This window comes from Nipponia nippon, unplaced genomic scaffold, assembly GCF_047370975.1.
Source record: "Nipponia nippon isolate SJK-2023a ecotype South Korea unplaced genomic scaffold, ASM4737097v1 scaffold_7, whole genome shotgun sequence".
NCBI classification, from domain to species: Eukaryota; Metazoa; Chordata; class Aves; order Pelecaniformes; family Threskiornithidae; genus Nipponia; species Nipponia nippon.
The window spans coordinates 29,238,873-29,294,717 of NW_028262391.1; the positions used below are offsets into that span (position 1 = coordinate 29,238,873).

The following is a 55,845-nucleotide window of genomic DNA, read 5'->3' on the forward strand; positions in this document are numbered from 1 at the left end:
CTGCAGAAGACCAAGTGACGCATCTTCTCTTACTTCATAAATGAGTATTGCAACCTGTGGGCACTAATTACTCCAGAAACCTCAGGTTTCTCCTGCCGCTTCCCAGTGGCGATGACCTCACGTGATGAAACGGCAGCTCCCTGCCTCATTACTGTTGATAGCTCACCACTGAGGATGAATTAATGACCTGAATGAGGGTAAGCGATTTTTTAAAAGGACATTATCAACATGTTTCAGCCTAAAAGCACCCCAAAAAGGTGCTGGGGATAGAAGAGCCCCCAGCCCCGCTGCTAAACAGCAGCCCAGCAGGAGCTGCACTGAAAGCAAAGACGAAGAAATTGGAGGAGAAAGGATTCTTCTCACTTTGCATCATCGCAGTCCAACCACATCTATTTTTGCTACACGCGTGGCATCAAGCACCCGTCACTGCTATTCCTACTCCATCCAGCACCTCCACATGACAGGGGAAGAGTGGCAGCAGGATGGAGTGCAGCAGAAGGGAGCGTCATTTTCAATTGTCCCGCCACGCAGCTTAAAATCTAGAGAATTCGATTACCACCCTTCATCCCCCCCCAGTATAGGACGGCTGGCCCTAGGGCACACCGCTCCGCTCCAAGGACACTTGTCCCCTCCTGTCATCCAGTATTACTTCTGCACCTTATTTTAGTCTCCGGTCATGGCCCAGATGCACTGTCATAAAGATTTGGCTTTGTATGCTCAAGAAGAGAGAGCAAAAGTCATATAACCTGCAGCATCCAGCCCTCACCAGCAAAAGCAGGTCGTGACACTAACTCTTGGTCACTCATGGACATCCTTCAGCAGAGCACCCGAGAGCCACATGCCCCAAAAGCTACAGCAGCCCTCTACCACTGGGCTGAGAACATACAAAACTCAGTGCCGGGATGTCAGAGCACTGGCTTGCCATTTATTGAAGACTTTTGGATGATGGGCTTGCACGTAGCAATGGCTGGCCGGACCTCGGATGGGGTGGGTTTGTGCACTCGCGCTTTCCAAAAAAAGCGCATTTAATACGGGCTTTTATTTATTTACTGATTTTTTTTTTAAATTTACTGATTTTGGTTCCCGAGTAAGACAGTTTCCCTCTACCTGAAGGAACTACTCAAGTGGTTTTGAGCAAGGACAGCGCAGGATCTGCCAGCGGGACACCGGAGCTGGGCAAACTGGGGGAGCTGGGGTGTGCTGGGTTTCAGGGCAGCGGTGTTGGGGTGTGCAGGCAGAGCGGCCGCGGGCAGGGCCGCTCCTCCTGAAAAGGAAAAATCACCTGAAATGGCCGGGACTCCGCTGGAAGCCCGGGCTAGGCAACCCCCCCCCGGGGAGGGGAGCTGGCTCCGGCCGCCGGTTCCCCCTGCCCCGAGGCGGGGGCGTCCCGGCCCCACGGCGGGGGTCTTGCGTTTCCACCTGCTCCCGAGCCCCGCCACCCGACGGGGCGGCCCCGGGCCCGGCCGCCCCGTCCCGGCGGGCGGGGGCGGCGGCGGGCTGGGCTCGGCTCGGCTCGGCTCCGCCCGCTGCCCGCCGCTCTTGCAGGCTCCTGCGGGGCTGGGGCAGGCGGGTGGCGCAGAGCCGTACCCTCCCGTCCCCTTGTCTCTACCGACCGCCGAGGGCGGGGAGGAGCTGGGGGGGGGGGTGCTCCCCATGAAGCGACGGAGGATGAACAAGCTGTACATCGGCAACCTCAGCCCCGCCGCCACCGCCGACGACCTCAAACAGCTTTTCGGGGAGAGGAAGCTGCCCCTGGCCGGCCAGGTCCTGCTCAAGTCGGGTTACGCCTTCGTGGATTACCCGGACCAAAACTGGGCCATCCGGGCTATCGAGACCCTCTCGGGTAAGCCCAGCGCCGCAGCACCCCCCCCGGCATCCCCCCGGCTCCCCGCCCGCCGACCCCCCCCGGGGCTCCCCCATCCCCTGACCCCCCTCCCCGGCCATCCCCGCCGGTCCCCTGTGTGTCCCCCCCCCTCCCCAGCTCCTTCCCGCGGCTCTTTCCAACCTCGGGTATTTTTCGCTGATTTTTTTCTTCGATTTTATTAAGAGGCGACCGGGCACGGAACCCCCCGACCCGTCCCCCCCCCGGCACCCGCTCCCCCTCGGGAACCATTTTACGAGGTGCCCTGCTCCAACTCACCGGGGGCGCGGAGCAAAGGGCGGCCGAAGGGGCGGCTGGGGGCCGGCGGCCGCGGCGGCGGCGGGGAGGCGCAGGCAGAGCACCGGCAGGGCGGGTACGGGCAGGCCGGGGCGGCGGCGGGGGCAGGCGGGCCGGGGGGGACCGGGGGGGACGGGGGGAGGGGGGACAGGGGGGTGTACGGGGGGTGGGCTGCCCCGGGGTGATGGTGAACACCCCGCTGTCTCCGCAGGGAAAGTGGAGCTGCACGGCAAAGTGATGGAAGTGGATTATTCCGTGCCCAAAAAGCTGAGGTAACCCCTCGCCATCACCCCCCCAACCCCTCATCCCACCGGGGGGAGCTCCGGGAGCGGGGGCGGGGGGGGGGGGGGGAGAGGCGGGAGCCCCGCCGGGTTTTACTTTCGCTCCGGAAAGCGGAGGGCGGGGGAAGGGAGCTCCCGGCCCACGGCGGGGCTCCCACGGGCCAGCATCGGCTTCCACGGGGGTCCCGGCCCCGCGGCCCGGGGCGGCAGCGGGTCCCCGTCCCGGTGCGGGGCAGCGGGGGGCCGCGGGCGGTGCTGGGCGGGCGGGCGCTCCCCGCCGGCGCGAGTGGAAAACAGCTGCTTTTCTGAGGGGAAAAAAGAAAGAAAAAGCCCTTTTTTCCCCCCACTTTCTCCTTGGGGTGGGCTGGGATTTACAGCGAGGGAGGTCGTGCACAGCAGCGGGGCAGCCTGCGCTGTCAGAAGATGTTGTTTTTTAATAAGTAATTCAGCAATTTGCTCTTTCCAAACGCCTCTTTCCGCCTTTATCCTTCCAGAGGATCACAAAACTCAATGCATTTATATATTGCGTCGGAGCGCGCCCTCTTATTTTAATCAGGTGTAGGGGAGCGCCGAGGCCAGCCGGATAGGGACACGCTCGTTTAATAGAGAAAATAAAACCTGAGACAGCGTTGCGTAGCTGCCTCATTGCAAGATTTTTTTGCCCCCCCAACACGTGTCGGGATAAAAGGTCCGTGCGCTGGAAAAAAACCCATCGGATGGTCCTGTCGGATAATTTGCTGCTCCTTGGTGTGGAGGTTTGGCCCGTGATTGACGCTTGAGTATTAATTTTGAAATTACGGTGGGGGGGAATGGTGTTGTGTAATTGAGGCTCGGTGGGGGAATGGCTCATGCCCAGCATCACGTGTGCTGGAGCGGGATTTCTTCTTCGGCAGGGATCACACGCTCTCTTACCTTAAAAAAATCTTCAAAAATAAGCAAAAAAAAAATCCCAGCTCTAATATTTCTAAGCTAAATCTCTGTAGCAGCCTTAGGCTGGTCCACTGATGACTTTTTAAGCGTGATGGAGCCAGAAATTGGGAGTTTGGGAAGATAGTATGGGCCCGGGACTCGACCTTTATCATGTACAAAGGGGATGTAAACAAGGAATTCATCTTTACCTAAATTCTCCATTGCACTGTGGTGTTGCTACTTTTCCTTCCAAGTTTTAAAAGAAAAAAGACATTTAAACAGCCCAGAAATAAATGCTGATTTATTTTGCATTAGTCTTTTTTCAGCTGGCTCCAAGTTTTCTATTCCAGCTTGGCTCCCCAGCTTCCTCAGGTTATTGAGATCTAATTTAAGCCGATATATTTTTTTCATGGCTAAAAAAATTTATATTGCTTTATATTAACATATCCAGTTAGGGGGGCTGTGCCTTTCCCTCAGTAGATTATAGATTTTATTTTTATAACATGATTTTTGGCAGGGAACAGAGCCTCACGTGGTCATGTTTTAGTTCCCCCCCCCTTTAAATTTGTAGAAAATCCAATTTTTGTAGTTGTAGTTGAGTCCCAGAGAGGCGCTGGGATTTCAGGGGGCTCGGTCGGGTAAAACCCCCCGGTTATTTAAATGAGTTTGTGCTTTAATTGGGTTTGGGGAACCCAAGCCCCTCTTGGCTCTCAGCCCCCAGCATTTCTGCGTCACAGGGATGGGAACCAGGAGGTGCCGATGCCCGGCGCTTCCCCTCCACGCCTGCGTTCACCTGGAGTGCTCTATTTTTATAACCCAATCTAATATAGTTCTACTTTACCAATGTATTTATACGCATATAAATATGGTTTGATAAGAAACGGGCTGGAAAACACCTCCGATATCTGTACATAGGGAAGGGATTTCCTCGAGGTGCCGCCGGGAGTTGCTGGCAGGGGGTTGTTTCTGTTTCTCCGAAGGCACGAATTAAACGTGACGACGGTGGGAAGGAGCGTGACTCCTGCCCGCTCTGCTGATCTGCCTCTCACGAGTTAAAAATCAGCCGTTCTGCTGTCATGCAAATGGTTTGGGCTCCTATAGGAAGGATCCAACAGTGTCTCGATTGTTTTTTTTCCCTTGTATATGCTGTATTGTGCCTTGGAAAATTAAAGAAAAAAACACCCTATTTTTTTAATCAACATTTAAAAATTTAAATTTATTTTTAAATTGATTTTTAAATTCAGTAAGAACAGAGAACGCTTTTGTTTGCTTAAACCAAGGTGATGCAATCCCGCTTCAAGAGTATTCTGTATCCAGAATGTGGCAGCGAGGGAAGCATCAGCATCTTGCCCCTTAAAGATAGGTTGTACATCTCTCAAATCTTTGAAAATCCTGTTAATGGGAAAGAAAGACATGAAAAAAAATTAGAATTCGTTGTGAAATATGGGAAGTAAAACCCAACCACCCCAATGCTGACTTTTATACAAGGATTGGATAAAAATGATGAGTTTAATAAGTAGCGGGAACGTAGCAAAGCCCCGTTTAATGTCTCCAAACCAGTGAAACTTTCGGGCTCCCAATTGCGAAGGTGCCTTTTAATTTCTGCTTTTGCCTTAACTTTCACTATGAGAAATAAAAGCACGAGGGACATCTGAACAGCACGGAGGGGAAGGCTTTCGGAGAGAGCTTGGGCTGGAAATCTCTTTAATATTAACAACAATAATTTTTGCTATTTTAGTAGATGGCAAAACTTGGGTGGTTTTGCCCCAGACAGCGGTCGCTGGAGGGGTAGTGATGAAAATGCCTGCCCAAGCAGCTTTGCTGGGGTGGTTTTATGGGATCTGCCAGATTTCCTCCTATTTCAAAAGGAATTATCCTTAAATACGTTTCCTCTCTTGAGCATCAATTCAATTCTCGTTTCCGCGTATTTTGGCTTTATTTATTTATTTGCTTATTTTTCCCCACCCCCTTGTTTTTAAACCTGAAATGCTGGTGACGTTAATGCTCGGAATAAATGTACAAGCCCTTTTGTCTCTCCATGGGCAGCCCATCTTTTCTTTCCTTACTATTGCTTGTTGTCGATGAGATGCTTAATTAGGGGAGAGGAAATCCTCGTGCAAACCAGTTGCTTTGCCAGGAAAAGCCACCAGCACCGATTCACGCGCACGTCTATAAATACACACGAGGAGCAGAAAAAATGCTCCCATGGATCTCCAGTCCTAATATCTAATTAAAAAAAAAAATAGAGAAACCTAAAGAGCACGAAGAAATTTTTTGCAGCCGCAGCGTGGGGAGGGTTTGTTTCGCTTCGCCAAGAGAATTAAACTTGCTGGAGACTTTCTTGTATATGGTATGTTGGGTTACACTGGATTTAAAATGGAACTTGGAGTGCTAGAAGTGGGGCTGCTCTCAGTCCTGGTCCAGGTTTTAAATATATATATTTAATATCTTTTAGTATCTTTTATATTTATACAAATTAGCAATGTATCTTTTTGTATTTTAAGTATTTAATGTCTTTTTTTATATATACAAATAAAAGATACTATATATATATAAAGATACTTTATATATATATTTACTATATATATAATAGATACTTATAAATATATATATTAAATAAATATATATTTTTTAAAAGATAATTTTTAATATTATACTATCTTTATATATATGTATACACACATATATATGACATTGCCAGGGCGATGCTGGTAGCATCAGGCATGGGAAACCCTCTCCTGCTGCCCGCTGGGTGCGTGGCAGGTTTCCCAAAGGTTTCAGATGCTCTTCCCTATGGACCTGGCCAGGAGAAACCCCATCGAGCTGCTCCTTTCCTAGACGGACTCCGGCACTTGTTATAGCTAGGTGTGATGCCATCGCTCACTTTATTCTGTCTGTTTTCAGGCGTGGGTAAACTGGGAGCTGGTGGCATTTGAGTTGTTTTATTTTTCTTTAGCCGCCTTTTTGCTTGGCTCTTTGCTGCCTGCCGGGATGCAGGGATGGGAGCGGGGTGGCAGCAGGGATGTGGGACAGGGCACGGGCATGGAGGATGCAAGGGGGTGACTGAGGCCCCACCACCCATGCCGTAGCACACCAGGATGCTTTTTGGTACTGCTGTGAAGCCTACCTGGGATTGAAGGTGTTGTGGAGAGACCAAAGCCAAAAGCAAAATAATACATGAATATTTATCATTAATTACCTATTATTTTTGTTAGTTTATGGTTCCTCCAGTGGTTTGAACTTGCCCTTCTGCCTCGTTGGGCATCGCATTGATGCCCTGCCTACCCTTGCTCACCAGCTCTCAGCTCTCCCTGGGAAGAGGCAGGTGCCAGGGCTGGGGGGGGACGCTTGGGTGGCTTTGGGTGGCAGAGGATGGGAACGTGCCATGGCCAACCACCCCTCGCAGCAGCTCTGCACATCCCCCTGCCCACCCAGCACACCCGGGCTCGCAGCCTGCCGGGCTGGCAGCCCTGCTCTTGCACCGGGCTTGGTTTTCCTCTTCATCCCGATGCTGAATGGGGATGCAGGGGGTGCCTTTTTCTCTCCCTGCCTTTTTCTCCCCCCCCCTTTTTCTCCCCCCCCCCCCCCCCCCCCGTTAATCTTGAAAAGCCGTGACAGATGGGACATTATTTCCCATTCATCCCTATTGTTAATGCACCCCCAGCTCTCGGGGAGGTATCAATCACGTGCTGTCCTCGCTGTCCCCCCCAGCTCGTCCCTCGGCAGGTTGTTCGGCCTGCGGAAGAGGACAGGGCTTTCACATGAATGGATTTTAATTCCTTAAGAGTGTCAAGGCAAAGCCCCTGGGCTGGGAGGGGAACTGGAGCAGATGCATCTGCAACGCTCTTGGCAACTGGTTGAAACTGGGGCAGCTCTTTAATGCTTATCCAGCCCGGCACTGACGGAGCCGTTGCTCATTAAGAGCCGCTGCTGGATTGGGTTGGGCAAGAGCAAAACCTGTTGAGGATGACCCCGATAGACCGAAACAGTATACATAGTAATCAAGAGAGGCAAAACGAACAGATGCTTTCTTTCCTGCCTGGTTAGGGGAGCGTGCCCCTCTCAGGCTCCTAAGTCGCTGGGTCTGAAAAATTCAGGTGGGACTGAGTTTGGATCTCACCTGATGATGAGCATCATTTTTGTAGATATTTTCTCGCCTGGGACAAATATTTCATAAAACAAGCAGGGCTGTCAGGGAGGTGTTTGGTTTCCAGCATGTTTCCCCTCTGTTTTTTTTCCCCAGTTCTCTTGAAAATTGATTTTTATTGAAAGCAGGAGCTACCAGACAGTTTTTTCTCTGCCCTCAGTACTGATCTGAGGTGGAAGGTGATAAAATCCCTTTATGGCTTCATTACAGTAAGATAATACAAAGCTTGCATAGAAAATAATCTTCATTTTTTAGGGCAAAGAGCAGTGAAGCCATCCCTGACATACTGTTGCAAGGCTTATATTTAAGCCAGCTGAGTGAAATGGAGTTTCTGGTTTCCAAATGCTTGTAGGAGGGGAGGTGGAGGTGAAGCCCCTCTGGAGCAGGAGACCAGGGGATGGTGGGTGGTCCACGGCGCTGGAGCCTGATGGGCAGGGGAAGGATGGGCAGATGCAGAGAGGGCTCATGGAGGTTGGGCAGGGAGCCTGGTGGCTTTTTCTCATTTCACAGCTTCGTCTCATCTTTATTCTTCTTCCTCTGTGTCCCTGGATTTTGGGGGTGGCTGTTAATCTGTTATTTCCCTGGCAGCTCTGGGAGGGGTAGCCGCGAAGCCGTGTGAATGCTGCTCCTTACCTGGGCTGCTGGAAAGGGGAGAGATGTGCCAAAAAAACCCCAGATCCACCTGATTCTGGGGAATAAACCACAAATTTTAAGGCAACTTCTGTTTTATTGCTTGATTTCAGCAAGTACAGATATAGCACATGGCACATGAAGCTTTTGTTCGTGGACATCAACTGGTGATGCTGGCGGGGTGCAGGTGGCCATGGGTTTTCTGTCCCCTTTCCCTGCACAGTTGTGACGTCGACCTCACAATTTCAGTCTGACTGATGCATGAAATATAGCACAGCTCCATCGTGGATTATTTAATGAACCCAGCTTACAGCCTCGCTTGATTAGTGAGCCAACTCCTTCGTCCTGTGTGTGATGCCGGCTGGCACGTGATACCTGAAACCCAGCTCTGGGCTGGAGGAGATATTTCCTCCTCGAAATGGAATAGCTGCTAGTGAGCAGGACCATTTTTGGTTGAATTTAGAAGGGCAAAAAAGGAGCTGAACCTATATAAATCTGGTTTCTTTAGCACTTAAAGCTGATGTTTGGTTGCCACTGGGCATTTTGTCCTGGGCTGCTCACCAAGGTGGCTGGTGGGAGCATGCAGGTAGGAAGGAGCAGGCGGGTGATGCAGAAAGATACAGCTCTCGTGGTTATCTGAGGGCTGCTTGCTATGGCAGGGCTAGTGGCACCACATTATTAAGTATTTTTCCACAAACTCCGTGCCTGTAGTTACTGGTTATTATGATTTTTTTTTTTTTTTAATTCCTACCAGCCTGCTGCAGAACAGGTTGGGTGAAACGCGGCCACTGCCTTCATCACTAGGTCCTGCGCTGGGGGTTGTGTGCATGTGCTGAAATCAATCCCCTGTCTCCCAGGTTTTGGAAGGAGCAAGGAAAATGAAAATAAAGGGGTTTTCTGTCCCAGAGTCCTCCCAGGAGTGGTGTTGGAGGAGGTCAGCCTTGAGTTCTGCTGCCCTGTCCTGTGTGGACTGTGTGTAGTCCACGCACCAGCCCTGGGAATAACACATCCATCCATCATGGCCCTGGATATACATCCCTCACTCCGTCAGTGATGACCGTGCATGGTCCAGCATCACTTCAACCAGGTGGGGAATCACAAGAGCTATAAAAAATACACCCAGTAGGAATAATAACCTTATTTTAAATGCTGAGTGGTGATAATGAGCTGCTGGGAGACCTCCCAGGTGGTGGGGGTGAAGCCTTGAGCACCATCTGCGTATCTTCAGATGCTCTGCATCGGCTCAGATGGACGTTGAAAGTGGGAATATGCTGTAGTGTCCCATTGAGAAGTGGGATTACATGGCACCTTGCTGTGGTCCTTCTCTTTGGGTGTTTCAGGAGTCAGGCAAGCAGCCTGGAGGGGTGGGCAGCACCTTGGGGGACCAGGGCTGCCCTGGCGCCTCTCTTAGCAGATGTGTAGGGAGATGGTGGCCCTGGTGCAATTCAGTTCAAGGCAGAGACTTCTAGAGTCACTGCTGATACTGTGGTGAGGGGACCACGTCCAGCTGGTGTGTTGGTTTCGCGTGGATGAGCTGCTTCAAACTGCCCCATGTCCACTGGGCTGCTGGGCTTCAGTGACAGGGCAAGCCGAGCCAAATGAACCCCAAAAGGAGAGTGGCTTCTCTGTGGTCCAGCCTGTGGCATCCCATGGGCACAGATGATTCCCAGGCTGGGGGAGGAGGATAGTTGTAGCAATGCTTTGGCTTGCAGCTGGGCTGTGGCATCTTGGGATAAGGCAGGTGAAGGTGGCATCCATTCTGTGTTGGGGCTGGAAGTTGGTAGAAGTAACTGGACTGCATGTCCAGCTCTTACTGCCAGCGGGGAGAGGCCAGTCCTGGGCTTCACCTGGGCTTTTGGAGCTGAAAAGGGATTTTACCTGGAAAGTTTTCAGGTGCTGATGGTTTGAGACTTGCTGGCACTTGGGCTGGGGCTTGCTTGGGCAAACTGGCCTCACTGTGTGCCGCCACTCGGCTCGGGAGCAGGATGCATTGCTTGGAGCAGGCAGGACTGGTCCCCTTGGGAGCCGAGCATGCAGCACCTCCTGGGACTGGACCTGGATTCCTTAAAATAGCCCCTCTGGGAGATGTTTATGGGTTTTTAAAAATGAAACATGTCCTGTTTTCTGGAGTGGGCCCTGCAGAGTGTTTGTATCAGGAGTGGAGGTGTGGGGTCAGCCATGGGCAGGTGACAAGGACAGGCAGGAGAAGGGTTTAGGCTGTTGGTGAGTAGTGCAGGATTGTCATTGCTCTGGTTCCCCTTGGGTCAGGTCCTCCTCACTGCCTCCCTGGTGTGGGGTGGGGTGGGAACGGCCCAAGGATGGGATGGGGTTGGCTGGGATGGAGTGGAGTGGAGTGGGGTGGGGTAGGATAGGATAGGATAGGATAGGATAGGATAGGATAGGATAGGATAGGATAGGATAGGATAGGATAGGATAGGATGGAGTGAGATGGGATAGGACAGCATGGGGTTGGATGAGATGGGATAGGATATGATGGGATGAATCTTGCTCCTTGCCTCACAAGGATCTTACAGCTGCATGCCCAATCCTGAAATCCCTGGTGGCAGCTGGGGACAGAAAGAGTCCATGGCTGCTGGAGGAGAGGGGTTTGGTAAGGCTGCAGGAGAGCACCATTTTCTCTAGCTCTGACTTCCCCACTTTTTCGCAGTAACGGATTTCTTTCGATGGGCAGAGCCATCCCTGCAGAGAGACATGCGGCACGGGGGGCAGGTCACAAACTGGGCAGGGTTCTTGGCCATGGTGCGGAGGTGACCGTTCAGCGAGGACGGCCGTACGCAGGATCCCCGGAGGAGGATCTGGCAGGGGCTGGCCTGGGGAAGCTGGCTGTCAAACCCACACAGGGTTTTATTTGAGCACACCTCCTTGGTTGGAGGTGAGCGTAGGGTTTGTTGTCCATTGCTGATCGCACCACTGACCAGGCCTGTTTGAGCAGCACCATGAGATGTGAGGCTCCTTGGTTACTTCAGCTGCTTTGCTTGACTGTGGCCTTTCTTGTGGGACGAGCTGTGGATTTTGTCTTGCACTCGCAGCCCACATCTGAAGAAACACCCTTTTCCTGCTGTCCCTTTCTCGCTTGGAGCCTGTGTTTTATCTGCCGTGAATATGGGGTGAATGCCCCATATTGCTGCATGTATTCTCCAGCATCCTTACAGTTGTGTTGCTCATGCTGCGCCCTGAATTCGTGTTTCACAAAGCAGATGGCTGTCCATCACAAGGTTCTGGTTGTCCTGTGTTATTAAATCAAGAGGAAGCAGAGTGTGCCACTGCTGTAGAGGCAGAAGGACCGTGTCTGGAGCATGCTAACCTTCAGCGCTGCGGTGCATGGCTCTCCCCAGCCCTGGCTGCTTTGGGTCTGCGTGGGACAGCCTTTCCTCCGGTTCTCGCTGTGCCCCGCGTTTCCTCCCTGTCCCTGGTGTCTGGCTCCAAGCTACCTTAGAAACTCTTTATCTGCCAAAATTGTTTGTGGGGTACAGAGGTTCAGGGTGTGCATGTGCAGCAGTGAGTGCGGGGACCAGCCTCACCACTTGGGCCAAAGTTTGAAGGTCTTGTTTTCCAGCTGTTGAAGACCGCTGGTGGAATCAGGGTGTTGGGTGTTGATGGTTTGCAGGCGAGCAGAGCTCCTCCCGCCACCTCCTGCAGGGCTCATCCTGCAGGATTTGGCCCAAAGCCTCTGAGTGTTGCTGGCTGGCTGCTGGTGGCTTGCTTGCGTGTCCCCAGGTAGCGTTCAGGCTGGTGGTACCAGTCCTTCCAAGTGTCCTCCTTGAGCTCATCCCAAGGAAGGGCAAAGCTTCACAAAACCAGCTTCCAGCTGCCGATTGGCTTCTGAAAGTCGGCTGTGTCTGTGTGCATGGGGTGGCTTGGTTGAAAAACTCGTCCCTGATGTTGGGAGAGGCGGTCCTGCTCTGCTCTGGTCAGAGCATTAGAGCTGGACCGGGTGAGAACACAGGACACTGCTTTGGTCAGAGGTGATTGACTACAAGCAGGATTATGAATGCTGGTCTGGGTGAACAGCAGATGAGTTCATGGCTTGTCTGGATCCTCCATGGACTCGGGAGTCTCAGAACTCCCCGTTACTCAAGCACTTCTTGTTGCAGCCAGGCTGGGTAGGTGTTTGGTAGTCCTCACCCTTGGGAAGCCTTTGCAATGCTTCATCTGCATCCATGCCCCAAGGCTGCGCTGCAGCAAGGCTGGAAGTGCAACCACGGTGAGGCTGGGTGTGTTGGCCATCTCCAAGGGCAGGCCTCTGAGGGTATGTATTTAGGTTTCCCACAGAAAGCAGCCCCACAGTGCTGGGAAGTAGTGGACATCAGTAGGACTCACCTTCAGAGAGCTCCCTCAAAGGATAGCAGGGCTGGCTATGGTGAGTCTCAGGGTCCTGTCCCCCTGTCCTCCCGCAGCTGGCCAGCCCAGGGCAGTGCGGTCAGGGGTGCGCGTGTGTGCATCCTGGCCATGCCTGTGCGGCTGTGACTCTGCAGAGGCTCATTTCAGGAGGTTTCCTTGGAAACCCGGCAGCCAGCACGAGGAGGGAGTGTTCCCAAGACAGCTTTGGCCCCAGCTTCATTCCCAGCCAAAGATGACCGGGACAGGGGTGGGAGGAATAGCTTTCCCCAGGGCTGAGCCGCTGCAGCTTGGCGCGGGGAAGCAGGATGCTTCGGCAAGCTCTCACCAGCTGCTGTCTGCTTCCCAGAAAGCCTTTGCCCCCCACTGTGGCATGCCTGCAGACCCTAACCTGGGGCTTTGTCTTTGCAGGAGCAGGAAGATCCAGATCCGAAACATCCCCCCCCACCTGCAGTGGGAGGTAAGAAGTGGACGATCCTAAAAACATCCTGTTCATCTCCTCCTCCATCAGTTGCGCTGAGCAGTACAAGCTGTGCTGCCAGAGCTTGTGGTCTGTACGTGGGCCACCCCTTACCTTCCCAGTAACCAGAACGGAGGTGGAGCATGAACTGGGCTCCATCTCCTGCCTGCTTGTGGGTCCTGGAGCTGTGGGGCAGCTTTGAGCAGTAGGGCATCGTTGGGATAATGGCATGCAGGAGGGTGAAGGCATTTCAGCACTTGGGTGGCTCTGGCTCTTTGGAAGGGTGTCTGTGGGTGAAGCAGGCGCTCCCCCTGCCTATTCCCTGCCTGTGCACCAGCCTCTCCTGCCTGCCTCACCTGCCCTGTTTGCTGCTCTCTCCCCCAGGTGCTGGACGGCCTGTTAGCTCAGTATGGGACGGTGGAGAACGTAGAGCAAGGTACGGTGGTCCAGCATGGTCCTCATCTGTGTAAAAGTCCCAGCGCTGCTCCCTGGCTCTGCCCACACCGGAGAAAACCCAGTGGGGTGAAACCTAGTTTTCCCAGTCATTGGTACTGAGCTAAAATGGTTTTCCCTACAGGCACAAGCCCTCCTGGCAGAGGTGGGGCCACTCATCCAGTGGTGGGATGGTGGTGGCCATCAGTCCTCCATCCCTAGGGCTTCTCCTGGTTGCTGGCAAATGAAAACCCAATTGTCCCTGCAAGTAAAAACGAGCCGAGTGTTGTTTGGGGTCCACTGGTGGATCGGTGATGTCTGGCCATGCATCCTCCTTGGTGAGGGGGGCAGGATCCGGCCTTGGCACCTTTTTGTCCTTTGCCAGCCCAGCCCCGTCCTTGTGCTGGGGGAAAATACAGCGGTGCAGAAGCACACACCCTGTGCAGTGGCCAGGGCCACCCCCCACGGGACAGGCATTACCCTCCCACAGTCCCCACCTGCATCCCCAATTTGGGGCATATCGGAGGGCCGGGAGCAGTGGCAATGTCTCTCTCCTCCCCTGCTCTAATGCTTCTTCTCTCACTTTTGCTCCCAGTCAACACAGACATAGAAACAGCCGTTGTCAACGTAACGTATGCAACTAAAGAAGAAGCAAAAGTGTAAGTGGGTTTTATTTTGTTTTGTCCATATTTTCACACCACCCAAACTTTTCCCAGGGAATCCCAGGTATTTTCTCCTGGCTGTTTTTCCAGGCTGCTTCTTGTCTTCTTCCTAAGCCTCTTTGGGTTGTTTCTAAGCTCTTATAGTGTAAGCTTCAAGTGCCTTAAGGGCTGTCTGTGTATCTTCTTGAGATACAGCAGGCAGATGTTGGTTTTATCTTGAGCCGTGTCACCTCCCATGTCTTCTCCCAGCAGTCAGCTCTACCTTCTCCTCTTTGCCCCACTGCTGGGTGGTCTCTTGCCTTCTCCCCTCGTGTGGGAGATGGGGTTTCTCATGGTGCCCCATCATATGTGCACAGGCACCACTGGACCAGCTTGGGGCCATCACCCATGTGGTTGTCCCCTCTTCCGTGCCTTCTCCTCTTGCCTCCATGGGGCTCCCAGATGTGCCATCTTGCAATTCCCTTTGGACACTGTCCTTCCTACAAGGTCCTCTGCAGGGTTGCAGTGGCCTTGTCTTCAGGGAGCAAAGCATCCTGGAAAGCTGAGGGTCAGGTCAGATAAGCAGTTCGTCAAGGAGTCATCTTCCCAGTATGGAAGTCCAGACCTAAACTGGGAATGCACCAGATTAATCATCAATCTGACCATTCAGCCCGAGCTGCTGAAGAGGTGGAATATGGTGAAGGAGGCGGGAGAGATGGTGAAGAAATGCTGTGATGATGGGAGATGTAAGTACCTCCTGCCATTTGGCAAATATTCAAGTCGGAGACCAGAATATTCAGGACTGTCACCTCCTGCTTCCTGGAGCCCAGAGAAGCCGGCTGATAGACTTCTAAAAGGCTTTTGGAAAGTTCTTCTGCCGAGGACAAGAGAGAGGGCCTTTGGGTGGATGAATAACTGATTAGAGGAGGTGAGAGGGAGCCAAGGGGTCCATGGCCAGTTTCTGCAGGGGAGGGAGAGCAGCAGAGGGTAAATCGCCTGCATGTTGTGCAGAGGAGTTGTAAAGAAATGCTACCCACCAAGAAAAACTGTAAAAGGACAGAAGAACCTTTTGAGGCTGTGCATCAGTGCAGTAGGGCTGTGTGAAGACATGCTTAAAGATTTATCATAGCCAGCAGAGGAGAAAAATACAAATTAGGGGTTATTTCAGAAATGCAAGGACTATTTCAAGCAAAACGCTTTGTTGCAGGCTTTTAGAGACTTCAGCCCTGTGCTAGAGACCGGCACTGTTAGCTAGGAGTAAGCAGTGCTCATACTTAGCAGCCAGGATAGCTTTGATATGACCGAAGCCACGTCCAGACAGACCCCATGCAGGAAAGAGCCATGGATAGTCAGGCTGGTTCCCAAGTGCAAATGTTACCAAGTCGGGAGCAGCTCTGTGTCCTGTTGCTTAACATCCAACCACAGGGTGCTGCAGTGCAGGAATGTGATTGTGATGGAGAAACTCTTCTAGTGGAGGTTTTTGTTCATGCTGAGTTCATGCGCATCGAAAGCAGGATTTTCCTGCTTTCCAGTGAAATATGAGCCTTGTTCTGTTTTTGGGAAGATGCTGCATGGTGGGAACAGCATGGGACAGAAAGCTATGGCTGTACAGGATGGTGGCAGAGATAGATAGATGTCCCAAGGCCATGAGACATGGGCCATGTCCTACTTTGAGTCCCTTTGCTGATAGACGTTCCAGCAACTTCCCGTCTGTGTTGACCCATTTGTGAGGACAGAGATGGGGAGAATGATATGCTGGTCCAGGAGGCCAGAGGAGAGTCCTTGTGCCTGTTGGGATGGCTATGCTGGGTACGCTCCAGCCTCGGCTGGCTGGAGGAAGGTGCCGTGGACCACAGAGAAAATGCAGCATGAGCTGTTGTGTCTTGGGATGTGTGGCAAGAAAGGAAGATGAAGAGTCTCACCAGCACAGCAGTGCTTGATTCTTTGGGGTAAGAGGCTTCAGGGTTAGAGAAGACGCTGTGGTCAGTCGCATCCAGCTGGACTGATGCCTGTCTTGAGTGGTGCTCCGCAGCTTGGCACAGAAGCAAGTGATGGGAGGAACGGCCAGGGAGGTTCGTGGGTATGTGTGTTTGGTTTAGAGCACCAGGAACAGGTGAAAGGAAGACCTTGGGAGAGAAATCAGACTGTGGGGAACTACACTGATTTTGGAAAGGGACAGTGAAGCTGCTGAAGTCCTCATTGGATGTGAAGTTCAGGCCTGGCAAGGAGCTGCTTGCAGTGGTGCATTCATATACCGCCTATAAATAGCCAAAGCAAGATGCGGCAGGAAGAGGGAAGAAGTACGGCTGAAGCGATCACTGCTTGCAGAAGTCACCACAGACTCCAGCACGGCTGAGCATTGCACCACCAAGGAGGGGCTTGGGGGGATGAACAGCCCAGGTGCTGCACCTCCAGCCTCACCAGAGCTGGAGAGGGAGTTGGGGTTCCCGATAGAGGGGGACCACATGCCACATCCTTCTCTTTAGAGTGGTGGCTCTTGCTCAGAGCCCCTGTCACCTTTTCCGTGTCCAAAAAGCCCGCCAGAGCATTTCCACACTGTGTGATAGCTTCTGGCCAGCACTTTCCGTGGGTGAAGTGGCAGATCCCCAGGCTGGCATCCCACCTCTGCTGGAGGGGCAAGTCGTGTGCCAGCCCTGGCATCACCCACATGGGAGGGGACATCATCCCACCATGCTATGGGGCTTGCTCCGCACAGGGAAAGTGCGGGACTCTGACTTCCCGTGACCGCCTTCTCCAGACTTGGGAAGGAGGAAGATGCAGGGCTGGGGAGGGACCACAGTCTACAAGGGGAAGTGTTGGGGGTGCTCTCCCCGGAGAGCCCCTCACCGCCCCCCACCTTTCCCTTCCTTGCAGAGCAATTGAGAAGCTGAGCGGCCACCAATTTGAGAACTATTCCTTCAAGATTTCCTACATCCCGGATGAAGAGGTGAGCTCCCCTCCACCCCCCCAGCGATCCCGCCGCGGGGGCCACTCTTCCAGGGAGCGGGGCTCCTCCCCGGGGGGCTCCTCGCAGCCCAAACAGCTCGATTTCCCACTGCGGATGCTGGTGCCCACGCAGTTTGTTGGTGCGATCATAGGAAAGGAGGGCTTGACCATAAAGAACCTTACTAAGCAAACCCAGTCCAAGTAAGTACCTTGAACGGTTTTGTTTCCTTCTGTAGGGCGCTGTAGGTCCCTGGCATGGGTCCTCCATGCACTCGGGGCTTTTGAGTGCCGGCCAGCACTGTTTTCTCGGGGTGCATCCGTCAGGGGATGATGGCAGAGCCTATGTCCTAAATGGTTCCTGCTGGCCAGGGTGGTCTGGGTGCAGCAAGAGGGGGGTGCACACCGAAAATGGCCAGGAATGGATTTCTAAAGCCTAATCACGAGAACAGCTGGGGATGAGGCTTTAGGGAGAAATGGCAAGTTTGGGGATAAAATGCTGAAGGGGGATCCTAGGTACAGCGGCTGGTGCCCGCGTGGTCTTTGCCCTCGGGATTTGCTCATCTCGCAGTGCCCTGTATATGGGCTAGAGCTGTTGTAAGGGGAAAGGGGGCACCGCGGGAGCGCTGCCTTGAGAAGGATGTGCTTTTCGTAACTGTCTTTTTTTGCAATCTAACATTTTTATTTTTGAAGGAAAAAAAGAAGGGAGGGGACTGTCTTGCCAAAGTTTTCCATTTTTCTCTTGTTGATATTCACGTTGATTTCACCTCTGATTTTCTGCATGGTTTTCCTGCATGGTTTTTTCCTGCCCAGATTTGTTTGTGTTTAACCCAAAGCTGTCTTCTCCCATGCTCATCATCCTGAACCCGGTGGTCCCACAGGACATAGGACTCCTGTACCAGAACATCCTCCAGGGTGTCCTAGTTCTCAGGGAAGCTTTTAGACGCAAATTATTTGGTAGTAGTGCATCCGCTTGAGCAGGAGGTAGGAAGATGCGCTGCTCTGCAGCCGAGTGAGCCAAACCCCAGCGTTGGGTTTGCAGGAAGAGGCTTGTATGGAAAGGGGGCAGACAAGTAGGGAGAGGGGCTCTTCAAGCCCAGCTAGCCCTAGAGCATGGCCACCTAGTAGCCGTGCACTGGTCCCGGTTGGCCGCAAGCCCTTCTTCTCCAGGTGAGTGCCCTGGTGTGATGAGCAGCAGGTGTAGCTGTGTCCTTGCCACCCAAGACTGGAAGCTTGCCCTTTGCAAGCCCTGAGCCTGGTGAGGAAGGTGGGAGGCACCAGCTGCAGCTTTCTCCTGACCGTGAGGCCAAACGCTGCTGCCTGGGGCAGTTTCTGCTACCGACCTGTCCCTTCTTGTGGGTTGGCTCCATGTTCCTGCCCCAAAGACCTGGTGCCGTGGAGGAATGACGTGCTCCGTGCTCTCACCTCTCCTGACCTGCCTGAGGAGGCCATGTGCCGTGGCAGGCCACCACCTCTGGGGGGACCTCATGCACCCGGCCTGGGCAGTCACGGGAGACTGTTGCCTTCAGTTTGGCGTGTCCCCACAGCTCTGTCCCTGCTCAGGCCACCCTCACCCACCGGTGTGATGATCCTGGGGACGAGGGTGCTGGTGACATCCTGTTACCAGCCCCTGCTCCTACCCAAAGCGACGTCGGGTCCTGGATTCCTCTGGTCACATAGGACTTCGCCCTTGTCTCCACACACAGTGATGCCCAGAGATGCTTCTGAGCTCTAGGGGACAAAACTTGTCCCCAGGTTGAGCCATCTTCTTCCTTGGCTGAGGAGGAGCCCAGACCAAGAACCCACTCCACCAGACCACCTTCCACAGTGATTGCAGCCCTTGTAACTTGATGAGGAGAGGACTATTGCTACCAAGCAGCTACGGAGCCAGGATAACCCTACGTGCACGCTGTACTGTCCACCTTGAAAGGGCTGTCCCTCGTGGCCACTGCTCTCTGAAGCGTTCCCAGCCCCCCCGTAAGGTGTCTTGGAGGTTTTTCCTGCTGCATGATGGGTGAACCTGCCCTGTCCCTGTCCCACCATCCCTGTTGTCACCTGCCCCCATCTCCCCTGCCTGCAGCACCTCGGCATCCCAGGCAGCTGCTGATGGGGTCAGGGGGTTGAGGGTCCCCTTCTCCATCTGCCCATTGGACTGGAGCTGTGCAGCAGCAGCACTGGGGTGTGCTGGGAACTCCAGAGCCCTCCTCCACCCTCCAGCTCTTTGAGGTGGGACATGCCTGAACGCAGCGGCCCCTTCCTGGCACCCCATCTTCTCTCTGCAAATTGAGCTCATGCCTGAACATCCAGGTTTGGGATGGGCTGGAGGTCAGCCAGAAACCTGGCCCGTGTCCTTCTCCTCCTGGGCTTGTCCAGGGTACTCGTCACTTCAGTTTGTCCATTCAGCCCATCTATGGCTCCTGGCCCTTCTTCGGTACAAAGGCTGAGCTGCATGCCCCATCTCCACCAGCTTCAACTGCTCATGGGTTCAAGAAGCTGCCTGACTCCTGTCTGTGGGGTTTGTTGGGGCAGCCATGGATTCCTCGTCAGTTCCCCCTAGCTGGGAGCATCAACCCGGTGTGACATTGTGGTACTGCTTTGGAGCATGGGCCTGTCATCGCCTCTTGTGGCCCATTGTGATGCATTTGCCTTCTCCCCAGCAGAGGGGGTGTCAGTGGGTGTCCCCATGCCTGCTGGGCACTGTCTTTGAAGTAACAGATTCTCCAAGTCAACCTGATGGAGCTCCACAGCTGGGAGTACCTTAGAGGGTGTCACACAGCACACAACTGGGTCACTGTGTGCTGTAGACATAACCAAAGGGCAGGGAGAGCTCAGCGGTGCCAGTGTCTCCAGCACCTCTTTGCACAGTCTAAGGAGGACCAGTCTCCTGCCTGAGCAGCTCTGGCTGAAGCTGTATGAGATGTGGAGAGATGTAGCCTGCAAAGGGGATCAAACTCTGTCTTCATTCCCTCTTCAATGCTCAGATGAAACCACCCTGGGGTCCCTTTTGAAGCTGTTGGGGTAGGCCCTTCCCTTATCCCAGGGAAGGTTCATCCAGCTGCTCCCCCTCTACCTGCAGATGAAGCGTCCTTGTTCCTACGCGCTGGTTCCTGAGCTCCTGGAAGAGTTGACCTGTGCAAACCCACCATGACCCTGCAGCATCCAAATGTGGTGCTGGTTAGGGGTGACTGCACCACAACCCTTGTCCTTGCATGCACAGCAGCACCCATGAATGATCCTGGTCAGGATGGGGACCTCTTACGAAAACAAAGATGCGGCTGGAGGGCACTGTGGTGGAGCTGAGCGCTGGTGGCATTCAATGAGTGGCTGAATGGCCACTACTGCACCTTTTCAGAAGATCTGGGCCAGCCCAGCCCTGGCTGCAGCAGTGACAGGGATGCTGAGGTGGTGGCCGATGGCAGGATGGCTGCACGGCATCATCCTCCAGTGGGAAGAGCGCGCAAACTCATGGAGAAGATGGAAACGTTGCTTACCCCTGTTCTTCAAGACACATGGTTGACGTGCGGGAGTCTCCTACCCTGCTTTCCTCTCTCCCTCTCTCTCAGGGCCTTTGCCAGGTACGGTTGAGCGGTGAGGAGCGAGCTGGAGGCATGTGCCTCCTCCCCGCCATGAGCTGAGGGGAGGACCAGAGGAGCTAGAGCACGGTCCGTGCCGGTGCGCAAGGCAGAGCTTTCTGGTCTCCCATGGAAGGGCGTGAGTACAAGCGCTGTTGTTGACGTGTGACTCCATGTCGTGATAAATGCTGCCTATGGGTAAGTTGTCTCTCTGTCCCAAAGGACATGCAACAGTCATGGCAGCCACTGGTCGCTGGACAGTCTCGGGTGTTGTGCAGAGAGAGGTTGAGGTTGGAAGGGACCTCTGGAGACCTCTCCTGCTCCAAGCGGGACTGGTGACAAAGATGATAGACCAGGTTGCTCAGGGCTTTGTCCAGTTGAGGATTTGTTCTGCCCTCTCTTGATGCATCATTTGACGTTGATTGACATCCCTCAGCTCCCAGGGAGACCTCAGGTCATAGAGGTGAATGTAGGTCAAATCTGATCTAAACCAACTGAAGCGAAACACTACCTGGGCTTGCATGAAACCAGGTGACGGTACACGTACATCAGTGAGACCCAGGTTCACCCCAGAGCTTGAGCAGGTGTTGAAATGAGCTTTTCTATGAATGGCAAGCTCAGCTCCTGAGCTCTCGAAAGCTGTGTGACACCAGACGCATCTTAGGGGGCTCCTTTCTGCTGGTTGTTTCGCTGTAGGGTTGACATCCATCGGAAGGAGAATGCCGGCGCTGCTGAAAAGCCTATCACCATCCATGCCACGCCAGAGGGGTGCTCCGAAGCATGTCGCATGATCCTTGATATCATGCAGAAGGAGGCTGATGAAACTAAATCGTAAGTACGATGTTCAGTGCCCCTGGCTCAGCAAAATGGGCGGGTTTGGTGGAAGGGAGCTAAATTGAGCCATTGGTGGAGAAGCAGCTGTCTTCTGTCACACCCCCCCTGCTTCCTGCCCCCCCCACCCCTGAGAGAACTCTTGGCATTTGGAGTTACAGGATAGAGTCATAGGTCATTTAATAACTTACAACTTAATAACTTTTCCATGGTGTGGTTGACAGAGCCATAGAGACTAGGTGGGTCCAAAGAGCATGTAGGAAAACTTAGAGAACAAAACCCCATGAAATACAGATGTGCCATCACGCTTGGGAAGTCCCTGAGCTCCCATTCCCCAGAAGCTGATGAGATACAGTGGTGGGAAACAGCGGTGGTTCTCCTTCCACCACATCGCTGCTGGCCCTTGCTGCAGATCAGTTTCCTGGCCAGACAGGCCTTTAGATTTTATTTTTTTAATCCGTTTTAGAGCAGAAGAGATTCCCTTGAAAATCCTAGCACACAACAGTCTGGTGGGGAGGTTGATTGGCAAGGAGGGCCGCAACCTCAAGAAGATCGAGCAGGACACTGGCACGAAGATCACCATCTCCCCGTAAGTCCTGGTGAACACTGAGCCATCCCCTTCCATTCAACATGGTATGGGCAGTGCTGGAGCCAGAAAACAGAGCAGTTGTGTCCTCCCATGCATGTTCCCCATCCCAATTGGGTGTTCTCTATCCCAAGTGAATGGTGGCATTGGGCAGGGAGAGGGCATGTTGTCACATGCTGTCTAGAGGGGGAAACCCTCATCTTTCTAATCAAGAGTTTTCCTTTTTTTTTTTTTTTTTTTTTTTTTTTGACTTGGGGAAAAAATGTAACTGTGTCTCGGGTTTTGTCTGTCGGCTAGTTTGCAGGATTTAACCATTTATAACCCTGAGCGGACCATCACGGTGAAGGGCAGCATGGAGGCATGCTCCAGTGCCGAAGTGGAGATCATGAAGAAATTGCGAGAGGCCTATGAGAACGACGTGGTGGCCGTCAATGTAAGCTCCCAGCCCTCCTGCCTGAGATGCTACTGCTGAGGTGGACAGAAGAAAATTCGGGGGGTTGTCAATCCGTTATGGCAAGGGTTGGCCCTCACCCATCGTGTCCATGCTATGTGATGACAACCCCCAAAACCCCCCCTCTGCCTTTTACACATTCTTCCATGTTTGTGCTTTCCCAGCAACAAGCCAACCTGATCCCTGGACTGAACCTCAGTGCTTTGGGCATCTTCTCGACGGGGCTGTCCATGCTTCCATCCACACCGGGGGCCCGAGGGGCTGCGGCAGCCACACCATACCACCCGTTTGCAGTAAGTGCAAGAAGTTTTGGGGTGTGGGGGACGCGTTCTTGGGGGCAGAGTGGTCTGTAGACTCTCCTGCTGTAGCTCTTGGGATTGGGCGGACACTGTAGCTATAGGAGGCATCTCATGGGGAGCCTTGAACAAGCGCTTCGACTCTTGGCTGTTTCGAGAAGATGCTCATCACAGCAGTGAAGTGGAGAAGACAGTGAATGAACATGGCTTGTCCCTCCTTGGATTTAGCTCCTTGGGAAGATTAGCTGCATTCCCATGTTGTGTTGGGGTCAGTCTCACATGTGTTTAAGGATTTGCTGTGTCCCAAGGGTGCTGCTCTCTGAAGGTGGCTGGGGGCAGCGTGTCCTGATGCCGGCATGGAAAAACCATGCAGGTGGTCTTCAGTCCTGACCCCAAACCCACCACTGGGTTGTAATGGTGTGGACTCAGTTGTGCCCTGTGTGTCTGGTCCTGGTGGCCATGTGAACCCACCGGCATTGCCACGGGGCGTGCGGAATGTGGTACGAAAGGGGATGAGCAGTGTGCCCTATGCAGCCATCAGCCTTAATCCCTGCCCTGGCACCTGAAGGGTTGTGCTTGCTGGGAGCTGAGCTTCACCTGATTTTATAGGCAAGGGTTTTCCTCTTTTGTGGGGTGCCGCGGCTGCTGAGACCTGGGGCAAAGCAAGCCTGGGAAGCAGTTTCAGAACAACTGAGGTTGCACGCGAGCAGGGACGGTCCAGCATTGGGAAGACAGGCCAGCCAGAGTGCTGATGGGGAAGATCCATCCCCAAGCCACCAGCACCTGCAGAGCACCCTTAGGATGGCCAGGCTCTGTGTTCTGTCTCTGTTAGTCTCTCTCAATATATCTGCTGAGATGCTTTGGATGCATGGCAACCGGTGCGCGGGTTAATTTACTTGTGCTGTTTTCTTTTCCTGGCGACGCCAGCAGCAGAGCGGTCGGAGGAGAACGGTGAGTGCCGGGCTGGCGGTGTGGAGGGGTGGATGAATGTCATGTGTGTGATGGCCCCGGAGGGCACTGAGAGGGTCGGTCGGTCTGTCTGTCTGTGCACTGCCAGCCTGCGGAGGGGTGGATGAATGTCATGTGTGTGATGGCCCCGGAGGGCACTGAGAGGGTCGGTCGGTCTGTCTGTCTGTGCACTGCCAGCCCGTGGAGGGGAGGATGCTCTGCCTGCATCGGCTGCCCGAGCAAGCGCAGCCTTCAGGAAACATCTGCTTGAGCGTTTGTTGGTGCGATGGAGAGAAACTGGGCAGGTCTCCTGAAGGGCAGTGCTTGGTGTGGACTCCTTCACCCCAGAACTTTGCATGGCCTTTTTCAAGCCACCCTGGCGAGTCCAAGAGGAGCGATCGCCTCTGCCATCATTTTTTGTAGTAAAACAAGGAGCAGGCAAAAAAACCAAAGGAATCCAGCTTGGCTCCATGGTGGCTCCTTCCCCCCAAGTACTTTGTGTTTCACACCTCAGAGTGGTCATTTCTGACCATCTCCTTGGCAGGACCTGGGATCAGTGGCTGTGGCTTAAACCAGAGCTTTAGAGACCTGGCAAGGATGGAGGACAGGGAAGGAGCCTCATGGTGAAAAGGAGGAGCTGGGGACACGTGGTGCCCTCCCCGGCCATAAGGACCGGCTGGGCAGGAGAGGACACACTGGTGTAGGAGACACAGAGGAGCCTGTGGCCAGACGCAGAGGGTGGATGTGTGGAGTGTGAACTCAGTGCAAAAAGGAGCAAAAATCCTCAGTGCAGTGGGTTTAGAGGGCTGGGAGTGAGAGCAGTGTCTGCTCTGTGGAGGGGAGCTCTGGGTCTCCTCCTCCACCCAAGTAACTGTGGTTTGCAGGTAGCATCTGGTTGCACTTGCCCAAATCCGGAGCGGGAGAGAGTTGTATCTGCTGCCAGGAGAAATGTCTGATGTATTTGAGACATGGAGGAGTTGAAGAGGGGTTGGGTTGAGTTGAGCTGGGTTGGGATGCTGGCACACACCCCTTGCTTTTGGCCATGGAAAGACCCACTGTTTTTTCCCTGTCCCCATCCCAGGTCTTGGGGGAACGGATTCTTCAGCCTTTGCTTTTTCTTCTCCTGGAACTGGAGAAGGGAAATGGTGATGGAAATCAGAGCCAAACCAGATGTTTTGCTCAGTTCTCACCAAACCCCCACCTTCTCCACTGGGGACTGATGGTGGTTACAGCACGGTTTCAGCTTTCCAAGGTTGTGGCTGCTCCAAAAGGCCATAGGGGTCGTTTTTCTGCTACAAACGCTGGCAGGACACAGCCAGAAAAACAGCAGTGGGGACAGACTGGGAGTAACTAGGAGCCCCCATCCACCTCCTGGCCCCATTGCGCTGTGCTGCAGGCACAGGGTCCGGGCTGCAGCTCACCCCGATGCAGCCTCGGGTGCACCCGTGCTCTCCAGGAGGGGTTTCAGGGGCTGAAGGGTTGTCCTTGTGTCCCTGCCAGGCTCATGGTGGTGGCACTCTGCTCCATGTTGGGATGGGGGTGGCCAGGAAGGGGCTGGCACGTTGGGGACGTCACTGACCGTCATTCTCTCTCCCACCATAGAGCTCCTCAGCATACCTCTCAGGTCTGTACGGAGCCCCCCCAGCCAGCGCCTTCCCCCATCAGCACCCTGTAAGTGCCTGGCACCTCCTCCTGTGAGATCTTCGCTCGGGCACCTTGGGAGGGTGGGCACCTGGCCGGGGCGGGAAGCCACTGCCCTGGGATGCTGGCAGGGGGCAGCAACCCCCCGGTCCGGCTAGTCCCCTGACTATCTTACTCTTCCGTGCCCTTGCAGCTGCCGGAGCAGGAGGTTGTGAACTTGTTCATCCCGACACAGGCAGTGGGGGCCATCATCGGGAAGAAGGGGCAGCACATCAAGCAGCTGGCACGGTTTGCCGGCGCCTCTATCAAGGTGAGCAGGGCGCTGCAGGGCTGGTCCCGGGCTTCGTGCCTCAATTTCTCCTTCCTACTGCTGAGGGCAGCAAACAGGAGCCCTTGGGGAGCGGTTTTGCTCCCCATATTGGTAGAAACCCAGTCCTGCAACACCCCAATTATCACCCCTGCTTGGGTGGGAGGGGATGCTCCTGCATGGGGGATGCCTCTGCATGGGGGGGGGGGGGGGGCATCCCACAGAGGGAAGGTCATGCCAAAGTGTGGCCACACTCACGCTCCTCCTCCCCCATCCATCTGCAGATCGCCCCAGCAGAAGGCCCCGACGCCAGCGAGCGGATGGTCATCATTACGGGGCCACCCGAGGCTCAGTTCAAGGTGCGCTGGTCATGGAATGAGGAGGCTCTTCGCTCAGTATGGTGGTTTTGATGCTGCTGGGTATCAGCACATCATCACCCTCAGGGATGGGGGGCACAGCAGACACCACGAGGACCGCTGCCAGCCACTTTTACTTCCCTTATGTCTCCTCCCCAGGCCCAGGGGCGAATATTTGGGAAGCTGAAAGAGGAAAACTTCTTTAACCCGAAAGAAGAAGTGAAGCTTGAAGCCCACATCAAGGTGCCTTCCTTCGCCGCCGGCCGCGTGATAGGCAAAGGTGGCAAGACGGTAGGTGGGGGGTGCCGGGGTGCTCCCCCTGCCCCGGGGCTGCAGAGCTGGGCATCGCCCATCACCCCTGCCCGCCCTGGGGGGCAAAGCCCAGGTGCTCAGTGGTCACAGCAACGTCTTGACCCCAGCCCCGTGTCCCGTTGGTGGCTCTCGTTGGGTGGTGACCGTCCCAAGGAGGGGACAGGGTGTGCCCCTTGGCAGCCTGGTGCCGTGTGTGGGCTCGGAGCCGGGGTGACAGCAGCAGCAGAGGATTTTGGCTCTTCCACAGCAAAATCCACGCGGGGCTCTGTTGTTTGCTCCAGGTGAACGAACTGCAAAACTTAACTAGTGCAGAAGTCATTGTGCCACGAGACCAAACCCCGGACGAGAATGAGGAGGTCATCGTTAAAATCATTGGGCATTTCTTTGCCAGTCAGGTAAGGTTTGGCCATGGCTTTTCCGCTATTCCCAGCTGGTTTCATCCACGAAGGAAAGCCGCTGGGCTAGCTGGCAGCCCCGAGCACAGCACTGCCTGAGCATCCTGCTGCTCTGTTCTGGATGGTTCCTGTGCAGCCAGGATGCACTAAAGGTGTCGGCAGCTCTCCCCAGCTGTGCTAGCACTAAAATTAAAGATTGGCTTGATTTAGTGCCTTGGACACTGTGCATAGTGGCACCCAGCGTGTGAATCGGCTCCTTCCTGGCATCAGTGCCGGCAGGGAGCTCCTGCAGGCACCCATATCCCACCTGGGTGCACTTACTGCAACCTTGTCTCCTGACTGCTGGAGCGAGATGGCAGCACCCCAAAATTCAGACTTTCGATAGAGGAAGCACAAGTTACAACCCTGCGGTGCTCCGCTTGCAGCTGTGCAGGAGCAGAGTGGCTCCTTCTTTAGAACATCCTTAATTATGGCTGTGCCAAACCATGTGCTTGTCCTGTAATTAAAAGCTCAGAGGGCGATAAGCGGTGAGACGGCGGGGAAAGAACTACTGGGGCTGCTTCTGGTGCCCACTCTGACCCCTGGCTGTTGCTTCCCCCCAAGACTGCACAGCGCAAGATCAGGGAAATCGTACAGCAGGTGAAGCAGCAGGAGCAGAAACACGCTCAGGGAGCCCCGGCCTCGCAGCACAGCAAGTGAGGCTCCCACCGTGCCGGCCAGCACCACCTGATGAATGTAACCCCGTTGACGCCGCCGGATCCCCCAGCAGGTCAGGGGAGCAAACCAAAGACCCCCCCGAGCTCCCGCCGCGGCCGGGGTGCTGCGAGGATGTGCAGCGGAGGGGTATGGGGAGGGCTCTCTCCATCCCACAGCCTCCCCCTTACTCCATCGCCTCCCGACGCTATCCCTTTAGTTGGACTAACATAGGCAGAGAGAGAAATTTTTTTTTTTTTTTTTCTTTTTGATTTCCTAAAAGCCACCCATTTCATCCAGGCACGGCCAGAGGAGCTCGCCCGGCGTGGGGGGCTGCGGCACACAGCGTGGCGCTCATCTATTTTAGAATTAATATATCGATAACGAAACTAACGCCGATTTTTAAGTTTTGTAAGAATTTTTTTTTAATTCTTTTTTAATTTCAGAGGGGTCAGCGGGGAGGGGGATGTTCGTTTTTAGCAAAAGCAGGCTTTTCTAGAGTTTTAAGAAAAGGAGCTAGTCCATTGGTTCTCTAATGCACAGTAGAGCAGAGATGTAGGATTGCCAGCAGGGGAAAAAAAAAAAAATGTATTAAATGAGTGTTAAAAAGCGATTTCTTAAGGGCTTTGAGAAGAGCAGTGCCTGTATGAGCCAACAGAAGGGATACCGTCTCCTAAAAGAGGAATCTCTTTCACATACCCTTTCCTCTTTGCTTCACAGAGTCCAAAACTGGGGTTTGTATCCGTTCTGTCCCCCCTTTCCAGCTGTCTGTCTGTCCCCCCTCTCTCTCCATCACTGCCTGACACAGCCGTGCTCAGCACTAACATCCATGGAAAATGACGGGCAGCACCAGCCCTGCCCGCTTTGGGCGGGGATCTTCGGGGAAAGATCTCTGTTGCAGGGAGAGAAGGGGAAAATGGGGGGGAAAAAACAGATTTACAACAGGAGGTCAGCCCAGGGCTGGAAAAACAACTAGCAAAAATTTTTTAAATTAAAAAAAAAAAACAAAAAAAAAACAACCCCACACAACGCACGCATACACACACACACACAAAAACTACCTCAGGTTTTCATACCTCAGCACCTTGCGGTTGTGTTTCCCTTTTAGAGATTTTGTATGCCTTGTAAAACTGATAGTTGGAGCATTTTTTTATTTTTTTAATAAAAAACGAGTTGGAAAATGATCTTGACCAAGTCAGCTGTTTCTGACCAAGTCAGAAACCATCCCATGTGTCCCAGGGCTCTTCCATAGTCTCCTTCTGCTAGCTGAGAGCCAGTGGCCATTCCTTCAGAGAAAGCTTGAGAAATGTTTAAAATGAAAAAAAAAAGAAGGGGGGGGGGAATCCAAAAAATCAACCAACCATAAAAAAGGTAGAAAGGAAAAAAAAAAACAAAACCACACCACAACGAACAAAAGCAGTGAAACCCAATGGGCAAGAGGAGGGACGGGATCAGCGTGCTGCCGGCCGGTTCCGTGCTGCCGGCTGAGTGTGCCGGGGTGAGGTGCTGGTGCCAGCGCCAGCCCCACGGGCTGCGACGCCACGGTTTCCTCTACTGCAAAGTGTTCTGTGAAAAAAACCACACAATGACAACAACAACAACAAAAGAGAAATATATCCAGCTAACAAGAGCCTGAGCTTGCTATCCGTTGCTTTCTTTCAAGTGCCTTGCGTTGGTTATGGCCAAGCTGAGCTTGGGGGGCAGGGGTGTGTGTCCCCCATGGCCACCCTGTTTCCCTGCCTCCGGCACTGGGCAGCTGGAGCCGGTCTGCTGGGGAGAGAAGGGGTGGATGGGGGGGCTATTTTTTGGTGGGGGATGTTTGCAGGCATTGCCAGATGTAGCTTTACCCAGTCACCTGGGGAGGTGTTGCCATCATGAAGCCACCTCTCCCCTCACTAAACCAGGGGCCGTGCCTCTCTGCAGTTAGTTAGCAAAGCTGAAACAATGCTGTGGCATTGCTGCAGTTATTAGTGGTGCACTAATTATGCTTGTGTAGCTGGAAAGCTCATGTGCCCCTACCCACCCCCATGGCTGTTTCCCTAGCTAGCCAAAAGCTGGGTCTTGCCAGCAGCAGGGAGGAAGCCACCGCTGGGGTGGGTGGAGGGGCAACACTGCACAGGGAAAGGGCCAAAAAGGGGCTTGGCTGTCCCTTGCATGAAACGGTGGCGGGGTAGGTCTGTGCCTGGGCATGGCATGCTGATGGATGCCACGATGAGGGAATCCCCCATGGCCCCCAGAGCTGTGCTCCTTCCCTCCCACCCATCAGCTGCCAGGGGGACAGTGCCAACAGAGAGGTGGCCCCTGGGGAGGGCAGGCTCTGGTGCCACCCATGTAACACCTCAAAGCACCAAACCACATCACTTGTCATAGCCATGTTTTGGAAAGGAACAGGGAGGAAAATAAGTCCCTTCCCCACCTACAGCACAAGCGATGGCAAAAGAAAAAAAAAGCATCAGTTTTTCTGTGTTTGCTGTCCCCTCACCATCCCCAGCCCCAGGCAGCAAGGCGTGACTTGGCTCGTGGCAGGACCAGCACAGCCCTGGGGCAGACCCGTGCTCACCAGCACTGCAAAGATGGGTCTGACCCAGACTTGCTGTCTGAGGCCCCCCCACGTCCTTCCTGTGAGTAAGGACCACATCACAGGGCAGACAGCATCAGAAGTCTGTAAAGCCGCATGACGAGCGTCCCCCCGCCCAGGGCAGCAGCCGGCAGATGCAGCATTACTCACTCTGTATGCATGTTCTCCTGTCAGTGTGGGAAAGCACAAGCTCATCATCTCCAAAAGGCCATTTACTAATGAGAATCATAGAATCGTTTAGGTTGGAAAAGACCTTTAAGATCATTGAGTCCAAACCGTTAACCTGTCACTGCCAAGTCTACCGCTAAACCGCATCCCTAAGCACCACATCTACCCGTCTTTTAAATACCTCCAGGGATGGGGACTCAACCACTTCCCTGGGCAGCCTGTTTCAGTTCCTGACTATCCTTTCAGTGAGGAAATTTTTCCTAATATCCAATCTAAACCTCCCCTGGCGCAGCTTGAGGCCATTTCCTCTTGTTCTATCGCTTGTTACTTGGGAGAAGAGACTGACCCCTACCTCACCACAACCTCCTTTCAGGTAGTTGTAGAGAACAATGAGGTCTCCCTTGAGCCTCCTTTTCTCCAGGCTACACAACACCAGCTCCCTCAGCTGCTCCTCATGAGACTTGTGCTCTAGACCCTTCACCAGCCTCGTTGCCCTTCTCTGGACACGCTCCAGCACCTCCATGTCCTTCTTGTGGTGAGGGCCCCAAAACTGAACACAGTACTCGAGGTGCGGCCTCACCAGTGCCGAGTACAGGGGGACGATCATTTCCCTAGAGAAGTGAGGCCCAGGGCCTGCACACAACTGTTCATCCAAAGCACAGAAGTTAATAGCCTATTTCTCTCCATAGGATATTCTCAGAGCACATTGTAGGGGCATAAGGAACCCAGCCACAGCTGAAGGGCCAGAGCCCACGAGATGACCTTGCAGATGGAGGGGATGTTGACTGGTACGTGTACAATTTCCCCACCGTCTCATACATGGAGGCTTTCAGCAGGCACAACCACACAGGTACTTCTAAGTGACCAGTGGAGGTATCCCCTAACAGGATTTACACCACCGAAGTGCTTTGCAGTTTGTGTAGAGACAGGGAAGGCATGGGCTGGCTGCGTGTCCAGGTAAGCTGTTCACAGCAGCATCACCCTGCTCCTTTCATCTAATGTCCAAGCCCCCTCTGCTTAAGGGGCATGCACAAGGAGCGCCTGGAAAGCATCCTTACACCACTAGCCCCTCTGCAGGGGTTGTCTTGTTGTTGTTTTTTTTCCCCAAAAAGAAAATATTCCACTTTCATAATCAGCAGACTGCAGGGTCAGCCTCAAAATTGCATCCCCCAAACAGTGAGAAACGAAGCAAAGGGGAAAGGATACTTAAAACATTCAGCTACTGGTCCTAGCATTAATAAACAGCTAAAATCTTCCCAAGTCCTCAGGAATCCAGGGAAGATTAAGTATCTCATGTAAGGACAAAACACAACACGTTGCCTTTGCAATAGTTCTCTCTTTGGAGAATCTCCTCTGATTTTGTGACGGATTAAGCTAATCAGTTTGAAAGCAAAGACTGATGCAGCTGCTGACCTGCAACACAGATAAACCACCTTATCGGCTTTGCCAGGAGAGCAGATCTTCAGGCAAGGAGCAGCACCATGAAGGCTGACAGCACCCACAGAGGGGATGTCCCCAAAAATCACCATCTTTCCGCCAGAGCTGAGGAGAGGAGATTCCTGACTGGTGATGAGGTATCACCTGACTGGGAACTATGCCATTACAGAAACAATCTGACATGGTTATTTATACAAGCATTCAAACATGTGGCTTCCAAACCAGCAATCTTTCCTCTGCAATGGTAAATGAAAGACCCGAAATCCCACTCCAGTTCTGGAGTGTAAACTAAAGGAAAAAAAATGAAAGAAAGGGGGAAACACCATGTTTAAACTAATCTAGCTCAGTCTGACCGTAATAGAGTGAGAATTCACACAAGCTCTTCATTTGGCAGATGCGTGGAGGCAGTACCTGCAGCAGAGGGGCAATAAGGCAGTAACATCTTCAGCAACACCACCGAACCTGGCAGGACACGTGTCCCTAGCCTGGCACATCGGTGCTAGCATTTTATTCCACTTCCACAGCAGTACACTCTAATACTGCATGGAGACGCCCATATTAGCCTTCAACAGATTCCAGTACAGGACAGCCCATGTTCACCAAGCTGCGCACACAGGCTTTGTTTGTCTTACTGAGAAGTCTAATGAGTTACCCCAAAGAGAAATCTTCTACTTTGGTATTACCGGGATTGCGCTTGCTCATCTCGCTGCTGAACGACATCCTGATTGCCCCTTCAGGATTCTGTGACAACCGCTTAGAGGCTTTTGTGCTCTGATACTCAACCTGGCTAGAGTCTTCTTCCTCGCAGATTGTGAGTGAGGCAAAAACCACATTGATATATCAAACTTTTTTTCAATTAAAAAAAAAAAAAAATTACTCTATTTCATTACCAGGTAAAGTTTCATTCCAGTAAGGCTCTTTATATAAGTTACATATTTATTTTAATAAAAAGAAATAAATACTTCTGTTTTCACATTAGATAACTCCTTGGAGACAGAAAAAAAAACAAAAAACAAAACAAAAGACAAACCAACCCCAACTACAGGGGCTTCACTATGGATTTGTTACAAATCAAAAGATGGTAAATGCTTTCTTTCTATGGTCATCACAAATCCAGTTTTAGGAATCAAGTAGATCATAGATATTCCAGAAACAGAAGAAAGCTCTCCTTGAGGAAACAGTAGCTAAGCACATTGTCCTTGGGAAGATAAGTTCAGCTAACACAACTGTTACCACCACCACAGATGAAAGTCCCGTTTGTCCATAACATGGCCGTGTGTGCTGCGAGGTATGAGCATCTATCTCAATGATGGAGGTTCACAGTATTTGTTCTTCACCATTCCCTTGGTGATATCACAGCAATCTTTCTGGCTTGCGCTTACAGTGCATTAGCGAATTTCAAAGAGAGTTACTGTCTCCAAAATCAGGGTGGGGGGGGAACAAACAAAAAACTTAACCGCTACTTCATAGCCTAAGGAGGAAAATTTGTGTGCCTGCTGCGTTTTCAAATAAGGTATTAGAAAAGTAACCAAAATAAGACCTAGTCACCCGAAGGTGATCACAGTGTTACTCTAATAGTGCATATCACAGCAGCTGCTGATGGATTATTTCCCACACCATCTTCTTGCGGAAGTAAGGCATGTGATTCTGAAAAGAAAAGAAAAATCCATTAAATACAAAGTCACAGCAGAAAGAGGCAGAAAATATGCATAAACACCCAGTTAATTCTTTAATATGAAGTTCCTTTTAAGAACTGGCAACACTTGCCATTTGGGTACAACATGGGTTTCACCCACACAGCTCCTAAGAGGGTGACATGACAACCCAACAAAACCAGATTTACTTGACTACACAACAGCTTACAAGCACTTTAATAAAAGACCACTGTGTTGGAAAATAACCAGCGTCTTAACTGGTCAAAGGGTGAAACCCATTTCTCCAAAAGATACAAAGGCCAGATATCACAAACCCACTGGCTGCAGTACCTTGCCCAAGAGGAATCTCACTGATTCAACTAGGAAGCAGATACCAGACGTAAGGATGGAGACTACAGCTCTGCCCTGCTGAGGCCACTTTGAAGTTCCAACCCCAGCAACCACACACCAAAAATGGAAAGAGGTACAAAACATCAGCCCCTGCCCCAGACACAATTAACAGCTGCTGTGTAACTTCCCTGGCTCTTCTATCTGTGTGAAAAAGTCTGGAGCCGTTTATAACCTTTGCTCACCTGTGTAAAGGTTATTGGTTTGTCTCTGGAGATATAGTCTGCGTATTTGCACATAAAAACCCCGCAGTCACTTCCATTCAATTGCTGAGGGATTTCCTAATGAATGCAAAGAAGATGGAGAATTTTCCTCTATCTTAAAAGAAAAGCAACTTCGAAGTAGCACACATTACCCATACCAACAATACACTAACCAGACGCTTGTGAACCCACTTGCATAATCTATTTACCACTCCCAAACACAAGGAATAGACCCAATTAACTGCACATCATTCCTCCCCTCTGTTTCCTTTACTTGGATATTACAATCCAAATTCTTGGCAGGCTTATAAGGGATAACAGCCTTCCTCCCTGCAAGGTGTCTTGAGGTTTGTACAGTGTCGTTTCTTAAATCGAGTCTTTAGATACTGCTTTTACTATTAACTTGTTGAGGAACGTCAGCTCAACCCGTTGCTTTATCACATGCCAGGAATTGTGCTCCAAATAAGAAGCCTACATTCTCTGACAACAGCTAAACAGATTTTAAAATTTGACTTGTGAAAGAGGGGCAAAGCCAGATTCACCTTATTGTGGCAGAGTAATTAAAAAAAAGAAAGTATTCAGCCAGCAAGGAGAGGCACTGCTCAAAGCTTTCATCCCAGCATGGTTTCCTGGTCCACTTGCAGCCTGATGTGGTACTGTAAGAACACGAGATGCTTACGGCCGTTCTCTAAAGGCTTGCACTTATTAGAAAGTGTTAAGACCTTCGTGACGAGGAGTTATAGTTCCCATTTCAAATCCAAGTAATGCTCACATACATGTGACTCCATGCTGTGAAGAGTCCACTCCGAATAAGTCAACTCCAGATTTCTTTTTTCCCGGCTTTCTTCTTGCAGATATCGGCTGTTCAAAACAAAACAAAAATCACTCTTCATCTCTATGAATTTAGGACAACAAAAGAAGAGCTGCTGAAAGACCACAGAAAGATGAATGGCAGGACAGTAAAATGTCAGAGGATCCTCACAGCAGCTGATTTAAGGCGTTTGGAGGAGAAATCCAAATCTTAAATTTACAAACACAGTGAGAGGCTGCAAGCTAATGGTCAGGAAGGAGACCAACTGGTCAGGAATGAGACCAACGATTCCAACAGAGACTTCCACAAAAGCATAAGCTCATTGCTTAGCAGAAGTCAAAAAATCCCAAATCACATGTTATCAGAGGAGGAACAGAAAAACCAAGCAAGGAACCATAATGCCATAATTCCACCGTGTGCCTTAATCCCAGATACTGGGTGCACCTCCAGAAGAACAAATACAAAAGCTTTTGGACTAATACCTCTGGCTGAGGAAGTTCCCAGGCCACCAGCTGCTGGAAGCATACTCTTGAGGAAAAAATTATTCGATGCAGACCTGTTCTTATACCCTTTCCCAGGCATCGACTGTTAACTGTTCAGGAGAGCACTGGACTAAAACAACACTTGCTTTGTCTCTGTGGGGTTGCTCTCCTGCTCTTGATCTACAAAACTGTCAGGTTAAGGGTTTTTACCACTTCTGCATCAGTGGCAAAGACATCTAAGGATGCTGGCTTGCACAACATGAAAAACTGTACCCATTATGTTTGAGATGTATGCCATGCCAGCTGATACATCTGGAAAAGCTTGATAGAAGACACAAATAACATAAATATTACACAGTAAGGACATGAGGGTAGCCTGCTGGGGTAAGCTGGAGGGAAATATGGTAGCTTTGTTTAAAACACTGAGAAGAACAGAAGAGGTATAGACAAACTGAGAAGGAGCATGGTACTTAGCTCACTACAGCAAAAAGGATGAACATTACAAGTGTGTGTGGGGGGAAGGTTTCAATAAAAGAGCTAAGCAATAAAGAGTAAAAGTGTATGTGCAGCTGATCACAAATAGGAGTGTATATATCCTAGGACACCAACATTACTGAGTTGCAATCTGAAAGTTCTTAAAGAAGGGGGAGTTAAAAATCTCTTGGAAGACTGTAATCCTTTTACAGTCAGGCTGGTATTTTGAAACACTTCCCCAAAATTCTTCCCTCTTGTCAAGAGTGCAGTTTGACTGATTACTAACAAAGTCAGTACATGTGTGCCACGGGGCTATCACGTATTTGACAGTGATGCTTTGTCTGTGCATATAGCGGGAAGGTGGCAGAATCCAGGCATCCAAGACCCTGGGTGGAGGGGACAATGTGAGACTAGATAAGTAGCCAATGTCATACAACTCACAGCATGCAAATCAAAGATTTCTGTTTTGCATCTAAAAGAAATGTGAAAACTTGCAGTCGTGTTACAGGGAGAAAATACAAAAACCTTCTCATAATTCACAACATAAAAGCATTGACTGAGCAGTTACTTACAACAAAGTTTCACAAATCTTGTCCCCTTTTTGTCCCATTGAGTCAAAGTATTTGATGGTCATCTTTCTGACATCTATGACCTGTTATTAAAAGGTGACTGTTAGACAAAGCACAACCTTGTGCTGCACACACCACAAAACCCAAATGACTTTTCTTGCTGTTTTTTTTCTCCCCATCCAACTCTAAGTAAAAAGCCAGTTTGACTCACCACTAGTGCCCAGTGCACTCTCAAGTGAATGGGCACTAAGATGAGGTCCTGCTTGAAGAGATCCACACCTCTGGTCCATCTTCTTACTGCTTTGTACCCCCCAGAAATTAGTTTGGGATAAAAGAAAGTACTAAAAGCATGGACTGTTGGATATCCTTCCTTCTTATTTCTTTCCATCAGAAGACTCATGTAGAAATTAATGACCTGTACCATAAAGAGTAAACTTGAGATGTAAAATAAGACACTAGCTTACCAAATGAAAAATACAGCAACATGTCTTTGCTGGCCACCCTTAAGTACGCAGCTGAGAGAACTCCAGCCTCAGCTGTCAGCTTCTGTTCTGAGAATTTTTCACTTGGTTACTTCTGCAGTTTGATAAAAACACCTGCCACCAACTCCAATAACCTAGACTAACTCCTGGAAGCTGCATAATACAAGAAGTAAAGGAACTTCCAGAAACATTAGACCCTTAAGTACCTAAAATAAGAACTGTACAGGTATTTCTAGGCTCTGCAGTGGAGGTCATCAAATAACTTTGAAAAGACTTCTGTATACAGTGAAGGGGTATTTTTAAATAAACGCTGAATTAGAATATCACTGTGCTGCAGCTAGTTTTACCTCATCATTCAGCCAGCAAAGGTTCCTTAGCGTGTGGATGTCCTCACGAGTGACCTTTAGTTTGAAGGCACTGCTCATGATCTCATCTGGCTCACCTTTCCCAAATGCTGCAATGACCTCTCTCTCCATAGCCTGAAATGAACAATTAAATGGGGAAGGACTTGTGAAACAAGAGTATTGAGCATGCTAAACTGTGGGCAGCTTTCAACTGAAACAAGGCCTGTAAATTAAGCTCAGGTGACAGAGCAACTGGCTTTGCCAGTTTTTTGCTAAGTTAGCAATAGCACTTTTTTGTTTGTTTGTTTCAGCATACTAACTTTGAACTTTAGAGCTCAGGTTTGCTTCAATTTGTTTTCACAAAGGAAGCTGATATAAAACACGTGGACTAGCAAACACACTAAAGCAGCTGAAAAATAAATACAAGTACAGCAAACACCTTTCTCAATGTGATGCTGCAGCCCTCGCAATACCGAGGTTTAAGCCAAGCACAGTAGGCATTCTCCATACCAAGGCAGCTAAGTCAGGAGCCCGAAAGAATTTCAAGGCAGGGGACTTCAAAGGGAACTGAAGTAACAGCAAAGGAGGAAACTGTGGCAGCTACACTGGAGTCAGGCAATCAGGAGTCCAGGTCATGCATGCAACTGGTTGTAATATGGATGTTTCCATCTAAGTCTGCTTAAGGAATGCAAATAAACCACTAGGTCTGTTAATATAAAATACTCTGATCTGCAATAGCGTCTCCTTCTTGGTTGAATCTGGGCTAGCAAACTAAGAAAAAGACCTGTTTTTCCTTGTACTGAGCATCACTCTGCAGACTTTGTAAACTCTGGATTTGCTAGCCCTTTCCAAGTCAATCCTCAATGGGCAAAACCGGAGGTGCTCAATTAGATCAGCATGACTGCAACTCTGAAGAATAAAAGCAGCCAAAATTCATACAAGTAGGGGAACTTGAACTCCCACTCCCCGTTGAATAGTGTAACTAAGTTAACTCCTGTGACCACTGTTACACGCAGCGCAACCATGCCCAGAGCACATACGTGACTGCGAGATCCTGAGGACGTATGCAAGATGCTCAGGTCCCCCACAAGCAATGCAACCATGGATCAGCAAAAGCTTATTTTTAAGGTTCTATCACCATGGTAGGACAGGTTAAGAGGCAGAGCCAATATAACTGTATGAATCAGGTTAACGCTGCTCTGGGATACTGCTGTTAAACCTGAACTAATTTTTGTCCTGGTAGCAGAAGCCCCACAAACCCTTAGGTTAGCCCAACTGAAGGACTATGTGCAGCATATTAATTCCTTAAAACCAGCTTTATTGCTGACCCTTGCATTGTGAAGTCACACCTGCAGACAATTGGTAACAGGTTAAATGCAAGTTCTTAAGATTTCAAAAAGCCTTAAGAACCACCTAAAATAAATGGACTTCCTTGCAGCTGTTTCATAGCCTTCTGTTTTGTCTAACAGACTGTCAGCTATGGTACCTCTGTGAGCGGAGAAAAGTGTTCTACTGTTTTTTCTGAGCTTGGGAATTTCTTTTCTTCCACATCAAGGGCAGATGACTTTCTGGACAGAACAGGTGCCAGATGTAATTGGAATAACACCTCTTCTGAGATTTCAGCTCCATACTGTCTCTGTTAGACAAAAGGATATTAAGCTAGCAAGCAAGCACAGATTTGTTTGCTACAAGATACTGCAAAAAATCTTGCTCATGTATAAAACTGGAAGGGTTTTTGTACACACCCCCAACCTGCAAACCCAAAAGTTACTTTTTATTGATGACTGCATTCCAACTGTGCACCCATGTAATGCTGCACGCAAAACTAAATGGAGGCAAGAGAGGCAGAAAGTTAGCTTGGCTTGGACTAGCATTAAGAACCCCAGCAAAGCCTCCACATGTAAGTATCAAGTTGAGATTAATATTTCTGATTTCCATGATTAAAATTTTATTTTTGATCTCAATCCTGACCAGAGGTGAAAGTCAAGAGAGATGTACTTTCTATCTCACAAAACAAGAGAAGACTAAAGATACCGCAGTCCAGCTTTGCAGGTTAACCAAGTCTGTGCACTAAAGATTTTGAAGCTATAGCCAACACATTAAAGGGGAAGAATAAAAATAGTATAGTGTAGTGTGCTCATAATAGTCCAGAAACAAAATTAATGGCTGTGGGAAACCCTTTGTGATAGCGCTTCTCATCAAATAATGCCCCACTTTCCCTGGGAAAAAACAACCGGGACACATATATTGTTGAGTAAGTAATGTATTTAAGTGAAGAGGGGAAAAACTTCTGATCACAAATAGCTATATTTTCCTAAAAAGTGAAATAATGAGTAACACAAGCTTACCCCTGCAATGGCTTGTTTCACTGGTCTTCCCTGTCCATGAGAGTTTTCTGCTGGTGTGTAGTACCTGCGAGGAGAGGGAGAGAGAGGAAGAGGGAGAGGGGTGAGCTGTGTATCCGTACCGTCCCATGTAATTCTCAAGAATTCACCTTCTGGATAAGAAATGCTTTTTCAAGGCTGATTCTGACTAGAGGCTCAGTTGCACACATGAACATGTGACAACATTGTCTCAGCTTCCAGCACCATTCTTTCGTAGCAGCAAGACTGGGATAGAATGAAGAGTGGGGAGCTTTGCAAACTTTCTTCCATCTACATGTGCAAGACTCCTTTTGTTTCTCTTGATCAGTTTCATTATTTGAAAAACAGGGAAGCAACCAGCACTTCCTCTATCAAGTGCTTTGTGATCTACCAGTGATAAATACTGCATGCTAGGTGTTATACTGCAAGGTATAACATGAACATCTGCAACTATACTTGCATCCAAATATAGTTAGCTTACGGAAACTAAGACCAACACATTGAATTAAAAATGGGACAGCTACAGGATGTTTACTTGCCTTCTACAGCCTAGTCAAGAGAGTGACTATCCCCATTTGGAGGGGATTATCATTAAAACCACGCAGACTCTGAAGAGCAAACAAATGCACAGACATGAAAGTTGTCCATATATATGTCCCTTCTTCAAAAACAAGAATTTACATTGTCACCAAAAATCCCCTTTTTCAGGAGGCAGACCTACAACAGACTCTCATGGTATCCTACACTCATTGTGCTTTAAAGGCACAATGGTAAGAGTAGGTATCACAAGCCTTGTCAAATGACTTCAGTTAGTAGCTAATTCTGCAACAAAAGGCAAGAAAATGTTCCTTTTATTTGAACCCATCATACTCCATCAGTTATTTTATTTCCTTCTCTCCCCTCAAGCTTAGAGGAACCAGTGACAAAGTAAGCATAGAAACAGTGCTGCCCAGCTAAATATAGCACTAGTGTTTAAAGTGGGGAGAAGAATAGGGACAGAATTAGCTAAAAAACAGGACTGCCACAACTGAATCTCTCTCTGTTCCCATCTACGCTTTCTCCTCTCTCATTTAAGGACAGGTCACTGCAGAAAGATGCGTGCATCAGACTGCAATACAAAAATCTCTCCCTATAGCTGCACTTAACTGCAACCAAAACCCCATTGCCCTCAACAACACAAAGCCACCTGAACTCATAGTCCTGCCAGCTCAGAGAGCCAATACAAACAAGTCCACCAGCCTCCCAAACAGGCAGACAATCCAACTGCATGCTTCCTTTTTGGTCTTGTATTCAAACCCAAGGCATCCTGTAAGTCACAAAAACTGTCTCTGTCCCACCAGGCTTTACAAGCTCTCTAATCCATATGCTTAGGATTCTAGTTTCAAAGTGAAAGAAATGAAATGTCAGCTCATTAAAGGTTTGACAGAAAGACACTCACAAGCAAAAATGGATTCTGCAAATCCAAGGACAACTTGGTACGGCCACCACTCTCACCCTCACTGGCTTTCTTCCCACAGCAAAGGACCCAGCAAACACCACACCAGCACAACCCTGTTTGTCACGCAAGCACGGCTCTAGCATGGGAGCTGTGTCTGAGATGCAACTGGCTTGTGAGCAATCCCAGAGCCACAAGCTAGCTACTCCTCTTCCACAGCACTGAGACGGTAAGTATGATTTGTCTTCTTCTGGACACTACCGGAGGCTGAAAGAGACATGCACACAGACCCAAAAGAAACAAGAACCATGACTGAAAGAGACTCTACCTGATCATATCACTTCTCTGAGACCACTGTGGGCTGCAAACATCTGCACATTTGATACCTGCACAGAAAAGCAATAATATGAAAACAAGAAGTCAACTTTCAATTATCATCAGATGTACGTAGCTCTCGGTTTCTGGGTAATAAATAAAAAAAAAAACAAAACAAAACAACTTTTAATGACAACTGTATGGTTAGGAAGTTCGAACTCTGGCAAACAGTTTGAACTTTGAATATCATGTGTGAGTGTGTGAGAGCTGAAGCAGGGCATTTATTAAGTTTTAAATCCTACATTGCACACTTGACTAAACGAGTGATTTTTGCAAAACCAGATGCTCCTCCAGGCTCAGAAGAATAGCTTGTCATTTTCCATGACAAAACAAGCTTTCCCCAAATTCTAGCACCTGCTCCGAAATAACTTCAAAACCCATATGATTGCATAATAAAGTCACAGATATGTAAAAAGAAGCATTGATGAAAAATTATTTAAGTAATGAACAGGGGAAAGAAAAAAAGACTGGGACAATATTAAATGTGTACACATGAACACATGGTGGTGTAACGCACTGCTGATACAAAAGAAAATAGCTTGTCAGCAAACCAGTTTAACTAGCCCGCTCTGCAGAAGACAACTAAGGTCACCTTCAGTACTTACATATCTTCAACTCACTAAAGATGATCGACAAAAGAAGCTAACTTGATATCAACAGTGGTACTGTGCAGTTAGCTTACTTGGTTTCGAAGCTCTGATATCATAGAAATATAGTCATATATAGCATTAAAAAGGGATTAAAGAGTAACACATAACCGCAACTCTGAGTTAAGTAACAGGCATCTAAGGGTGCACAATAATGTATCACGCTCCACTACTACAAACGGCCAGATACTACCAAGTTCTCCTGTATAGTGCAGAGTTACATCCGCAGCTACAAACATCACCGGTACAGTAATGTCTCTCAAGTAATTTTAAACAAACTTTTTCACTTCAACAAAAACCTTACAAAGCCATTTTAGCCAATACCTAGCTATGGGTTGGGAGTGTGGGTGTTCCCCCCTCTTTTTTTTTTTTTTTCCCCCTTTCTTTCCAGAGACAGGTCATTTCGTTCTAAGGGCTGACATAAGCTATACTAGTACAAACATGCTGGCTGATTTAGATTTCCTTATAAATAGACACAGATTAATGATACACTAGCACTGACAAATCTTTTTAGCATAATCTATACCTTGGAGACTTAAGGAAATGCCCTATTTTGATTTGAAGTCTTACCTACAAAGTGGAACAGATATGAATCATGGGGATACTCACTGGTCCTTAGTGTCATACATGGATAGACATCTCCTCCATATTTTTGTTCTTCCAGGTGACTCACAGTCATCACTGGTTCCTTGGAGTAGGCTTGAACACTTTGGTGCAGCAAAAAATAACAGAGAAGAACCACAATTTTTATACGTATGGCATTTGTTATCAGTGCATACCGATTCACTAGAAAAGATACAGTTTATTCGTACACAACTATCTACGTTAGAGTTGGAAGCCATAGTTAAAGCAATAGAAATATGTAAACTAAAATTAGGCTGTTTAATCCCTTGACAGAAACATCCTCTCTCCTGCACTTGTTTCATGACAGAACGCAAAGGACATTTCCATGAGGAGGCAGTTTACATTCAGAAGCTTGGCTACTTTCAACTTGGGCACACTGAAGATACAGGAGTCAAGTTTTCTGTCTCCAGAATTTCAAGAGACTAATCAGTCATGAAATTTGATTCCTTTGCCTTTTCACCAGCACTATCAGTGGCTTTTTTATTTTTTCTTTAAAAAGAAAAAGTATTCTTTGCACATCCTACAAATATCTGGATTAATCTCAGAAGACCATTTTTTTAATGGGACAAGACAGCATTCATTACAGCCATCCTTGACCAATTCTTTTCAAGCTATTTATTAAAGGTTATGCTGACACTGAGAATATAATGTCCACAACATACATACTTTTGGGACATTTTACTTCAGACCTGCTCTACTCTGACCTCAGGGACTACATGCTCATTAGCAGCTGGAGTGCATTAGACACATTCCACAGAAACACTCTCTGGTTTAGCTTCATCTGAAAGGAATCTGTTTCACGTGCTCCAGGTCTACTCTGAGATATGAGCCAAACCACAGTAATCAATGACTGGAAGATTAGATGCTGAAAGCAGAGTCTTGACCCACCCTAAAATGCTATTGCCAGTGCACCTAAAATTACATGAGATACTGTTTTCCATATCGTTTTTGTGCACCAGAATGTTTAAACATGACACGCTGTTCCAAAGTCATGTGTTTACATGTTTTCTAGCTGTGAACCACCAAGTGGAGATTGGGATTTTTCTAAGCCTTGGTAACAACCCATGTTTCACTGCATTTAAGGGAAACTGCAATAGAGAGTGGCATTTTCTACTACCTTACTGTGTAGAAAGGCATGCTGGAATTTCAGCACCATCTTGGCATCAGTATTTTACAAGAATTAGGTCCTTTCTGCACAGCTTTGAAGTGTAATTATTCCACTAAGATAATGGCTTCTATTATTTTTGTGTTTTTTACTTGTGTAGTTAACTTCATGCAATCTCTTTGACACAGTTATATCAAATATATTCATCACTGGTAGCACATGAATCAGAATTACTCACAAATTCCCCTTTGCAGGGTGCTTTAGGAACTGGAATTCTACACACAAGTGGGATTTTGTCAACTTAGTGTACTGTAAAGAGAAAACTTCCTATAACTTGTGCAAGAAGGACTGGGGGAGGTGAAAGGGAACAGAGAAAATTCTGGCATTCCCTGTGTTTACCTTAAGTTTCACATTCTCAGATAAACCAGGATTCCTGACCAACGAAAACCCCATCAATTGCAAACAAGAGGAAGATAAATTCTTTTTAATGGTGCTACAGAATAACCAGTGCTGTGGATTTTTATATTAGAAGTTACACTGCCAGCACTAGAACTAGATACTACCTTTCTTAACACAGAGAGACAAGAAAGGAGTATTAGAAACACATCCATATCAACAAAGGAATCTTCACCTTTAGAATACATATTCTGAGACTATTCATGCTTCATTGCAGGGACCTGAAGGGGGGTGTCAGTATTTTAATAATTAGTTTGCCCCAACACCTGCCCTGGGACACTGTGCAGAACCCTGAGAGTAGGAAAGCTTAATTCCCCTCCACTTCCATGTACAACAGCTACAACGTTACAACCAAAAAGTTAATGGTTATTTTTCCTATAATTACTTGTGGAAGCTTGTCGGCTGTGGATTAGGGCGGCTTCTAGGATATTTTTCCTTTACTAATTCCAAGAGCTGTTTGTATTTCTCCTTTTCTCCTCGCTGAACATCCTATCAGAATGGAGGGAAAAAATCAAACAGATTAGAACCACTGCATGTGAAGCAAATGTTTGTAATCTGGATATAGTGCAGATTGCATAGGCTGTTCCCAAAATACTGGTACGTTACTCAAGTTTACTTTAGCAAGAATTCCCACACCTTAATTTTGTGTTAGCCCTGCTCTAAGAACTTGTGTCCCACTATAAACCTCAAAATTACTTTTGCAACTGTTTCCTCAAATGGGGACTTCTTCTCTTCAGCTGTGGTCTGCACCTCTTGCATAATAATTCAGGCTAATATGCACTCCTGTCAATATACATAATGATGGGGTGCTATGAGTCCCCCGGGTATCTTAATCATACTCCACAGCTCGCCATGGCCTGCTTCTCCAGTACTTTGGTGTAAATTCTTCTCCCATGTAAGCTAGGTTTATCAGGAATTTTCCAATAGTTGCTTCAGATATTGGAAGGAAAGGGCAGGGAAAGACCTCTCAAAGTCCTGTAAGGAAGGATTATCAGCAACTGAGTGGGGTTTTTTTGCCTACATTATCCTATTAAAATTGCTATGTAAAGATCACAGTTGAGCTAGGTTAAGAACAAAATAGTGAAACAACTCTGCAACAAATATACACTTAGTGACAAGCAGTACAGCTCCACTTTACAAGTGAAACTGGTTGGAGGGTCCTCCCCCAGTACACCATTTCCATGAAAATGATTTAAAATTCAGTTTTTTGGCAACAAAGCACTGCTCTGTTCCAAGACTTGATGCATGTAAAGGCAAATAAAACGCTATACGCTGATTTTCCAGAAGCATTCCTTCAACTTCATTAACTACACCCACCGTGCTGTTACAAACTGCCTCTTCAGCATTTACATACAGCTTTGTTATAACTGCTAAGTTGTTTCATTTCAAAAGACACCTTTCTCACCCAGCCTACCTCTTCAGCAGTACAAAAAAGCCTCCCCATTTTGCTGACTTCTGAAGTTGTGGATTCTGGCACAGTGCGTTCCTTAATGGGTGGCCTCAGTGTTAAGATGCTGTCTGGAACAGGTCTGATGTGGTGTTTGCCATTCCTGCTTGTGCTAAAAACATCAACAGCAAAAGAAATAGTATCAAGAGACATTCAAATATGCACCTCCTGGTTCAAGCTCCACCACCAACCACTTCTGTAAAGCACGTACACTGATGATGACAGAGAGAGACGCAAAATGTTACGACTTTCAGACAAAGACCTGCTATCTTCAACTGTCTAATGGGAAAGTACAGAGAAGTAAAAGTTAAAATCAGAACAACTGCCTCGAATATACACTGTTGCTTGCCCTGCACGTCACAACTGCACTCAGAGGCACAGGTTATGTCCATGGCAGTCCAAGCCCCAAGTCAATACAGAACACTAAAGAACCATGCAGGTGTGTTATTCATACCATTCAGCCCTCAGCTCTTCTAAAAGCTAGTGCGCTGGCATCAAAGTGTAGCTGCTGCTTTCTTTACAGAATCGTTCTGGCAGAGATCTCTGGAGATCATCTGGTCCAAACCCCTGCTCAAGCAGGGTCACCCACAGCAGGTTTCCCAGGATCGTATCCAGTCGGATTTTCAAACATCTCCAAGGACAGAGACTCCACAACCTCTCTGGGCAACCTGTGACAGTATCTGACCACCCTCAGAGTAAAAAAATGTTTCCTGATGTTCAGATGGAATTTTCTCATTTTCAGTTTGGGCCCATTGCCTCTTGTCCTGTCAGTGGCCACTACTGAGAAGAGTGTGGCTCCCTCCTCTTTATTCCCTCCCTCCCTTCAGATGTTTATACACATTGATGAGATCCCTCTGAGCCTTCTCTTCTTCAGGCTGAAAAGTCCCAGCTCTCTCAGCCTCTCCTTGTATGAAAGATGCTTCACACCCTTAATCATCTTTGTGGCTCTTCGCTGTACTTGCTTCAGTAAGTCCACATCTTCCTTGTGCGGGGAAGCCCAGCACTGCCCACAGCACTCCAGAGGTGGCCTGAGTAGAAAGGAAGGATGACCTCCCTCGACCAGCTGGCAACACTGTTCCTAACACAGGCCAGGGTGCTGTTGGCCTTTGCCATGAGGATGCATCACTGGTTCATGGTCAGCTTGTTGTCCATCAGGACCTCCTTCTCTGCAGAGCTGCTTTCCAGCTGGTCAGCCCCCAGCATATCCTGCTGCATGGAGTTGTTCCTCCCCACATGCAGGGCTTTGCAATTCTGCTTGTTGAACTTCACAAACCCTCTGCCCAGTTCTCCAGCCTGTCCAGGTCCCTCTGGAAGGCAGCACACCCATCGGGTGCAGCAGCTACTCCTCCCAGTTTTGTATCACCTATGAACTTGCTGAGGGTGCACTCTGTCCCATTGTCCAGGTCATTAATGAAGATGTTAATAGTGCTGGCCCCAGAACTGATCCCTGGGGTACACCACTACTGACTGGCCTCCAACTGGACTTTGTAACTTTGTCACCACAGCGCCTCCAAGCTGCGGTACACACAAGACTATCAATCCAATTTTGAGACTGAAAGGCAAACAGTAGCATCAAATCACATCATGACCCATGCCCTCCTTCTTCCAGCTATTTCTGACTCTGACGTAAGTGTATAAACAGTGCCTCAGCACCCCCCAAACAATAATTCAAAACCAACGCAATGTAAAGGCTAGTCCTTTTATCAAATCAGGAACCATTTTATGCCAAACATCACGGAGGTTTTTTTTGAGAGAAGGTTGTTGGGTTTTTTGTTTTTCTTTTTTTCAAAACAAGAACTTATTTTTTCCTGTCAAATTAACTGGTTAGGACCTTTTCACAAGCATTCTTGCTCTCAGCCTCTTCTCAAGTTCAACTCTTCCTCCTACCACATACCTTTAATCTTCATCTAATCACCTGTGTCTATGAAGTATCTGGATTTAAAGAAAAAGTTTAAAATTGGTTGGGGGGGGGGGGGGGAAGTGGCTGGAGACCTCCCTTAGTATAGCAGCCTGGAGGAGTTCCAGAATACCTTGCAAAAATATTGCTATGTGGACACAAACACAAATGTTAGTCAACACAGAGGAAGTTCAAGAATGAAAGTGAAAGACAGCAAACCTTTCAGAGAAGAAGTCAAAGAAAATGGAAGGGTTTTTACCTCAGACATGGAATTGTCTTGTGAGAAAGGGATAGTGTTTCCTTATTCAAGCAAGTACTGGTTCCACAAGGCATTTTATCTACGAGAGAAGAGCATAAGCCATCAGTAAGTATAAAAGGAAACTGAAGAGCTTTATGAGTTTACAGTAAAGAGCTTCACCAAAGATAAATTATTTTCATTTTCTCTCTTACATCATAACATTATTTGTGTTACGTTACTTTAGGATATTTTCAGATTTTCATATTGACAACTACAGAAAGTTGTGTACACAAGGTATTGCCAGCCTAAACCTGAAATAAAAAAGGGTTATCAGGATCTACTACCTAAAATTAGTTTTTAAAACAATTTACTTCTGGCAAGCTGACAGTGGACTTATCAGAATGGAAGGACTGCATCCAGGGCAGCTCTTGTACTGAGATGACAAGATAAATACCTGGCCCCAAACCAGAAGCAATGCAACGATGCAGGGAAGAAACAGAGTTCACTCTCAAGTATTCCTACATGCTACCTAAATATTGTGCCTGCAATAATCTGTACGTAAGCCTAGGGGTAGAGTTGTACAGTACACAAGGCAGGGGGAAAAATAAACAAGTTAATAACTTGATGTCAGCCTTACCAATTTGTAGCATTTCTATTTCTAGCGCAGAACCTGTTGGTCTGTTAGATGAAGGGTCAGAAGAAGTGGACCGAGTCTTAAATAAAAACAAAAAAAGTACCAACATGAGTATAACCTGAATGTGAACCAAAGCAAACATAAACTTCCTGCAATTCAGACAGCTCTATTATAACCTGGGGACCATGACTTGCTGGTTCAGACTGTAGCAAAATGCAAATCTTTGCAGGATCTCCGACAAGTACATTTTAATTTTTTAATACGGGCTCTCATACATGTAGTGATTAAAACAATACAAGCTTATTGCTGAGTTCTTCTCAGTCAGCTCCTAAACATTCCAAAGTGTGATGGTTTAGCCCTTGAAAAATACATTTTGTACAAATAGGAGTTAATGACTCTCAGGAACAAATAATTAGACCATGACAGTTTCTTATTCCTCTGATCTTATGGGGCAATAAGAAAAATAACACTACAACTTTGAACCAAACTACAGAGTCAAGCAGTTCATGACTCATTTTTACAGAGCCAAAGTCCTACAGGAATGCTCTCCTGGACTGGTGGATAACAAACCTAGCAGAAAGAGGTTTATCCAGAGGAAGTATGCAGTTTTTCTTGTACTGTAATGTATTTTGACTCCTTAACTACAAGCTTGAGAAACAGAGTAACAGTTCACAAACACACTAAAACTATAAAATTGAACAATTGCAAAGTATCTGGAAGACAACAAGCATTTAGCTCCTTCCTTGGCTGCAAGTGCAAGAGCAGAGTACGCAAACTTGAGTAAGGCAAACCCAGCACACAAGAGCTGCCTGCTATAAATGGAAAAGAAGAACCTACTGCTGTACAGGCTCAGAGCAGGCTCAACCTCAACCTGCATTAGGGAGAGCCGCTTCCTCTTTCATCTTGCACAGATCCTACCTACTTTCAAAATCCTTGCTAACCTCTCCTGCAGACTCTGTGACTGGAGCGGCATTGCTGACTGAAGCCTTCTGGCATTCACTTGTTGCCTTGGCTGGCAACTTCACCGCAGCAGGAACTTCTTCAACTTTCTCTTTATGCTCAGAGATGGCGTAATCTAAAAAATAAAGACAGGCCATATAAGAACGTGATTTAAAAGGGGATTAGGATTTCTATTTGCATTAAAGCCCACCTCCTTAATCCCACCTAAAGCTGTGTAACTCATTTCAAGTTACACACCCTTCTGTCAACAGCAGGTGGTGGTGATATTTGTATTAGTTGGCTCACTGCACAGTCCTTCAGAGCTAGAGCTCAAAGACTAACCCGTGAGCCTGCCAGTCAGATCTGCAAAAACACCCTGCTTTTGGGAACACTCCCTGTGTCTGGAGAAGCAGCACAGCGTGCAATTTATCCTCCTCATCCCCTCCACACATGCATGTACTCTTGCAGTTTATTACGTGTCAGTCTTGTCTAGTTGAGAGAAGCTGTTCACTGAGGTCTAGAAACCAAAGGTACCCAAGCCTGTTCTTTTCAGTATTAAAGAAGCAGAGACATGCAACCCCTCAGACAGTATTTCCAAACATCAATAAGCCAGGGCTGTCTAATAAGGGGCTGTGTTAGAGATTAAATCATATTAGACACCAGCATTTGTTTGAAGATAAGAGAATGACTTTTTAGCAGATGAGGGCATAGAAGGTTCTTAGAAGTAGATCTGGCCTACTTACTAAGACATGGGAATTGTTCCTACTAAGAGTTGGTCATGTTGCTAAAAGAAGGAAGGATAGGGGAGCAAGATATCAATTTGACATATTTTTCAATTGTTTTATGCTCTTAAGCCTGAAAATCATAGAATAGAATCATAGAATGTCCTGAGTTGGAAGGGACCCACAAGGATCATCGAGTCCAACTCCTGTCCCTGCATAGGACAACCCCAAAAATCACACCATATGTCTGAGGGCGTTGTCCAATTGCTTCTTGAATGCTGTCAGGCTTGGCGCCGTAACTACCTCCTGGGGGAGCTTGTTCCAATGCTCCACTACCCTTTGGGTGAAGAACCTTTTCCTAATATCCAACCTAAACCACCCCTGCCATATCTTCCTGCCGCTCCCTCGGGTCCTATCATTGGCCGTCAGGGAGAAGAGATCAGCACCTGCCCCTCCTCCTTCCCTCATGAGGAAGCTGTAGACTGTGATGAGGTCTCCCCTCAGTCTCCTCTTCTCCAGGCTGACAGACCAAGGGACTTCAGCCGCTCCTCGTACAGCTTCCCCTCTAAACCCTTCACCATCTTTGTGGCTCTCCTCTGGACACTCTCTAGTAGCTTCATATCCTTTTTGTACTGTGGTGCCCAGAACTGCACACAGCACTCAAGATGAGGCCGCACCAGTGTGGAGTAGAGTGGGACAATCGCCTCCCTCGACCGGCTACCAGTACAGTGCTTGATGCACCCCAGGACACGGCTGGCCCTCTTGCCTGCCAGGGCACACTGCTGGCTCATGTTCATGTGTCAAAAGCACACTAACAGTTCAGCAGCCCCTACCATTAAATCAGGGGCAGCATCGTTCGCCAAGCAGTAACTAGGAAGTTCCACGTCTCCCCGCAGAACTTGTGCTAGGAAATGTCGTACAGCCTACAGAGCATCATTTCTCCCTCTTTACTAGTAAAGATGCAAAAAGGGAAATGTCCATCTCATGTCATGACCAATGCAGCTGTCATCCAGAGGCACCAACATGGCTGCAGGCAGCTGCATAATTTTACCCTTAAACACTTTGCAGAGGGGGTATCAGAAAAAGTCTCACTAAAGAGAGCACTTCTCTGCCCTGCTGTTCTCTGCTATGCCTAGCCTCTGCTGCATCTCCATCCTTCTTTACTCATCCTTCCTCTATCTTGCCAAAATGCACATGCCAAAATTTTCATATTCAGACTAAACTGACTCTTCTGTTTTCAATTCAGCTTTTCACCCCCGCCCAAACCCACTAGCTCACAGAAATACCATTTTTCTCTGCCTGCCATCAGTTTAAAGTTACCTTCCTTCACATCCCAGATTCTAAGTGATTTCTCATAAGACAGATGGGTATTTTCAACCAACAGAGGTAAATTGCAAACACAGATAGGAGGGAGCACACAGCTTTGATTTAAAACACTCTTTCTGCTGATGTGCATGGGCTTACAGTCAGAGAGACCTGGGATATCTCCTGCTGGCAGTAGAAGTATTGTGCCCTGCCACAGTCAACACAGATAACATCATATACAGGGCTAGGCCCTATGATATACCCTCAGGCCACTGGCAACACAGATGGCCACAAGGAAAGAACGGCTTGAAAAGCCACAGTTTCGGTAATAATGCTGAAGTACAAACGCCAGAGTTTCCTAAGGTACGTGAAACCTAAGAAAAATGAGGCATATTAAATATTTCTGTAGTGTGCAATACCTGATTTTTGCTTTTTTGGTTGGGCCCGGTCAGGATCTTCCACAGGTGGCCAAAGGCTGAGGAAAGAAGACACAGAACAGTGTTTTGCAACCACTGGTAAGCTTCTAACAGGCTGACTTCCCTCCACAGGGCCCAAACTTCCAAAGTTAGTTTTCATATCCTGAACGCCTTCCCCCCCCCCAAGAACCCCTGGGATCATCTCAGACACACGCACCCAACTGCCACTGCTGAGCATCTCTCATCAACACCCCCCACCTCTCCCAGTCAATGGACCGCTCACAGAGAGCTAATTATCCCACTAAAGCATATTAGGCCTCTCTTTCTCGTTCTGTTAATGCTTCCTAGTATTGCACGTTTGTTCCTATCACCAAAAAAAATTGCTTAAGTTAATATGTAAAGTTTTCCTCTTTCCTCAGGGAAAGAAGCACACCAGAGATTACCAAGGCATCTAAGTTCGTAAGCCACTACACTGAGTTGCAAAGAAAAGTGTAAGTAGGACAGGAAATAAAAGGTGGTAAAGCAACTCATGCATACACCCACTTAAATAACTTACTGGTAAATCAGTGCTTGTCAACTAGTTCTTGAAATAATTCTTAGCTGCACCCTTTCTTACGAAGCGTAAGTCCAAGTATTACATCAGTTGATAACAATGATAAAATCTATTAAAAATTTTTACTTTGGGAACAGAGCGCAAAGGTTGTTCCCCGTTTTTTTTTTTCCTATGTGCCTCCAAAAATGCCATGACAGATGGCAAGGATTCTTTGAAGAATTCTTTGGTCTTCCTTACACAAAATAATTTCTTTTAAACTGTTATGGTCCCAAACCCTGCTGGTATCATCACTTCTGGACTATCTTCTGTCTGTATCAGGGGCACAAAAAGTAACTGATATCCTTAAGGGCACCTTTCATACAATATAAAGAATATTTGCTACTACTATGCTATTAAAAATCAGCCAGAAAATATTGGGGGGTAGGTGTTAAAGGCGAATACATTCCTATAAAAATGCATTCTTATTCAGCATATTCGATATTTCAGAAGGTAAAACTGAACAAGACGAAACGTTTGTATCCTCCTGCTCAATTTTTAGCAAGAGCTAACTAATTCTGAGTTGCTCTTCAGTGAAAACTTCCCAGCATCAGTCTTCTGCAAGGATAAAGCACAATTTAACCTCCCCAAGGCTACGTTCTGAGATAAGCAGAGTTTAAATACCTGACTGTGGCTACAATAACTTTTTTTGAACAGAAGTGCCTCTTTCTCCAGCTTTAGCAGAGCACCCAACACCTGTGAGAGTGTTGCTTTGTCCTTTTTTACTTTACCAACCACTTGGAGGTTTAGAACTAGTCTGATCACAAGAAAAGATGAATTCTCTCTTGGTAATTCAGAAATAAATTGGGAAATATTTGATGTTCTGAAGTAGGCATGGCCAGGGAACACGGATGGGCAAAAGGCAAGGAAAAAACGAATCTATGCTTAGCTACCTCTGTCTCCAACGGGAATACACAACCCCATGAGACGGTTAAACTGTGTCATCGCAACTCGGGTTTTGCCAAGGGCCTGGGAGAAACAGGTAAGTGCACAGGGTGTTGAGTAATATTTGAAACATGCTGAAAAAATGGGCCAGAAAATAAAAGTAATTTGAGAACGCTCTCTATGTAAAGATGTGTTCATGTCCTCCATGCTCTAGAGAAGACAGCACCTCTTCATGCTCAGCATTTTACTTGCCTCCTTAACAACTACAGAAAAAAAATAAGGTATTAGAAAAACCAAATAACCCCCATATAAGCTCAGGCCCTCTTCTTTTCAAAAACTCCTCCCCCACCAGTGCTGAGGACAGTTCATTAAGATTTATAACTTGAATTTGTAAAAATTTCAAGTTTTCACAGGCTAACCCCCCCCAAAATTGCACACTGCACTTCAGTAGTGCAGTACAAGAGTATCTAATGCTTATTTACTTTCCCCACCTGTTTCACCACCCATGCCCATAATTTTTCATCTTTCTACCATGGGAAAACCTCAACTGGCAGAAATAACAACCACCCTGTGGTTTACATTTCCTTGAAGAGGCTCACACAGGGGAGCTTTGCCATTTTACGGCCTATTTCAGAAAGCAATGTTGGAAAACTTATTTTCAGCAGGACAGCTTCTGAAGCCACCTAACACAGTTTCACTTGAATTTCATCCCAATTGCTTCGCCTGTCACTCCCAGTGATCTCTTCGCAAAACTGGGTCTCCTGGTCAGACCATGACACACCAGCCTGCAGCATCTACAAAGGCACATTCTTCAGTTTGGGATTGTGCTCTGCACAGCAGCTGTGAACAACTACTTGTGCAACAACTGTCTCTTTCCAGAAGATGTTCGCTTTTCCCATTCACTCTGCAACATGAGACACTAAACAGAGGCTCCTGGAGCAACGGTTTCTCCCAGAGGGAGCAACCATACTCCCCAAAACATGGCATGTAATCCATACGTTCCCTCTGTTCAGAGACAGAAGCGACAGGCATGGAGATGGCTTAGCCATCTGTTACTGGGAGGTCTGGGGCACCAGCAATGGTTAACACCTGGAAAGGCATCTCCCTTTCTTCCACTCCACATACGTACCATATCCCCGTGCCATGATTTTCCTCCATCCATTATATCCCTATGTATATATACTGTTCTCTGCTCCTTCAACATATGTACTACTCCAAGTCTCCACCCCTTTTCTTCTTGTCAAACCCCCACTGTGCAGATGGAAAGCGAACGAGGGGGTGGGGTTGCCAACATCGGGAACATCTGGAACCCACAATCATCTCAGCATCACACGTGAACAACCGTGACCGTGGGCACAGGGTGACCCGAGAGCGGCGTGGGCCACCGACAGCCACAGACACCAACAGCCGGGCCAGAAAGAGGGGCGCAGCCTGCTCTGCTTCACCCACTCCCGTGCCAAAGCGGGAAAGGGCGGTGAAGGCACGGATCTGCTGGGAGCCCATCACGAAGCCCTGCCGCCCTGGACTGGGGGTTTCTGGGCGGGCAGAGGGGCCGAGCCCAGCCCAGGGGCGGGCAGCCGGAGCGAGAGGACCCCAGAGCGAGACACCACACTGCACCCGAGCTCACGATACAACAGAGCGACTAACGCCGCTCCCACCCCTCGGCTCAAACGCCTCAGGCCGAGGAAAGGCGGCTGAGGCGCCGGGCGGGCTCCCGCTCCCGGCAAGCAGGCCCTGGGGGTCCCGCAGGCCCCACCCCGGGAGGCCGCGGGGGCTGGTGACGGGGCGAGGCCCTCGGGCGGCCGTGAGGCGGCGGGGCGGCTCGCTGACCTGGGGGGCGGCCTCTTGCGCGGCGGCGGGGCCGGGGAGGGCGCGGGGCGGCGGGCGGCGGCGAGGAGGGCGCCGAGGGCCCCCAGCAGCCATTGGTACATAGGCCCCGGCCGCCCGCGGCGGAAGTGCGCCCATCCCGTGCGACGCCCGCCCCGCCCACCCGGCCGCGCAGGGGCGCCTTCCCATTGACTCCCGCCGCCGGCGCCTCGGGGACCGCCCACCGCTCCAAGCAGCGGGCGGGGGGGGGGGGGGACACGACCGTGCGCGTGCGCTTGCGCGCTACCGCCTTTCCGTTGGCTGCGGGGCCGTTAACGGCCGGACTCGCCCTGCCCGCTGCCGCTCCGGCTCCCCCGCCTCCTGCCCGGCCCTCGGTGCCCTCCCGCATCTGGGCGAGGGGCTTTCCCTCCTAGAAAGCCCGGAGTCGGGCCCTGGCAGGGACCTCAACGCCGAGCGCCCGGCCCTGCTTGCACTTGGGGAGCTGCTGGGCCTTTCCCGGGCGTGCTGGCGCGGAGAGGCCGGTCTCCCCTCAGGGAGAAGCCCCTCTCGCCTTGCACAGGGCAGATAATCCTTTTCGCGTCCCGGGGGACAGAGGCGGGCGAGACCGACCGGCGGTGCGAGCCCCTGCCCGCCTCCTCCTGCTTCCTCTCCTCTCAGGTGCTGAGGAAATGCAAATCCGGGGCTTACCTAGCCCTGCCCCACTTAACCGACCGATGCTTTGCGCAGCTCCTCTTAGCCGCCCTCGCCGCAGCGGCCGGCCGAGCCATGGCTGGAGTGCGACTGGAGGGGCGGCGGGTGGCCCCGGCGTTCTACCATTCTGAGAGAATCCCTGATGTAGGAGCGCCCAACCGCCCGCCTCACCCTCTGCTCCGGAGCCGGCGAACAAGCTGCCCTCCTGGGCTGTCTGCTGGTGGGTTTGGCTGGCTGTTAGAGCAACTGCTCACCCTGCCCCGCTGTTAAGAGGGCATTTATCAACTGTTATCTCGGATGGAAATCAGCAGGG

At 49.4% G+C, this 55,845-nt stretch overlaps 2 protein-coding genes across 5 annotated transcripts; one reads left to right on the forward strand and one right to left on the reverse strand.

The window, feature by feature from the left end:
• The first annotated feature begins 1,540 nt into the window (after positions 1-1,540).
• Positions 1,541-28,978, forward strand: IGF2BP2 (insulin like growth factor 2 mRNA binding protein 2). 3 transcript variants are annotated; one of them, XM_087739701.1, is made up of 17 exons: positions 1,541-1,843; positions 2,370-2,430; positions 12,896-12,944; positions 13,329-13,380; positions 13,972-14,035; positions 16,892-17,164; positions 21,229-21,363; positions 21,830-21,952; positions 22,247-22,382; positions 22,565-22,693; positions 23,624-23,647; positions 25,247-25,315; positions 25,479-25,595; positions 25,877-25,951; positions 26,108-26,239; positions 26,542-26,655; positions 27,259-28,978. In XM_087739701.1, exons 1-17 carry the CDS (start codon positions 1,654-1,656, stop codon positions 27,352-27,354), a joined length of 1,839 nt encoding a protein of 612 aa, XP_087595827.1. In that variant the 5' UTR covers positions 1,541-1,653; the 3' UTR covers positions 27,355-28,978. The 3 variants fall into 3 exon arrangements, with proteins under 3 accessions (XP_087595827.1, XP_087595828.1, XP_087595829.1); XM_087739702.1 differs by having other exon boundaries at positions 23,627-23,647; XM_087739703.1 differs by lacking the exon at positions 23,624-23,647.
• Positions 28,979-32,435: 3,457 nt separating this feature from the next.
• On the reverse strand, positions 32,436-54,953 carry SENP2 (SUMO specific peptidase 2). Of its 2 annotated transcripts, none has more exons than XM_087740708.1 (17): positions 54,846-54,953; positions 51,545-51,600; positions 49,101-49,234; positions 48,163-48,238; positions 47,547-47,625; positions 45,358-45,502; positions 44,329-44,432; positions 42,368-42,465; positions 41,065-41,122; positions 39,287-39,350; positions 38,425-38,574; positions 36,942-37,073; positions 36,324-36,527; positions 36,116-36,195; positions 34,553-34,637; positions 33,759-33,854; positions 32,436-33,178 (listed from the first exon to the last, which is right to left on the reverse strand). In XM_087740708.1, exons 1-17 carry the CDS (start codon positions 54,944-54,946, stop codon positions 33,116-33,118), a joined length of 1,725 nt encoding a protein of 574 aa, XP_087596834.1. In that variant the 5' UTR covers positions 54,947-54,953; the 3' UTR covers positions 32,436-33,115. The 2 variants fall into 2 exon arrangements, with proteins under 2 accessions (XP_087596834.1, XP_087596835.1); XM_087740709.1 differs by lacking the exon at positions 54,846-54,953 and adding an exon at positions 54,145-54,823.
• Positions 54,954-55,845: the final 892 nt, after the last annotated feature.

What these genes read in the sequence shown, in the direction of transcription:
- IGF2BP2 (XM_087739701.1), top strand. Translation starts at nt 1,654, where the DNA reads ATGAAGCGACGGAGGATGAACAAGCTGTACATCGGCAACCTCAGCCCC. An exon ending in ACTAAAGAAGAAGCAAAAGT is followed by an intron (nt 14,036 to 16,891) that starts GTAAGTGGGTTT and finishes CCTTCCTTGCAG; the next exon opens with AGCAATTGAGAAGCTGAGCG. An exon ending in TAGGCAAAGGTGGCAAGACG is followed by an intron (nt 26,240 to 26,541) that starts GTAGGTGGGGGG and finishes TGTTTGCTCCAG; the next exon opens with GTGAACGAACTGCAAAACTT.
- SENP2 (XM_087740708.1), bottom strand. Translation starts at nt 54,946, where the DNA reads ATGTACCAATGGCTGCTGGGGGCCCTCGGCGCCCTCCTCGCCGCCGCC. An exon ending in ACCAAAAAAGCAAAAATCAG is followed by an intron (nt 49,235 to 51,544) that starts GTATTGCACACT and finishes TTTATTTTTTAG; the next exon opens with ATTACGCCATCTCTGAGCAT. An exon ending in AAGATTTGTGAAACTTTGTT is followed by an intron (nt 34,638 to 36,115) that starts GTAAGTAACTGC and finishes TGTTTTGAACAG; the next exon opens with CCGATATCTGCAAGAAGAAA.